The sequence below is a fragment of the Dermochelys coriacea genome, chromosome 12 (assembly GCF_009764565.3).
Source record: "Dermochelys coriacea isolate rDerCor1 chromosome 12, rDerCor1.pri.v4, whole genome shotgun sequence".
NCBI classification, from domain to species: domain Eukaryota; kingdom Metazoa; phylum Chordata; order Testudines; family Dermochelyidae; genus Dermochelys; species Dermochelys coriacea.
In genome coordinates this window covers 36,740,575-36,812,663 of record NC_050079.1, presented here as the reverse complement: position 1 = coordinate 36,812,663, position 72,089 = coordinate 36,740,575, and the positions used below count along the sequence as shown (strand labels likewise).

Genomic DNA, 72,089 nt, shown 5'->3' with positions numbered 1-72,089 from the left:
TTGATGGTGGGATGGAAATTGTTGAAATCATGGTGGAATTCCTCAAGAGCTTCTTTTCCATGGGTCAGATGATGAAGATGTCATCAATGTAGCGCAAGTAGAGTAGGGGCATTAGGGGACGAGAGCTGAGGAAGCGTTGTTCTAAGTCAGCCATAAAAATGTTGGCATACTGTGGGGCCATGCGGGTACCCATCGCAGCACTCATCAAAAGAACTCTTTTATGGCTAACTGTTATTTCTATGACTAGTGTAGCTTTTGGCTAACAAAGGGGAGCCAACTTTTCAACCACTATAAGCAGTTACTTATGCAAAATGTACACGCTAAGGGGCTGATTCAATGAAGCCCATTGAAGTTCCATTAAAAGTAATGGAAAGACTCCCATTGACTTCAATGGGCTTTGGATCAGGCCCCTAATTTATATGCGGTTATGATAACTGCAAACATACTTCAGGTAAATGTGCATGCCAATGTCTAATTATGATCATTCATGTAATTACCCAATTTAAGTCCAGTTGCTACTATTGTATGCACAAATTAGACACATAACTATGCTCCCAAAGTGTCAGTCTGGCCCAGGAAATGTTAGAACAGCTAGAGAGGAAAGCATGCATTGTACATAATTATTTGCATGATAATCCACAATGGCACCAGGCTGCCCACGGGAATAACAATAAAGGCACTTTTGTCATGTAATCCACATACCTCATTAGGGTTTCCCGTAATGACAGGCCAATAGGTGAGCCAGAGTCTTTAACCTGCTCTACTAATTTAATTACTGTATTAAACATTAAGTAGCATACTCATGTTTCTTTAGATGTAAGAGATTCCAACAGAGTGGAAAGATGGGCTAGGATTATAAGCACAGTAGAAACTGCAGCATTCCTGTTATGGGAGCTAGAGATTGCTGCCCACTAAAAGGCAAATGGAAGATAAGATTCCCAACAACTGAAGTCATAAATACTTACTTTCACCTTCAATAGTTTTAACAAAGATACTCCCTTCTCTTAAATGCAATAATTTAAACTAATGTGTTGACCCCCATCACATTTTTTTTTTACCTGACATCTGTTTAAACATCTGTGCAGCAGGACAAGAGTGAATCATATTACCCGGATTATATTTGTTTAATTCTACCATATAGTCTTTGATCCACATCAGTTTCACATGCCTAGCCAGATGCCACTAAAACAAAACTCTACTCTCTGTGTGCTATTGTGCTGAACAATCACAATAAAGGCACAAAATCTTGATTTTTGGCTATCTTGACAAAGGAAAAAGACAAGCCATTTAGTTTGCATGCTGCTATTTACAAACAGATTATGTCTGTGGGGAGAAAGTTGCTTTCCTCCATTAATTGCTCTGAATAATGAATGCAAGATTATCCCCACATCTTCACTTAATGGTGTCTCCACTTCTGGGAGCACCTTAAATCAAGACATTAGATAATGGTACATAACAATGAACCTTAGTGATCTTCTCTACTCTACGGGTGAAGTTCATTCCTGTTCACAAGATCCACACAAGGACTTTTGTAGGCTCTATTCACATAGATAAGTTGCACCCTGCAGGAATACCCATGTGCCATAGGGCACTCATTAAACTCCCAAAATTCTGCCCCTGTATATTCACTGCAAAATTAGGGCTGGACTCTTTCTGGGCAGTTTCTTTATCGGTTGTTCCAAAATCCTAGTTAGGAACTTGAACCGGAAATCCCCAGGGCGTGATATATTTGCTCTTTCTTCCAGAGACATTAAACTAGCAAAGAGGATCACAAACAATTTGGCTTTCTTGTGTTTAGCATGGTTTTTGCGAGCTCAAAATTTATGAACTCTGTAAGCATGCATGACAATTATATGCCATCACAATCAATTTTTTAGTTCTGGTGTATGCTCTTTGCTCAAAATGGTTCTTTGGAATCTCCAAGATGTGTGATTTAAAAAGATTTCTTTTAATTTAAACAAAAACCCACCTAAATTGAATGATTCCAGTCCATGTTTTTAATTAGATGGTTGGGAATTTACCAAAATCAAGTTACCACATATTTGGCAGCATCTCGGGCAGCCTTACAAATTACTTAGTTAAAACTAAAAGCTTCAGAAATCCCTTGGATTATGCAGAGGCCCAGCTAAACCTTGTTAGGACGAGTCTGGAGAGAAAAGCTGTTTTTATTTACATTTGTTTAAGTGCTCATCATGGTAAAATATGACAGTGCTACAGGATTGCAGGCTTTTCCAAGATAGCATCAAGTACTTTCAAGGTCAGATACAGTGCAAGACCAAAAAAAAAAAAATCACGTCAGTATCATTAGAGCTGGACAAGATTGGTGGGGAATCAAAATCATCCCTATGTATTCATAACACTGTACTTTTTTTTCCAAGTTTCCAGTGATACTGTGTTTTATAACAGTGATGTGATCTTTTCCGACTGGTATTTTTTTTTTTATGGGAATGTTTCCCCACTCCTAAATGAAAGGTCATCTTGACCAATGTGTTGAGCAAGATGGGTCTAAGTCAGGGACTTTAATAGGAGGTACACAGCTAAAACCTTACAATAGACTTTCCCATTGGGTCAGAGGGTGTAGAAAGGGACTAATTCTGAGCCTGGATCTGCATGGCTTCTATAGCTGTCATTGGGAGCCATGTACATGGCTCCAAGGGTAGAGAATGGCTCAAAGATAGGAAGGAAAGTGAAGATATGGGATAAACACTCAAAAGCTGCTTTTTTTTGCCATATGCCACGCACATTAGCTTTGTGGCATAACTTTGACCGACTATTGCTTCTTACTGATCTGAGCTTTAACATTTCCTGGCTTGCTGCTAGTGGGCTGTATTAAATTGTACTTCTGTACTTTAGTTATACTGGGGCTAGAACTGGTTGCATTTTTTTTCTCTGCAGAAAATTTTACACTTTAATGATGATAAAATTGCAGCTGAAAACTGCCAAATATTTGGGGAAGAGGGGAGAAATCAACTGAAATCTGAAATAAAAATTGGATTGGAGCTGAATTTTTTTTTTCTTTCTGGCTTTCCAATAAAAGAATTGTTAAAATTTTTGAGGGAAGCAGTTACTTTCCACAAAAATTTTCATTTAATCAAAAACCCAATTTTCCACAAGGGAAAGAAAAGTTTTGATGGAAAATTTACCACCAGCAACTTTGGGGTACAACTTATTGATGTAGTTTTCAACGCAGATAAGCAGGTGGCCCTCGTTAGTGCTTGTATGAATCCAAATGAATAAATACTGTTCCTTTTGCCTGTAGTTACAATAGACTAGCAGATTCAAAGGGATTTTTTTTGGCGGCACGTGGGGATGGGACTGGGAGTGGGTAATATTTAAGTCATTGTAAAGTCTCTTCATCCAGTCTTGATGTGTTTGGGTATTTTACCAAGTGACGTTTCCTTCCTTTTGTTCTCTCCTCTCCTCTCCTCCTCTCCTGCCACTGCTTACAGAGAAGCTGTTTAGTCTCTATTTTGTCTAAAATGCTTAGTAAACAAGAAAGTGGTCTGCAAGATTTTTCTGGGTTTAACTAGCACAATTGTCTCTTTTTATTTCTTTATGGCTTGTGGACTCCTCTGTGCTAAGCCCAGATGCTTTTGTTTTGCTTGTAACCTTTAAGTGGAACTTCAGGAGAGCTATTTTGGGTGCTTAATCTTTCTAGTTACTCTTTTAAAATCTAGCAAATGCCTGAGTTTCTAAATGTATTTTCTTTCTCTTTTTTAAACATAAAATTTACCTTTTTTAAGAACAGGATTGGATTTCTGTGTCTTAAGAGGTTGTGCACATGGTTTTTAGTTAGCTGATAACAACAGCTAATTTCCTTTCTTTTTCTTTCTCAGCTCTTCCCCAGAGTGGGGGTGAAAGGGCTTGAGGGTACCCCACAGGAAGAAATTCCCAAATGCGCCTTCCTGGGCTCTCAAAGGTGTTCTGCACTTGGGTGGTGGCAGCATTTACCAATCCAAGGTCAGAGAAAAGTTGTAACCTTGGGAGTTTAATACAAGCCTGGAGTGGCCAGTATTCATTTTTAAAATCCTTGCGGGCCCCCCCTTCTGCACTCAAAGTGCCAGAGTGGGGAATTAGCCTGAACAGCAATGTTGATAGCCTGCCAGTCTCAGTTCTCAGCATGAGGGTTTCCTTTGAAATACCATTTAAGTTCCTTTAAAAATGTGCAGTTTGCCTAAGAGACCACACACAAAAAATAAAGAAAATGTTGGTGAGGTTTTTGTTACAAAACCAACAATAATTATGGGAACTCCAGCCTCACTTCCAAAACATGCTTGGTCCCCTGCTTTATTTCAGTCATCATCTGGGAGCGAAGCTCAGTTGCCTTCTAACTCCTCCTACCTGGTTTCTCAGAGGAAGCCAGTCAGTCAGCCTCTCTCATCCACATTCACTGCTTGGGGGCTAGTTCATAAGTCATTTTGTGCAATACACGCACATACCATTGCCCTTGGGTTGAAAAAAATTGCACTGCAGATTTCCAGTTACCTGATTTGAAGATTCAAATAGGTCACTGGATACCTAGATACTAGTATTTGCCTCCCAAATTCACTGTCATCACAAAAATGTGGGTGCAATTATTGTGGGCACAAAACTGCATTGTTAAAACCAGTTTGAAAATTAGGCCTCATGGCTCTGTCATCTTAGTGATGTTCAGTGTCTTACGTGAAATGCTTTGGTGATATCAGTCCAGGTCCTAACGGACAGGAATCCACATCAGAAAAACTATTGCTAAAATTGGCACTAACTAGCTTCTTTCTGGCAATCTGAACAGCAAGATAAAGCATTGAATAGTCAATAGAAGCCAAACTCTTCTCTCATTTCTAGAAGTGGTCCCTGCACGGTCCGGGGCTGAGGGATGTCGGTGGTGGACAGAAGCTTCCCCAGTGTTGTACCTGTTGTGTAGATGAATGGAGTTCAACAGTCTCCAGAGTTGGCTCTCCTAAGGCCTTCCCCGGGTGCTCAGCTAGGTAGTTAATGAGCTAGTGAAAACCATATTAAAAACAAAGTAGGTTTGCAGCCAAAATTATTTTAGTTCTTTCTACTTGTGAAAATCCCCGGCTCCCATTTTTGTTTGTTTACTTTCTCCTCGAGATTTCAATTACGTACCTCAGTCCCTGTGGGAGGTGGGAAATGTTCATGTCGCTCCACACAGAAATGCAGCTTGTGAGGAAGAAAATGTATTTATTTTTCATAGCTGGGATGGGGTCATGGTGCTTGTTCTGTGCTATGTTCCTCGCCATCAATATACTATGGGGGGAAGCACAGGGTCTGGTTGGGCTTCCAAAGAATTTACTTTGAAATCATTTGCAACGCCTCTGAAAGCAAGAAAAATGTTCGCATTCATTAATGCTGCAGTGTAAAAGTGAATGAGGGGAGAAGGGAAGTGCATGGTTGAAGAAGATTTGCAGCATTTCCAGGTTTAAATGGAAAGAGAAGGGAAAAAAATCATATTTAATGAGAAAAAGACATAAAATCAATTAACAGCATGGGCTTGATTCTCTGTTGAGCTAGAACTCTGATTTGGATTCTGTAAGATTTTCTAATGCAAGGTAGAGGTGATTCCAGGTGACTTTAACTTGTGCCACTAATTCAGGATCCTTAAGGGACCCTATCCCAATAGAAGTTGTCATGGGAGCAGTTCTTCTCTGACACTCCTCCCTCCCCTCTCCCCAGACTGCCCTCTATGCTGGGATGAAGGGTGCAGGTCCTGGCTATCATGAAGATACGCTAGGCAGTAGCCCCTCTTGGCCGGGGGAATTCTCTGATGGGGTTTGCAGATGGATTACAGACCCTTTATGCCACCTAGTGAAGCAAAGGGGCCGTAACACAGGTTCAAAATCTGGCCCAGTATGTTTGGTGCACACCACTAAGATCTTCAGGGCCTTGACCATATCTGCTTAGCACCGAGCACAACAGAGGCCTGATCCTCATGAGTGCTCCCATAATATAAATAGTAAATAATAATAATAATATAGTTAATGTTGGTAGATACTCCGTTGAAAAATGCATCAATTGGGGAGTATTTATGTAACACCGACAGACCCTGGTTGGCAGTGGGCAGGATGGAACCTGGGACCCCTGCAGCTAAATGCAAGTGCCTCCACAGCATGAGCTAAAAACCATATGGCCCTTAACTAAGGCTGTAGCAGACACATTAATCTCTAAGTGGTCTTGGTGTCACTAGAGGGGACAGAACACCACATCTAGGAGGTATGTGGGTTGCATTTACATCTAGTGAAAACAAAACTTTGGTGCCAGCTCATGCACTTTGCAAGCACTGGAGTTTGGATTTTCATTGCTCTAAAACTTTTCTTCAGGAATAGAAAGGCCCAGGGATACTGGGCCCAGACAGCACAGATCTGGAGAAAAAGGAGCAGTGTCACGTGGAATTGTGGGAAGACCCTATTATTTGAGGGAAGTGACCTATTTTGGAATTGAGCCCATTCTCCAAAATGAGAGGGGGAACAGCCAGAATTGGGGTGTGTAGAAAAGCAAGACAAGCCAGTGGAAGGAGGGGTGCTTCTTTAGACAAGAGAGAGAGGAGAGTGTTGCTAAGACAAACGCTGCCATCCCAGAAATCAGAGAATAAAAGGCTGCAGAAGCCAGTGGTGGCTTCAGTAATATTAATTTGTTTCCTACCATACTGACAGCATGCAGTGCCTCAGCTGATTACTAGAAAATGAGCCAATGAGGAGGTGGAGTGGGGACTCTCACTTCAGCCAGACCTCTGGGGATGGAGGGAGGAGATGCTGAAGATACCAGCTTGCCAAGGTAATGGATATCCATCATTTGAACTAGTAACACACAGGAAGTCACCACTGGTACTGACTTAATCTTCTGTACAACGCATTGCCTGGTTTTACTGTACTGCTTATCTGTGCATGCAGTACGTTGTTGCATGGTCAGCACTAGATCAGACATATTTTAGGTCAGCTGGTTTTGCATGGAATGATACTATGTAACTTCCATTGTTATCAATGGGATTTCCACCGACTTACAGCAGGGAGAGAAGAAACAAAGGACCAGATTCATCCCAGAGCTGTAAACCCAAGTGGAAGCTTCTTACAGCAGAAAATCCATCAGTGAGGGAGGGTGGAGAGTGGTGGAAAGGAGCCATCGCCTTCTCTGGGTTAGAGAGGGGAAAAGAGGGGTCACTGTTACCCAAAAAAGTGTGTGGCACTAACATGGGGGGGGTTTGGCTAGGGAAGCCAGGGATATACTGATACATTAAATCCCCTCAGTAGCCTCCTTTGGCAGGGTTGCGCCGCTTGATAGAAAACTGAGATGGGTGACAGTGGCCTGCTTATCTCTCCCTCAGGACCGTTCCCTACAGGGATGCAAGGGACTCGTAGACTTTAAGGCCAGAAGGGACCATTGTGATCATCTACTCTGACCTCCTGCACATCACCCGCCCCCTCCTGTAATAGACCTATAAACTCTAGCTGAGTTACTGAAGTCTCCAAATCATGATTTAAAGACTTCAAGTTACAGAGAAGCCACCATTTTCTCTAGTTTAAACCAGCAAGTGACCTGTGCCCCATGCTTCCACGTCTGTAAGCGCTTAAACTCCAATACGAAGCCCTCTCCTTACTCCTTTGCACCAAGCTGGGCTATGAAATGTCAGACAATGTACTTTAATACCATCAGGAAGAAATTGCAAGTTCGAAGGGGTATAATAATGGGAGCTGGCAATAACTCACCCACCGAGCAACCTCTTGGCCTGCATCGTTTTTTAAAAAGGCTTACTAAGTTTGCGGTCCTTGAAGGGATTGGAGTAGAAATTTCCAAGAAAAATAATTAAGCTCTTACAATAAAAGTGCTAATATGCTGAGCTATAGGTGAAGAGTCAAAGAGTTAAATTCAACACTGAAAGAAAATAAAGTTATAAAGTTTAGAGCCACATGGGTCCAGCAGATCATCCACTCTGAAATCCTATATGTCAGAGGCCACCTGGCACCACCCACTGAGCCCAACAACTCAAGTATGGCAGCCCAGTGGAGACCTAATGATTGCATGCCACATGCAGAGAAACGTAGGGACTGAGGTGCACCAGTGCTCACTGATCCTACTGTCGTTCAAATCAATGGGAGTTTTTCCACTGAGTTGGATGAGGCCCTACATTGCTAGCTGTCTTGACATGAATGGGAATACTTCTTCAAATAAGGATGACCCTTTTAATTGAAGGTTTGGAGGACTGGGCCCAAGCACAACAACTTTAAAGACCAACCTATTCCCCCCCCCCCCCCAGAATCTCTCCATCCAGCTGTCTCCAGGCTAATTAATGGAGCACAAGAGCAAGCTAGAACAGCAGCTGCAGGTCCCTGAAGTTCATATGTGTTTTGGTGTGTGTTGAATAAAGCTCCCATTTGGTGGCTTTTGCACTGAGTTCATATTGTGTTTTTCTTTTGGGAGCAAAAGGGCATCAGCAGATGCTCAGCACCATGCAAGGCTGGGCCCTTGCTGGGCCCAGCTAAACTGCAGAATCCCTCCAAGGATTAAGGCCAAAGGAGATGGGACACCACGAATGATGGAAAATCAGTGAGACCTGATGTTATTTTTAAAAAGGGTGATGAAGAAGAGTCACAACAGGACTTGCCCAGCAACCACTGTCGGGGCACAGTATATGAAGCTGAACGGAATAGAGTAGCTTGCTCATTGTGCTGGAAAAGCTGTCAGATTATTCTTGGTGAAATGGAGCTCCACTGAACTCCCACAATGTGTTTAACTACCTAATATGTTTGGGCCAGATTCTGCTCTCAAACACACTGACATAATCCTATTGTCTTCAATGGAAATATAGATCTCAGGCCTTAATTCTTTAGGGTGGGATTTTCAAAAGCACACAGCATTGACCTAAGTTGGCTCCCAGTCAAGCCAGTTTGTACCACTGTCTTCAATGGGAGTTGAGTGAGACCAGTTCTGAGTGCTTCTGAAGATCCAGCACCAAGGCTCTGATCCTGCAAACCTGCACTCACCTGTTTAACTTTACGACCATGAATAGTTCCACTGAGTGTGTATTTGCAGGGTTGAGATTTCAGACTACTTTTTTTTGTCAAAAATTTGTGCACTTATTTTTGTAAGTTCAAATTGGGACACCATGAAAACATAAAAGCTCAGAATTCAAAGGTTTCCTGTTATAAATTATCTTATATCCCTCAGGCACAGGAGGGAAAAATATAGCCAAGATTAGATTTAAAAGTTTTTTTTATATACAGAAATCTAAAAATAATCTGTCTGTGGGATGTACAGTTATAAGGTGTTAATTGCAGATCATGTTGTTTCAGAATGTATTTATTATTATAGAATCTTTTTTTTTCTTTTAAAATATATATTCTTCAACCTGTGGAGATCCTGAGTTTACTAGGGATGCTATGTCTGGAATGAAAAATCAAGGATGATCAAGACTCACTGAAAAATTGAGATATAAACATTACTTTTTAAAAAATCACCTACCAAACAATTCTTAGTAGTTTAAAGAACTACATGCATGGTATGGATCAATAAGGGATAAAAGGTCTTTCCGTGTGTGTGTGTGTGTGTGTATGTGAGTGAGTGAATGCATTTAATTGAACATTGCATTTTTATATCCTGAATGGTATTTTACCTGAGAAGTTTTATTTTATTGCAGTGCATTCCTCTTTGAGAGATGTAGGGGGAGAACACTAATATGTATTACCACTTTAGCTTGTGCACATGCAAATTTCATAGTAGGTTACTAGTTTATCCCAGGAGGTTGTCTTCAAGTCTTTCACCTTCTCGGTCCAATCAGTGTTCAGTATTTATGGGGTGGTTCTTCCTTTTCATCCTCTTCCCTCCTAATTTTTTTGCTCTGTGGTGGGTTTGTGGCGTGGATAACTGAGTGAAAGGAACTCTCTGCTAGTAGCTTAAACTCAGAATTCAGAGTGGTTTTAGCCCTGGCTCTGCCAAAGATGTGCTGGCTTTGGGCAAGTGGCTTCACCTCCATTTCCCCATCTGTAAAATGAAGGTAATAATGCCTGCAACATCCTTGTAAAAGAAGGAAGTAAAGATGAATCAGTATTATTTGTAAAGCACTTTGAACATGTAAAGTACTCAACAGTGTTATATTCTAAAAAAATACACGTGGCGGGTGGGAGGCATATTGATAGATGCTAATAATTTTTGAAGATTTAGTGAGAGAATGGAGAGAGGCTTTTTCCTACCAATGTTCTTCAGTAGCTCTCTTCAGAAATATTCCATACAAAAATTACCTTAGAACACCTTAATACCTAAGGAATTGACCTAACTACTTCTCCAGCTTCAAGTGGCATGAGAGAACCACAGAAAACATCTCTGTGACATTGGTCCTATTGAATGTCATGTGCTACTCATGCAGGAGGACAGGAATTGCAGGTAATTACGATCGCTTCCTAGGTCTTAGGAAAAAATGCAAACAAGAAAGTTGGCAGTTAGCTAGAGTGGACAGTCTTCCCTTCTTGGGCCTTGGAATTCAATGACTGGATCGTTCTTCATCACCTATACAGAATATTGAAAGAGAAGTTAGAGGCTCATATAGCTCCATCTGGAAAGGGTTGTTGGAGATATCACATGTTCTGAACATATGGGAGTGTCTTGAACTCTTAGATGACGCATGGGACCCCTGCACAGGTATTCCACTAATGGCGGAAAGTAATAGTCTTCTTTCTGAGGCTGGAAGTGCAGTCCGGTAATTTTAGATGATGGCCAAATCTTACTGGTTGGACCTTAATTTAGCCTTTCCATAATGAACCTTGTAGTGGATATTTATTAAGGGAAGAAAATGAAGGCACTATCTTGACAATGACCATTACCAAATATCTTCAAAACACATTATACCTGCATAAGCCATTACTGGACCTTTTGGGTGAGCTTCCTGTTAATACCAAGAGAGAATGTAAAATACTCATTATCTATCTGAGAATACACCTTGCTGTGGAAATATATAATCAATGCATGAAGAAAGGAGAAGTGTTTCCATTTATTAAAGCCATTTCACAGAGCAGCAGTAAAATCCACACAATGCCAGATCCCCAATGCTTTATTATCTAGGAAGGGATGTGTATCACTCCATGGCAAAGAGGATACGGTGCTTGATGGCATTCTACAGGTGGTTCATGTCAAAAACATTCTTGAACTTGTAGGGTTAGTGATTTCCTGCCATTTTGGGATGAAACATCTTCCAGGCAGCTTGACTGTACTGCCATACCTTATAAGACATGTTGAGATAGCAAGAGTTAAAAAAGATTAATTGTGCAAACAAGGAGGATATAATTGGAGAGATATTTGTGCACTATAAAGTTTGTATAACATAAATTGTCTAAAACAGTTGACCTCCCACGAAGAGTAGATGTTGAGAACAACTGCTGAACCTTTTGATCTACATGAGAGGCACTGTGGATCGTAGCTAGGGGCCCAGACTAGGCCACAAGAGGACTCCTGGGTTGTATATCTGTCTTGGTCATTGATCTGCTGTGTGACCATGGGCAAGTTGCTTTGCCTCTGTTTCCACTCTTACTCTAGTCTAGAGTGTAAGTACTTAGAGGAGGAGACTGTTTCTCACAATGTGTCTTTAGCTTAAAGGCCCTCTAGGTGCTACTGTAAAACTAGTACTATTGATAACTTTTAAAGAGTCAGCTTGGCTCACAGGATGGTGGCTAGATCTAGTCACTCATTGCAGTAGAGATTGAAATCCTACTCCAGCGTTGATTGTAATAAGGAATTGTCTCACAAGGTGTTGCAAGAAATAGTATCTGAGAGCCTTCCATTGCCCATATTTATCATTTAGCACAGGTTGCTGATTAACAACCTCCTACCCCTTAATCATCATGATAGACCTCAGGTCTGATGTTCTTCTTCACCTAACATGCAAGGGTTCTGTGCATCGAAGAGAGCAGAAAATGGGTGTAGAGATGCACAATATGGAAGTAAGATGATCTGGACGCCTTTGGCTGACATTTTCAAAGCCACCTATGGTATTAGAAGATAATTCTCATTAAAAACCCGTAGGAGGTTTTGAATATGCTTAGCCTTAGTGTCTATATGGACTTGAGAAGTGATATAGAGGTCATATAGGGATGACATTGGAGTCGTTGCTTAGGGACATTATCATAGTCCGAGTTTTATCTGCAGTGTGATTGTTGCCAATTGATTTTTTTAAATTATTTTTTAATGGAGCTGAGCCCCATCATGTTGGGTCTCCATGAAGAATTGCACGCTTAGACTTTTTTGGACAACTCTCAAAACATTTTCTCTACAATTATGTTTCTGTTTTGCAAATTTTATATAACTGTGTATATAAACTAATCTTTTTCTTCAGGCTGGAGCCATTCATGCCTACCAATTACATAAAGATCAAGAAAAACACACAGGTGAGATCAAATTCTGTGCTCCTTTACACCAAAGCAAACCTGAAGCTAATTGAATTTCAGTGGAATACCTGTCAGCAGAATTTGGCCCACCTGTTGTAGAGTAAAAGTAACATCGGTGCAGAGAGTTATCTGTAAATTTATTGGGCCAAATCTCTGCAAGTGTAAATGGATGCATCTACCCCAGAAGAATGTTTGTTTCTTCAGTTTTTTTCTCAAGTTCATATATGTTTAAGGAATAATAGCTTGAAATAATTTTATGAAGTTCTTTTACTGTGAACGTATAGGACATATTAAGTTGTTCTATACCAGTTTTGGTTGGAATTAATTATATTTTTGATACTAACTGTAAAAAAAATTCTACTTGGCAGAATTAATCACTGTAACTTTATTTTACTGTAATGCATGCAGTGGTAATGCTGTTAAAAGGTACTCCCACTGAGTTATTATGTGATCACATATGTTACTGACAGTGGCCAGAGCAAACCATTCAGTATAACTATTAACAATCGTGAATAATGGCAATATCAGACTGATGCTCTGAGACATAAATATCAGAATATGCAACGTGTAAACTCAGTCTTATCACCGTAAAAAATTCAGGCTTCACACACATGCATATGGTTTCATAATGTACCCTGGATTGCAAAGAACAAATGGAATTTAGGAATGATTTGGTTTACAGTTCCCTTAAGTAACATTATCTTGTTAAAGACATTAACCTCAGGCCTTTACTGTTATATATTTGCTTTTATTGTTTTCATCCTGGGGAGCAACCTGTAGGAGAGACACTCAACAGGAAAAGAGGGTTCAAAGGTCATCAAAACATTGATTTTCAAGATGGCTGAACCGCTGTCTTGGGAGCGCTGTGCAATTATGAAAAACAGACATCTCTGTTTAACCTTCCTTTTTTATTCAAAATCTTTGTGTGCCCTTTAAGAGCTAAGAACTGGTTTTGGATTTAGCTCAGAATGGTAGATTGTGATAAATATGTTCCAATGTGTTCTGCTACATAAAATTTAACTAGTTGAAATATGTTCTCCTGTGCTCCATATAAAACTGCTAGGTAGCAGATGGAGTGAAAAGGATTCAAAGATATCCTTCCTCTACCCCTAGATTTAAATGTGCTACTTGTCATTCTAAAATGAATTTGTGCTTTGCTAAAAAAAAAATTCTGTTTACCCTTGGGGCTTTTACACAAGGTTCATTTGCTGTGGGTTCATGGGTGAGATATGTCCAAATTTACAAATCTTGAAATAAATATTAGGAATATCATTTCTATTTAAATTACTTGACAAGTCTTTTTTAAACCACATGGAAAGTTTCTGCACATGCTCACCAGAATCAATTATATTCTTTCTTTCTTTCTTTCTTTCTTTCTTTCTTTCTTTCTTTCTTTCTTTCTTTCTTAAAAGCACTATGGATAGAAGTCTTCCTTTTATATGATAAAGTCTTTGGGGCTCTTTGTTATGTGTTGATATAGGGCCTAGCAAAACTGGGCCTTGATCCCTGATTGGTGCCCTTACCTGCTACTGCAATATATGTAAATAATAATAAGACTATTAATTGACTTAGGTCCTTGGTGCTGGTTTCCTCTCAGTGGAGCTCAGATGATCTTCTGGACTCTGCTAGGTTTCTTGCATTTAGCACCTGCTTGACCTGAGTAAGAAATAAGTAGTCGTACTCTCTCTCAAGTGCTAACTACTCATGGTAGCAAAGGTTTCATCGAAACTGCAATAAAAGACCCACAGCTGGCCTGAGTCAGCTAGGTTAAGCTGCAGGGCTAAACATTGCTCTGTGGACATTCAGGTTTGGGCTGGATCTGAGACCCTCCCCCTTACTGGGTTTCAGAGTCCAGGCTCCAGCCCAAACCCAAGCATCTACACTACAATTTATAGCACTGGGGGCCTGAGTCAATATAAGACTATAAGACTTGGTGCTGTGGGTTTTTTTTTATTGCAGTGTAGCTGGACCCAAAGTGATCTGTCGCTTATAACAGGTTGTGATGATCTTCAGAATACAATTGTCCCTTGCCTATCTTACATGCTTTGACCATCAATGAAATAGTTAACAATGTGGAATTTAAATGATCATTTGAATTAACACCTTGAACTTCCCCACTCTGTAGAGCAAACTTCTCTGAGTCATTGCTTCAGTCTCTCTGCAGACTTCACTGCACTACTTACAGTTGGCTCACATTCTGAAGGTTTTTTCCCCCGTACAAGCATAAGGGCTATAGACTTATGTCTTTTTTTTATTTTTTAAAGTAAGTTTGGATTCTGGAGCAAATGATAGCATCTCAGAAGATGTGGTGGTATATCATACCACTCTGTGTTTGAGCCTCAAGATGATAATTAGGAGGAAACTCAGTAAGGTTCTCCTCATAGTTTCCTGGGCACTCTATCACCCTCCAAAGCATTTGATATGGCCCAAGCCTATTTATTATTTTGCCTTTGCATGGAGGGCACAGGGTGAGTATTTAAACCTCCTTTACCAATGGAGTCTGGACACTGGAGTTCTTTATATGTTTATAACACATCTTGTAGTAATTGATTAGGAAAGGATTCATTTGTGTCAATTACATATTAATTATGAATAGTGGGGGTGGTTCCCAAAGGCACAAGGGGGAATTAGGCATTAAGGCAGTGTGACCTACTGGATGGAGCTCAGGATGGGGACTCAGGAGATCTGGATTCTATACCTGGCCTAGCCACTGGGTGACCTAGGACAAGTCACTTCCCTCCCTGTGCCTCAGTTTCTCCCTCTGTAAAATGGAGATAATGATGTTGACTTCCTATGTAGGGTGCTGAGAGACTATTGATGAAAAGGCACTATATAAGAGCTAGGTGCTATTCTATTTATGCCTCACTCAAAGTACTTAAAAGATGCTACCTTCAAAAATGTTGAGTTGAAATTAGTCAGTGAATGATAGAGGGTAATAATTCATATTAAAAGACAGGAAACTTACTGTGTTAACTATGCATATGAATGCCTAGGAAACCTTGCATTTGAGTGCTGGAGAGCAAAGTTGTCAGAAAACCTTTCTTCTCATAGTTGTCCGGCACATTTCTGTAACTTTCTCCAGTGTATTTTATGAAGCTGTGGGACTAAGTTCTTGATTCTGATTGGTAGAAAACTGATCATTTAAATTCCAGGAAATGCCTGATTTTTCCGTTACAGTTGGTTTCTAATTAGAGAGGAATCCAGCTGCTCAGACAAGCTGTGGAATTATGAATTGTTAAAAATTAGTGGAAAAAAGCAATTAACAGTTATAAGAACATTATCGTCAGACACTCAAAACTTCTAGGACCCGAGCCTGCAAACACTTACCGCTGGGAATAGTCCTCACTTCCACAAACACTCTCATTGAAGTTACAAATGACAAGAAAACAGCTTGTTCCTTAACTGTTTTGAGGTCAGCCTAAAGTCATTATTCGCATTGACTTCAATGACCAAGAACTGTTTGGCTGGATCTTCAGCTGGTATACATCAATGGAGCTCTATTAACTTCAGTGGAGCTACGACAGCGTACAGAGCCTGAGGATCTGACTAGCTGACTTCAATAGGACCAGGAAGATTTATATGATATGATTCTGTATACCGTTCAACAGGATCGCTTGTGTAATGATTACAGAATTGGGCCATCGACCCTTAATGCTTGAGCTGACCATTTTGGGGACACAGTTGTGGAAACACTCCAGGGGTGTAGAGTTTACTACAGTGAGTAGCCCAAATGGAGTCAAGGAAACACAGCTAACTGTATCAAGCTCAGCCCCAGAGCAGTGAACACACAGTCCGCTGCTCACTTGCAGCCGGCAGCATGGAAGAATGTTACCTTATTCGTTTGACTGAAAATTCATGATCCTGCATGGTTATAAACAATTAAAAGTTAGTACTTCGCTCTGGGGTTCATACAAATCCGGGACTGATTTGCATCAGCCTGAAAAAGTTGATTTAAACACATACAGTAGGCTCTAATTAGTAGCAAATTAGCATGTTTAGCCAACTTTGTATTCTTTTCAAATGGAATATTGCACATAACTGCTTACATAGTCAAGGGCCAGGCCTGTGAGGTCCTGGGCACGCTTAGTTCCTACTGACTTGATAAAGGGGTATTTAAGGATATTTGCAATAATACAATGCAAGTATTAAAACACAAGGCTCCAACATAGTGAAAAAGCTCCCATGTTATCTGGAGAGTCTAGAAACCTGAGGATGTGTTAGAACTGGAAACAGCTGGTGGAGATTAGACTTCTGTGCCAACATGTAGACAAGAAGCAGCCAAAGAACTCAGGAGACAATCTTTATTGTGTGCGTGTGTGTGTGTGCAGAACTGAGGGGTGTCAGGTGTGGAATGCTTCTGAGCCAAACCAGGGATGCTTGGATGGGTCTTGAAAGAGAAGGAAACGCATGGATATCACAGCCAAATGTTAACACAAAAAGTGTTAGATCTTACTTTCAGGGAGGGCCAATCCAACAACTTGGATCTGACCTCCCTTATCCAGGTCCAAATTCATGGGCTTGATTGTGTTCTCACTTGTACCAGTGTCAATCAGGAATAACTCCCTTAATGTCCAAGGAATTTACACTTTTATAAAACCAGAGTGAGTGGTCATATATCTCCGTAATGGATTGATCCAAACATCACTAAACTTGGTGTTTTGACATCCAGATCCAAACTATATTCCTGGCCATGACCCCAAGGATCTAGTCCAGCAGGCAGGGATTCCTGGGGAGCAGCAAGGCCTTGTTGTGCCACATTTCTCTTGAGAACTTCCTGTAGCATGGGGCCAAGCGGTGGGTAGCAAAGGACTGCTCTGCTGACACCCTGCCACTGAAATAGGAGAATCCTTGAGGAAGGTGGTAAACTGACTTTCCAGCTGCTTTTGCTGTGCAAGAATAGCACAAAGCTGGCTGAGTAGTGCCAAGAATCAGGCACCTGGTATTTAGATTTAGCCCATTCTAGAGAGGTATGAGCTGAAAACTGGCATCCAAACCTGGATGTGAATCTGGGCTCAGATCTGGTGATTTTTGGTTTAGGCCTCTCTATAGTTCTGGTATGAAACAAATGATTGGTACAAAGCTGTGGGGGTGTATTTGTAGTGGATATGTATGGCTCTGGATAGGAAGATGAGTCACTATGGCGGGGTGGCGCCTAACAATTACTGGAACTCTATGAAGTAGTTGAAAATGTTTCCGGACGATGAGTGGCCAAAGGCTTGTTCAAGGATTTAAAGGCGAAAAGTTAGATTTCAAGAAAACGAGAAGAGTCTAGCAGCTCCACCCCCTTCAGAAGGACGGCCACAATGACCTGGACAGATAAAGGTACAGAAATGGAGTGGCTATGGACTTAAATGAACTACACAAGAAGGATATTGGACGCCAACTGGGAGAACAACATGCAAATAACTGTTGTTAATTGGAGAGCAGACAAATTCAGATAGATGCTGTACCTCCAACCTCAGGGATTTTAAAGGCCTATGAATCCATAGCTGAAATTGATAGTTTCCTACCCACAATGTTCCAAACTGCAGTTGGGAATGCCCCCATGTGTTCACCACTTTTAAGGATTTCAGACAGGTATCGCCATGAAAAAGCAAACATTCTGGACGAGGCTTGGCAAGAGTACACTGTGCTTTGCAAATCCTATATCACAAGGAGTTTGCACATCATATTCCATTGTAAGAGGGAACCTCAACAGCCAGTCAGAATCCCTGTCAGAGTCTGTCTCTGTTTGCAGAGAGGGGGCATTCTTCCATTGGCAGGAGTTGGATCTAATAGCTCTTTTCCATCTCTCATTTCTATGATTTACATAGGTTGAGCATATTACCAATGTTATCCTTGTAAATGATTATATTTACAGCGCGAAACCCCAGGTATCTTTCATATGACTGTGTCTACAACCTATTGTAGGTAGATAATGTGTACAGCAGCCATTGTGGCATAATGTGGAATTTGTTATAGGCATTTGGTAGCCTGAGGTACAATATCTGATCACAGTACTTAATGTTGACACTGATTTAATGTATGTGTTTCTATATGTCGAGATTCTGCTGCATGAGGGCTTTAGAGGACTGATTTTCAGAGTTTTTTCAGCAACACTTGCTCCCACTAGGACCAAAGGACTATGAAAATCGCCCATAAGTCGCCTAGGGGCCAGTTGCAAAGAGGCAATTCAGTTACACAAAGAAAGAACATCTTCTCCAGAGCAGATTTCCCTCCCCCACTTGAATTTCCAAACTTGGAACGTGGATTAAAATATGGAACATGACATTACGCACAACCTGTCAGAGCAGCCTTACAGAACCCAGGACAGTTAGCCAAAGCAAACTAGCCTCTCTAATTACAGGTGAAAAAATATTTGTAACAAACCTTTAAAAAGAATTAAAATTACACATGCATCAGAAGACAAGGTTTTCCTTTGTGCGCTATCAGCAGGGCTTCCAGTTTGCACAGGCCCTGTGATGTCAATGTGTCAGCTGGGATAATGTATTTTTCTTCTCAGGCATCATATAAATAAGTATTTGTATCTTACCAGAGTCTCTCTCATTCTCAGTAAAGGAGGCCCACAATAAACAGAAACATGAGCTATACAAATATAGGGCCAGATCCTCAGCTGGGGTGAATTGGCATATGTTCATTGATTTCAATGGAGCTATCCTGATTGACCTGAGCTGTGAATCTGGTCCATACTTTGCTGGAACAGATATTCTTTTTTTCAAGGATAAGAAGTTGAAAGAATCATAATATTCAAAAATATTTAAAGTCGGTGCAAGCTCTGAAAATTACATCAGAGCTTCTGGAAAAAATAAGCTTCTGGAGAACTAGGAGGAAATGCAGGCTCCTTGCCAGTTTCATTCTGAAAAGTCTGCACTTGCTTTTTTATACCATCAAAGCTAACATGCCCGTTAGTGTGGTATCTAGACACTACAGGGTATGTCTACACTGCAATTAAACACTCGCAGCTGGCTGTGTCAGTGGGCTTGGGCTATGGGGTTGTTTAATTGTGGTGCAGATGTTCAGGCTTGGGCTGGAGACCAAGCTCTGGGAGCCTGCGAGGGACAGATACTGGACCCTAAATGTCCCTATTGAGGATTTCCCTTGTATAGGGGAATCCTCTTGTAGGATAATACTAGCATAGCTGGCCTCCCACAGCTTAGGCATTCATCAGCTGCCAGAACTGCCTCTTGTCACCTATTGTAGTCAGGCAATATTTAGAGTAGCCCTTAGGCTGCACCAACCTTCTGTTGGGCCCAGGATCAAGAGAGTAGTGAATGTAGCTCATGTATCTAGTGATGCTCAGTTGAATCAAGGGACTGGGTCCCAAGATTTATCAGTCTCAGAGCATGGGTCTAGGATCACAACCCTGGGACCTTCCACACAAGGACCTGTAAGAACGGTATCCAGGGAACATTTATTGTTACTGGGGGAATGAATTGATTTGTTTACTGCTTTTTGACCAGAACTTGCAATTTGATATGTCAGTGGAAAGGCAGCATCTTTGACAGTTAATAATTATTCCTGGAAAACCCAGACACAGCAATCTTTCATCCCCTGGAGAATGCATTGTCCACCCAGATAGCCCAACTGTTGAGTGATTTTGGCACTACCAAGTTAAAAACTAATAGCACTGGCAAGAATCAGGCTTCTGCAGGACTATATGTAATGCACTTCAGTTCGGCTCTGTGGCACCTCTGCTGTTATATGGCTGGGCTACACCCAGCAGATTCCCAAGATCCAAGAAGATGTGGAGGATCTGCCAAAAGCCCCCTGTGTGGAAAACTTTTGTCTCTGCACTGACTCTGGGAGCTCCCTAAAAACTCCTTCTGGCTCCCTGGTCTGTGAATGTCCCTGGACTTCCCACTCTCATGAATGGGGCTCTGCAGGAAAGGTAATAGAATTGCAAGCGTTCCTGCAAGCAGGAGGGGTAATACTCATTCCACTGCCAACACATGGATCTTGTATCCCACAGGGTCTCAGAAAAAGGGGATGATGATGAAGAGATGGCTGAATTCCCCCTTCCACGCAGTCTACAGGAACATGTTTGTCCCAAAGGTCCCTGTGGACATGGGTTGATAAAAGTGATTGGGTCCAGCTTGTAAGAAATTTGGGAGGGGGGCAATCTTTTCGTTTTGTACAGCATCTAGCACAATGGAGTCATGGTACGTGACTGAGGCTCCTGGGCACTATGGAAATACAAATAAATAATGAGGATCCTCATTAGAGCTGGGTGGGAAATTATTTGACAGCATTTTTCTGATGGAAAATGTCAGTAAAAATTTTCCATTTTCCAGCCAGACCTAGTACCCATGCTGTAAACAGGAGCTGATCCGAAAATGGGGAAAGGGAGGTGGGGGTGTTTTCCTGTGGACGTTTTTGACCATTTTTTAAAAATAACTTCCATCAAAATATTCTGCTGAAAGCTTTAATTTCTGTATTTAAAAAAGTTAAACTCTTTGGCCTCAAAAGTTTTGGGTTTTCAGATTTGGGGGTTTTCCATGACATTTTGAAGTTTTTGCAGAAAGCAAACAAGAAGATTAATTTCAACCAAGAATTTTCAACCAGAACTACTGCAAACCTTAACTTAAACCTCCTCCGGTCTTTTGTATCCCACACTTGGATTTGCATATTGGATCCTCTTTCTGTTGCTGTTTACACCAGAAAGCATCTTTAATTTTTTTTTAAGCTCTGATTCTCAAAAATGCTAAGTGTGCAAAAGGATCCTATTGAAATGTAAAGGGATCTGTGGGTTCCCCGCACTTCTAAAAGCCAAGACATTAATAATTAATCAAATGTATCTTCTTAATGTTATTAAGCAAGTGCATAACTAGTGTGTGGAACAAGCTATCAGGGAGGCCAAACAGCTTATGGGATTCAAAAATGGATTGTATATTTCTATGGGTAATGAGAACATGAAATTATATTACAAAAACAAATCCAAATCACAAAAGTTTGGTAGGAATATAAACCCTCATGTTTCAGGGCATAATCCAAACTCCAGCTGAGGAGTCAGGAAGAAATACTTCTTTGAAAGGTTATTACATTATTGCCCAGTTTATGTTTCTGGCACCTTCCTCTGAGGCATCTGGCATTGGCCACTCTTGGAGCCAGAATACTGGAGTAGGAGGACAACTGGTCGGCTTCAGTATGGCAAATTAGTATAGAATTGAATTCCTGTGCTATTAGTGAGGACAGGCAGTTCATTGGCCTGATCATCAGTGCATCAGGCAAAAATAGGTGTTTTGCTAATGCTTTACCTATCAGCATCTCCCCTGATCAAGCTGTGCCATCTACTTCAACTTGAACTTGACCATGAATCAACAAAAGGTCTTGATTTTTTTTTCTTTAAAAGCCAGTTTCCTTCAACAGGTGTTTGCTGTGTCTGAGGTTACTTTGTTTATATAACCCTTGTTCCATTTGGAAGGATGAAAAATATCACTCCATTTTATTGTAAACAGACTTAGGCTCTATTAAACACTAAAAGGAAAGGTTACAGGATTAGTCATACTCTCTCCCATTCCCTCTTTTTTTAAAAAAAATGTATAGGGGCCAACAAATATTCTTTCCTCTCATGTAATTTGGGGGGTGGGGAGAGAAAGATGATCTTTAGGCCACTAAAAGAGGGAGTAAAACCTCCATTCGAACTATAGTGGTGAGCTGGGGGATGTCTACAAAGAGCTGTTTGCAATGTGTGGGGTCCTTGCGTGCTGGCTATCAGTTTTCAAATATGAGTTTGGAATCCTGTCCAGGTTTTATCTACTGTTCATTGCCAACAATTTCCATTTTGATTTTTTTTTAACTTTCTTGACAAACAGCCATGAGTGGAAGCTTGATCATGGAAAGACAATCTTTTATAATGACAGATGCAGAGCCAGGAATCCATGTCAAAGGGCCAAGATGCTGTATTGCTTTAAAAAAAAGTCCGAGTAAGGACAGGGCTGAGATGCGTGTGGGGGATGGGGAGGGAGGGATTGTAGCAGGGCCTGGCCTAGGTACACCGAGGGTGGGCAACAGGTGAGCTGTTATTAATAGGCTAGCAAGACATATGTTAAATGATGCTACACTCAGTGCAAGATACTAAACTTCTTTTCCATTAGTCTCCCTCTCACAGAGCTTGCACGTGTCCTGCCTTCCCACTCCTGCCCTCCACCCCTTAACTCAACCTTGCCTAAGCCCCACTCCCAGCATTTCAAGCTGGCATGTTGTAAACTAAGTGAAGTGTATAAATGGGCTCCCTTCAAAGTGTATGCCTCAGTCCTAGCAATGGGGCATAGCAACTGACAAGGCCCCTAACATAATGCATGTGTGCAAAAGCCGCGTTATGAATCATCTGCTGGTTTAAACTGAGCTATTAAGAATCCAGAGTCAGAGCAAATTCCATCATTGCTCTGGAAGTAGGGAAAGCAGGTGTTTTTTTCCATAAACTGTCCTTAGCACTAAAGTTAACTGCAATAAATTGAACAGGGGAGGGAAACAGCAGATGTTAGTGCAGGAATCCATGTGCTGTGTCTGAAAAATTAAGCTAAATATAGATTTTTTTTATTTAAAAAACAAACAAACAAAAAACCAATGACCTCTTTCCTTTCTGGATAACAATTTTATCCCTTGTTTTCAGTTCCAAGATATGCACTTTTCATCCTTCATTAAAGAATTATTAATTGCTCTCTTCTGTCCAAGCAAATTAAAGCTGACAGCTCATGGGTCTCAGCATCTTGTCAGCTTAGGTCTTATCTGCTGTGTACACTCCACTCACAGCCAGGCCTGCGTGTAAGGTTTTGCCGCTTAGCCTTATTTGCCAAGGACGGTGTGAGGGAAGTATTCTGCATGTATGTTACCAGAGATTATTCACAGGCTTCTCTAATAAATAATTCCTCCCAGCATAACCCACAATCAGGACACACAGGAAACTGATTTTTTCTAATTGTTTGTGTGCTTCCCTAAAAACCCGTTAGATCTTTACGGGTTTTTTAACTACCGGCTCCTAAATGCAGGATGGATAAATGTTAAACTTGGACTTTGCCAAATGCAGCTTAAAATTCTTGAGTGTAAATTGTTTAAAATTAGAGGAGAATGGAGTCTAATGCTCCAATTTCTTGAACAGTATCAACCGTTCCCTTATAGTTGCTTATTAAGGCTGCAGAGGGAGATTCGGCTGCAAGAGTTCAAGGCTCAAGATAGCTGAAACAATACCTATGGGTATTGTGGGAGGTGCACAACTGCCTGAGTGTACTAAGGGACAGACAACCTGCATCCATTGAAGACAACTGAAGGATCGGCCTTTGATATCTTGTCGTTGATGTTAGATATTTTCACCCCAGCAAAGAGCACATCTGATTGTGTGCTCGTACGCCTACCAGCTCACTGAAAGGTCACCTTTCCCAATGCACAACAACATCCTCATTTCCCACAACCGCCATGGACCGCCCCCTGATTTCTCCTAATCTCAGACCTGGAAAGCCTTTCCAACTGATTATTCTGCCAGTAATAGATACCACCCAGGAGCGAGTGTGCTCACACATACACGCTCACCTCTCTGTTGTAGCTGTTACCAGGCTGGTGCAAGAAGAGTCGGTGGGAGGGTTATGACAGGCTGCTTGTGAATTTGGGGAGGATGATGGGGGGGCTTCCTTCCACTCCCCACCCCTCCCCCAAATCAATACAAGGAAAAAATGAATGAGAAACTGACTAGATTGTATTGATAGCTAATTATTTAGGAGGAAAAAAACTAGATGTCTTTATCTCTCTAATTCCCTCAGCCTCTGGTATTTTCATTTTTCCCTACACATATAAAAAGCCACAATAGAAAAGTTCACCCATGGATTCTGTGCTTTAGGGTGTTAGAGTCAGCAGAATATGAACTAAAATTGCCCATATGTGGAGAAGAAGGGGGAGAAGTGGGAGGAGATATTTCTAAGACAGACACAAACACACACACTGCAATAGTCTAACACAATTTAATCTAGACGGAGAGGTAATGAACAATGTTTCTTTCTTCCCTCTCTCCTTTTCCTGACCTGGATAAAACTTGTAGACTTGAAAAGCTGAATCTGCCAGACCTAGTCATCCATTTCCATCCCTTCTCCCTCCCCCAGTTTACCTAACAGACTGTATAAACACAGGAATGTGGTTATTTGCCAGAAATTGATGTTCCAACTGTTTTGGTAAGCTATGTTCTCTCGAAAAAGACAAGGGTTAAGGGGAGAAGGAAACAAATTCCATGACTTCAAAGGCTCCGGATTAGGCCTTGTACCAGCGTGGTGCCATTCTGAAAGTCTAGAAATGGGATATGAAAAATCTGTTATTTTTGCTTCTGATTAAAAAAACACTGAATCTCTGTGCGGGTGGGAGGAGGTTGTCACTGATAATCTCATATTCTATCTTTCAATATCTTTTCAGATACTGAAAACTTTTCCAAGTCAGGTGTTTCCATGGGGCCCTTTTTGTTGTTTTCCTCAACACATGTCAGAGAAGAAAACCAGTTGGGAGATAAGAATATTGCATGTTCAGAGCCAGCGCTGCCTGATTGGTTGTATGTTTGCTAATGTAGGAGAAATATTTTATTGGCCTTCCTAGCTGAGTCAACACCATTTTAAAAAGATGGTAGTGTTAAGGTTTTGTTTGGAGATCAGAGCTGTGCCAGTCTTTATGTTGCAAAGCTGAATTGTTCTTAACTGTAAACAGGGCTTCTGGGAGGTTGTTTTTTTTTGTGGGGGTGGATGGGATTCATATCACTTTGGAACGTGTATTTTAGCAATTTTTAAGCTTATGTAGATGTCCAAAAACTGGGGTTTGGGGAGGAGGGGCTCTCTCTTTTTATATACTATAACGAGTAGCTCTTTGTAACATTCCCCTCGTGCACTTTCATACAATACTGTTTCAAACAGCACTGTGTTAAAGCACACTAGGGAACCTTTACTGCACACCAGAAAGGTTTACAGGGACCAAATAAGGTGCAACACTTTAATGCACTTTAGAAATCACATCATGGAGTCTGCAATAGTGTTCCATGTAGACAAGCCTTGAGTACAAGTAACCACTCCCGGTGTTTACTGGATAAATACTAATTTCACTTTTATGGGGGTTAAAACCAAATATCAGAAGCCCCAACTATCTATCAGAGGTTCTCAACATTTTCCATGCCCTCACCCCATGATATATCGGGAGAAAAGTTCTGGGAACTCCTCCTCCTATAATTTCAGAATCCCCCTCCTATCTAGCTATAAAGAAAACCAAGATGGTCACTACTCCAGGCTGAGAAACCATGTCCTCTGAGTCCTGAAAAGTCCAAAATTGTGGAGTTGATCCTGAAGGTGGCTCTATGTATGGGCCTGGTCCAACTTCCGTTGAAGTCCATGGGAGTGTTTCCATTGCTTTCAATAGGAGTTGGATGAGCCCCTACATAAACTCACAAAAACTAACAAATTTATCTGAGCATAAGCTTTCGTGAGCTACAGCTCACTTCATCGGATGGCTTATGCTCAAATAAATGTGTTAGTCTCTAAGGTGCCACAAGTCCTCCTTTTCTTTTTGCCAATACAGACTAACGCGGCTGCTACTCTGAAACCGTACATAAAGTTGGTAATTGGCCAGATCCCTACTCAGGCAAAACTCCCATTGAAGTCTAATGAGGACTGTAATTTAGGGCCCCACAAGCCTGTTTCCTTGTTACTATATAAAAATAAAATAAGAACTTTGAGTCATGAGCGTCTCCCAGTCTGTTTAAATCAGCCTGCTTCTGAGACCCTCTACCTATTCCTCACTATACAAAGGTGGCATTGCTGCCTTCATTAGAGGGTTTGGGTTTTTCTTTGAAAGCATATAGTTTTGCTAGTGTGCCCACTGATGCAAGTAATGCGAATAAGCCTTTCCAATTCTAGAGTCTCAGAGTATCTCAAATGTGCTTAACGAATGTGAATGAATTTAGCTCAAAATAGCTCTCTTAACTCGTCATTTTATAGGTGGGGAAACTGAGGCACAGAAAGATCAGTTCACAAAGCAAGTCTGTGGCAGGGGAAAATAACTCTGATTTCCCTCATCCCAGCCCTGTGCTTTAACCACAGGATCGTGATTCCCGGCATTTGATGGTTTGCATCGCAAAATCCTTCACGAGTAACTTTCTTCACTGAACATTATTTGCAGTTGACTGAAAAGGTGAATAGGCAGAGATGCGTTTTAATGGATCTATCGTTATGCAAATGGCACATAGTCAAACAAACCAAATCCTGCCCAGAGCCACATCTAGGCAGAGTATTATCTCTGTTGCGTGTTAACTTGCTTTCTGTCCTGCTCCTAGATCAGTTTCTGCGAGCAAGCTGCGGATGAAATCCACTCTTTTCCCCGATCTGATTAATTTCAACTCAAACGAGAGCCAATCACCTTATTAATAAACACAAATAAAACTCATGCAATGCTGCATGGCCGTTTCTAGAAGACTGAAGTCACTGGCGATCGTAGCCATCAGTTATTTCGCACGGGGAGGGATTATCCGATGTACGTTTCTGTGGATGCGCCTCTGAACTGAACTGGTTCGACGTTAAGTCACGAAGCTTCCAAATTAAAAGCCACTACTCCGATCTCATGCATTGCTGCAAATATTTTGATTTAAATCTTGCACCAAACTTTGCTCCACAGATTCGCTCTCCATCCTACTAGTTCAGCTGCTAGCTTCATTTCCAGCTTTTGTACGATGCCCAAAAGCAGTCTCTCAATGGAGAATGGTTTCAGAGTAGCAGCCGTGTTAGTCTGTATCCGCAAAAAGAAAAGGAGGACTAGTAGCGCCTTAGAGACTAACAAATTTATTTGAGCATAAGCTCTCCTGAGCTACAGCTCACTTCATCGGATGCATTTGGTGGAAAATACCGTGGGGAAATTTATATACACACACAGAGAACATGAAACAATGGGTTTTATCATACACACTAAAAAGAAATGGAGGACTTGTGGCGCCTTAGAGACTAACAAATTTATTTGCGCATAAGGAAAAGGAGTACTTGTGGCACCTTAGAGACTAACAAATTTATTAGAGCATAAGCTTTCGTGACCTACAGCTCACTTCATCGGATGCATCCGATGAAGTGAGCTGTAGCTCACGAAAGCTTATGCTCTAATAAATTTGTTAGTCTCTAAGGTGCCACAAATACTCCTTTTCTTTTTGTGAATACAGACTAACACGGCAGCTACTCTGAAACCTGTCTTTGCGCATAAGCTTTCCTGAGCTACAGCTCACTTCATCGGATGCTGACGTTCACGAAAGCTTATGCTCAAATAAATTTGTTAGTCTCTAAGGTGCCACAAGCACTCCTTTTCTCAGTGGAGAATGTTTCCGGTTCCGAACTGGGAAGGAGGAGGGTAGACATCATGGGAAGATACATTTTAAACGTGTTAAGATTGCAACGGAGTTTAATTCTTGGTCAGACTCTGCTGGAATTAGCAAAGGGCGTATTAATGTTGGCTCCCTAAAACACGTGCATTCTTATTGCTTTCAGGAGACATTAAATCATAGGAAACCGACTTCTCCACTGAATCGTCCAACTCACTGTGCTCAGGGAAAAACCTGGGGGTAAACTGAAGCTATTAGTAGCTTCAAAGTGATGACAGGGCAATAAATTACTAATTAACCTTTCAGAACAGGTCAACACCTTGGGGGATGAGTGTGAAAACATGAAGTAGTCACCTGACAAAACCCTTAGAAAACCAGCCCCTTCGCTCTAGTAAGGGGTCTCCTATAACCCTTGGAGAGGTCCCAGAAACAATGCGCCCCTTCCCCAAGTAGCTTTATTAAAAGGTGCTGGGTGACCAATCCGGAAAGTTATAAAAACCAAATCCCTGTACAAGTTTTTCCTGAGTGTTGTACCCGAGTGGTCGGCTCCTAATCTCTAAACTGTACCGTTAAATCTGTGTTAGTGCTGATTAGCTTCTCTGTGTATCCTATGACTTTTAAACACTAACTTTATATTTGTGGCTAATCTAAGCACTGTACTCCGATGCACAGACACTCTGTTCCCAACCTTGGTATTCTATACTTTCGTTTTAACATCAGCTTTAATCACATTTTGAATTCTCTCCCGGCTTCCTAATAGGGCAGGCTAAACGCATCGCCAAAACCACGCTTTGTTTGCTTTGCGCGTCGTAGGTACTTCGGTAAATTTATAAGGCGACTTCATTTGTGCTGTCAGGATGGCAATAAAGGCCAGTCTTGTTAGAGCTGGGCTTCTCGCAGCCCTCGGTAGTAGCCAGCTAAGAACACTGCTGGAGCTCTGCTTTGCTAGGTTTTCTCTGGGTCTGACCGGAGAGAGACCGCGGCGAGCTCCGGGGTTGGGTTCCCCTGGCAGTCCCCAGGGAGCAGGGAGCGCTGCTGGGTTTCTCTAGCCCACGACGCACCCCAGCTCTCCTCGCCTCTCCAGCGAAGCCTCGGAAATCTGTCCTGGGAGTTAGGAGGCGGATCAGGTCTCCCTTATTCCTGGGCAGCCGAGCGAGAGAGGCTTAGGTCTCCCGGCTGGTTGCATCGATCTCATTGTGCTTGCCAAGCTGCCTGATTTGGGAATAATGTCAATTCCTGGTAGCAGGATGCGCTCTAGTCCCCTCCTCCACATCCAGGGTTGCTTTTTAACTCTGGCTTTTGAGGTGGCTTCCAAAACTTTTTCGGTGGCCCGGGGCAAACCTCAGCTGAGTGGTAGCCTTGATTTGCCCTGGGCTCCAGTCACCCACAAACAAAATCTTGGTGACATGCACTAGATTCGTTCCCCCTCTCTCATTGGGGCGTGTGGTGAGCAGCTTTCTCAGCCTGCAGTGACTCCTAAACTTAATGCAAAGGACTGCGAAGCCCACAAGGGCACTCAGTTTAGTTTGCGGCTTCCTACATTGCAACAGCTAATAATTAAAGCACCGAGGGCCCTGACTCACTTGATGCTGATGGAGTAATTTGCCCGTGAAGTGGTTTCATCGCACAAACGTTTATAGTAATTAACGCTCCGCTATTCCGACCTGATTAGGGCAATCAGCCTCATTAGGAGACAATCAGATATTTTTAACCCCCCCCCCCCAGCTTTTTAAAAGTAATCTCTGTAACATAACGTGAGCCCAGTCCCCATGCTTTGTAGCCCGTAGAAGAAGAAAACAAATGCAATTGCGACCACCCATGAAGTTCAGGGCGCGTTTAGAAACGTGACACGTCTCATTTTCAGGGAACAGCTTTCAGTGGTGTCTATGTTATTGATCATTTCCACAGCACACGCCTTGCATTTACTGCAGATCGCTCCGGCGGACGTTGTATCTTTCTTGCTTTGATTCCATGGGGCCAGAGGTATGGTCAAAAGCAATCCATTTGAGAAGGAAAAGTCCAGGGAGTAGGCTTTTCTCAGGCAGACATGTCCGGAATTAACGTTGATCAGACGCATGCAGAAAACCCTGGAAACTAAAAACAGGCCATTTGCCGTCGTGTATATATATTTGCTGACTCCGTTAAGGCAAAAGCTGCCATATGCTCAGTACTGAGAAGAAGATTGCAACCGATATTACAAGAAGCCGTGCTTCCTGTTAAATTTGCACATCCGAGAACCGGACAACAACATAAAAATGTACAATCAAGAGCTGGGGGGGGGGGGATATGTTCCTGGTGCTTGGGGATGTATTTGCAATTGGCGTTCCTCAGTATATTGTTGCTGATCAAGCAGGAGGCTTTGCCAATAGTATTGGCATGAAAGGCTTTTCAATTTTAATGGTGTCTGACATTTCTGAGACCAGATATGGCTCAGCAAATCATATTTTAATAGGCCTACCTTTAAAAATGGCCTGGCTTGGCGTGTACCCCGTAATATTTTAATTTCTCAGCTCTGATGAGCTTAATTCCAAGCAGGTATTCAGTTTCTACATTTATAAATCTTGCTCCCAGATGTTATATGCCACAGGACTAGCGAGAACAACTATACAAATATAATATTTAATACCAAATGTCAGCTAGTGTGTTCCACTCAATTTCCTGGAAAGATCTTTAAATTCTTCTTATTTAGGTTGAATGCCCAATCAGTTCCATACACAAGCCCTAGCCCAGTTGCTATGTAATTCCGCATAACTAAGTTCTCTAATTTCTGAAATGCAAATGTAGAGCAGATGTAGGTGGTGGTGGTGAGGGAGGGAGGGTTTCTTCATTTTTAGCAGCACTAGTTATTAGTGCATTCTCAATGGCTGGGGGGGAGGGGGCTAGAGAGCAAACCCATTGACTAGCAGTGCAAGATTAAAAAAAGAGAGAGCTTGTACATTTGGGACTTGATCCAAAGTCCATTGAAGTTAGTGGGAGTCTGTCCACTGATTTCAATGGACTTTGGCCCTTGCCCTTATAGGATGGATGCATATGCTGGCTTTTCAATAGAAAATCATATATATGTAACCTTGTGCCTCTAACTATCAGGGCAGGTAAAGGCATAAACAACCCAGAAGCTGGTTAACTTCCAGAAAATCTTACAGTAACTTAAGAGGCTGATGAATTGGATGAATGAGAGGAAACAGTTTTTCACCTGTAGCCCATCAGTTGGAATAACTCAGCTCAGGTTAGGACTGACCAAACATGGTGGCCAGTTAATAACTGTTTGGTGTCTATATGAGATGAGTAGATGGCCTCACTCCAGTTTGCAGTGGACCAGAGTTCATAGCATTAATCAAAACACACCATCACTCTAATTAGACCACTGACTATCATGTTTCATTGCTTGTATTCCCCATACGTCTGTTTGTATCCATCTGTTGTCTCTTGTCTTATACTTGGGTTATACACTCTTTGGGGTAGGGACCATCTAATTCAAATCAATGGGCAAATATATAGTTGACTTTGTATAGAAACATTGTAGCAAAGTTCCAAAGAAGTCAAGAACTTGACATCAGTTTGAAAATCCACCTAATCCTAAGTCTACAAGTGTTATAATTATTATCCTCTGTTACATCTATTTCTGTTCCAGCTTCATTGAGCCTTGCACAGCCTCAATATATTTCCATATTCCACTAGCGAAGGAACAGATTTACCCCTGGGAAGTCTTATTATTCCATGAAAACACTACTCAATCATTCAGGGTATGCCTTACTCCTGGGGGAATTCTGAGCCAAAAAATTAAAAATTCTGCGCACAATATTTTAAAATTCTGCATATTTTATTTGTCAAAATAACACTATATAATCACAACCATTTCAATTATTTGGGTAATTTATTCAAAGTACTGTCAGCAAGTATGTCTAATAATACAGACACACACAAAAAGTTTTCCCCAGGAGTAGAGAGTTAAAGAAACCCCTATGACAGCCCAGTTCCTTTTTCTCTGCCCCCTGCATTTCCGCAGAGCCCAGCTGGGAAGCCAGAAACTCACACCCCCTCCCCTCCATAGCCCTGCCATGCCCCCCCCAGCCCAGATACTCACATCCCTTCTCCCCAGAGCCCAGCTGCAGGCTTCCTCCTGGCCCAGACACTTACACCCCCTACCCTCCTAGAGCCCAGGGATGCAGGGGGAGAAACCAGCCTGATGCTGGGTCCTGGGCTTGCATGGAATTTCCTGCATGGATCTCCTTCCTTCAGAGGGTGCTGGGACCTGTACCTGCTGTAAACTGTAACTGCTGGGAACCCTCCAGTTCCCTGCCCCTCCCCGGCCTTGTTTTCTGTTTGTGAGCTGGGCTCTGCCTGGTCCAGTGGACCCTAGTGGTGGCCAAAAGCACTGCAGCCCATTTCTGGGGGGGGAAGGGGGAAGGAAATTCTGTGCACACATTGTTCATTTCTGCAAAATTCTGCATTGCACAGTGACACAAAATTCCCCCAGGAGTAATGCCTACATTTCAAGAGAAAGTGTGATTGTAGTGTGGGTAGCTACATCTAGCTAACATGGAAGTGTAGATGTGCCAGCATGGACTTCAGCATGCATTAGCAGCCTGGTTATACACCCAGGCTCCCCCGAAAGCTTGTACTCAGGCTGCTAGCCCATAATTAATGCTAGCATGGGTATGTCTATCTGTGATACAATCACACCTTCATTTGCAGCACAGACATACCTTTAGTGGGCCATCAAGACCTCATCTGGTTTTCAAATATTAATGATGGAGGAAAAAACTCCCCTGAAATGTCTTTCTTTCTACAAAACTTGTTCTAAATTTCAGATCAAAGAAAATGTTTTAAACGTTTTGAAAAGTAAGGATTCACATTTACAAAAATAAGCTGTGATTTGTGGAACATGTACTTGCTTCGGTTAATTTCTTTATAACTTTGGGGATCTGATCCCTTCGCTCTGATCACCTTTCTCATAGGGCTGGATTAAGGCAATTTGGAGCTCTAGGTACACTGTACACTAACACACAGCACAACACCCCAGCACTCTGTGCCCGTTCCTTGGCCCCTTCTCCCGTTTGGAATGGTGGTATCAAGCAGCTCCTCTCCCTTCCCAGAGATGCATGGGGCTAGCCCCCTTCTCTCAACACTCCCCCCTCCCCAGAGATGACAGCAAGGCCTATCTCCTGTGGGGAGCTTAAGTGGCAGTATCAAGGGTCAATGTTCTTTTTCCCCATGGAGAGGCAGAAGAGACAGTGTGACATCACCCTCAGGATTTCCCCCAGCAGCTGGGGCACATCAATTCAGATGGGTCCACCAGTTTTCTCCTCTTGCCATACCCAGAGCCCTCTTATGAGTGTGATCCTGACAGGGGCCCTCAGAGCTGTGGGTCTGAAAGATAATACCCCTGTGGATAGGCATAGTAGAAATCAATTTTTATTTGTTATGATTTTGATGGGTAATAGCAATGTTTATTTTTAAGCATTATTTTATATGTTTATCCATTTCAGTGTTCACAGTTGCAGGAAATTATGGGGGGAAAGGGTCAGACAATTATTTAATGACAGTACACATGGTGATTCAAAAAAGTTAAAGCTTCATAAACCATTCAGACACACACTCTCAGCATCACATGTCCAGATATAAAAAGTCAATATCCTTAAATCAACCAACCGTAGCTGTTTTTACTGTTCCTTCCTAGTCCATTTGTAACAAGCCCAATTTAAAAGTCTAAATCAATGGATTTTGACTAAAATGAATAAGTTCCAAAGCAGCGTTTTTCTTACTTTGCCTATCTGTAAATTTTTATTATCATGAATGGAAATATTTTTTGTCAGTTTGTGGGAGTTCGGTGACATCGATGTTTACCAATTAAAAATCTAATTCTTCCAAGCCTACCTATGGAGATTCCCAGAACAGTTTATAGCTCTCAAACTATTGTTCCAGCAGGCTCAGGAAGAAAGCTTTGCATAAGTTACTCCTGGTTCATATTTTCAAGATTTTCTTTGCAACCCAGGGGGCTAGAAAATTATGTACAAGCTGAATTTCTGTTGTACTCTCCAGGAACTGGGCCTTAGACACTGTCCCATTGTGCATATGCCTTAATCCAGCTTCATATATGTTTTGTATATCATGTTCTTGTCTTCCACTCTTTCTGTGTTGGCTATTTAAATTGCAAGCTGTTCAGGGCAGGGACTGTCTCTTACTAAGTGTTTGAACAGCACCTAGCATAATGAGGCTCTGATTCAAATGGAAGCCTGTGAATGCTATTGTTATGCAAACAATATTAAATAATAGCTGACCAGGAGGTGGACTGGATAATCTAATAGACTTTTTTCATCCCTAACGTCCGTTATTTTAGAGCTGCTTTTTTTGCTTGTTTGCAGTCAAATATTGCACTAGGTACTTCTTGAAGGTGCATTCAGTCCTAATGGGATATGTATATTATCTTCTAATGCAAGTATTCATAAACCTACCCTCCCCCATCTTCATGCATTATAAAGGACTACATTTAACTTACTTATTAGCTCACATGGGGGGAATACATGCCTTTATATGGAGTCCCAGTATTGTTACTCACAAACTTTTTTTAAAAAACCTCTTTTTTTCAATGGAAAACCTGCTTTTGTATTCTGCCACATGAAAGTAGTTTTGCATTCATTAGTGGCTGCGCTGATTACAAAGACTAGACAATCTTTAAATTGGTTGGGTTTTGTGTATTTCTTTAAAATAAAACCATCAAAATAGCATTTGTGACTCATTACAATTATAACAGTGATGTTGTCATACTTGTCTTATTACTTTGCTCATTTTGATCAAAACTCTGTATGCCAGGCATACCTTTGACTTCTAGTGTCTCTGTGCAATCCTCTTTTGAGACATACAGAGAATACTGTATGGTCTAAAGATTGCAGATACTCAGAAGTAATTGAGCTTAGACACTTAAAGAATACAGGACACATTCCCAGCTAGTGTACATCCATCCGATGAAGTGAGCTGTAGCTCACGAAAGCTTATGCTCTAATAAATTTGTTAGTCTCTAAGGTGCCACAAGTACTCCTTTTCTTTTTAGTAAAGTCAATGGAAGTGTGCCCCTTTATACCAGCCATAGATCTGGCCCAATAAGCCAAACTCCAGTTGAGTCACTGGAGGATGGATGTGGCCAAAGGGCATTATCAATTACTTATTGTCAGATTCTACTCTCAATGACTGCCAAAGTGTCACTGGGAGAAGTGTCTGACTCTTAGCAACTCTGGAATCCTTGTCCAGCACATAGTATGACATCCGTGACATAAGATACTTAGGAGTTCTTTTCAGAAGGGTTCAGTTTGAGGGTTTTTTCTCCTACTATGGAAAACTTAGCAACCATTTTTCTTCTTATTTTTGCTTTAAAGGAAGTTTATGGTGACTTTTCCCCACTATTTTCCTATAAATAGTCTAGTCTAGATAGTGTCCAGGACTACAAAACTTCCAGCTCCCACGGAGCTAAGTATCATTTATATCAGCATTCTTGTAACTGAAAAAGTCATAACTCACATTTGTTTCATATTCACAATATGTGTGTGTGACTTCACTGGGACTAAGATTTTACCCTAGAAGTTTAGAGTTTTGTAAGTGTCTACAAAGTGGATATGTTTCCTGGAGGGCCATTGTATGCAATTAATACACTTGTAACTTACAGTCATCTCTTGCTAAAAATTGTTCTCCACAAGACACTAAAGGCCTGATATTCTTCAGAGGTGCTGACTTTAACAGCAGCATCAAGTGGGCAGGATTTCTGCAAATCCAGCCCTAACTGTAGTTTCAGGTAGAGTAATTGGATGAAATGACCGCATATGCCTTCCCTTCACTTGGGATAATTATACCTGGTTGCATGCATTACCATGTCTAAATATTCCAGATTTGTGTTCTTCCACAATGATCCATTATGTCATCATGCTCAGGCTCTTTAAAAAAGGGTTGGGAATCTCTCCACAGCAGGACATAAAGTAACTAGTAATAAATAATGCCACAATAGCCCTGGGCAAAGGATGACCTAAGCATTAAAAAGCTTTTTTGGACAGATGAATTCCACTGAAAATTGCTGGTTTAGAGATTTGATTTGGTGCCACTGTAGGGAGAAATCCATCCCACACAGCTGTGGTGGAGACCTAGTCCCAAAGGAATGAGATCAACCCTTCATTTCAGATGAGCATCCTTTGTTCTTCACAGAAGGCTTGATCCTGAGCAGCACTGAATCTCTCCAGCAGTCATTGAAATCAAATGGAGTTGCAGGTTGCCAGTGCCTCTTCTGTTCAGGGACAGAGGCCCAAATGTCAGAGCTATTTAAGCACCTAATTCCCATTGACATCAATGGAAGTCAGGCACCAACATACCTTTGAGGATCTGAGCCAGACCTTATCACAGGCTCTGTGCTGGTCTATGTGATTGACTCAACACATTAGAGTCTTTAAAAGTTCTTTAAACTTTCCATCCAGCCCTTTCTGAACCATCCAGCCCTTTCTGAAAGAATGGGAAGGAAGGATAGTTCTGTGGTTACATCCCGGGGGCCCAAGGAGCGGGAGATCTTCTTTTTAGTCTCAGCTGTAACACATCGCTATGTGCCTCAGTTTCTCTCTCTTTAAAATGGGGATGATGTTTACCTAAAATACAACTATTGTATTCACCTACGGGTCCTAGCTGAGATCATGGTACGATTGAGTTAAGTGTTGTACAAACACATCGTGAAAAATAGTCCATTCCCTCAAAAGCTTCTAAACTAGATAAGAGAGAGATGAGAAGTGACCTCCATTGGTCATTGGCAGGGATTAGAGGCAGGTCTCCTAAGTCCCAGTCCAGCATGCTACCCTCTGGACCAGCTTCTCTCCCAACTACAAATCAAAGTCTTCATAGTCTTTTGTAAATGTTTGAGGATATACTAAGCTATTTTGTACTGGTCCTTATTCAGATTCTCCACTGTGATTTCTATTCAGCTGCTGCCTTGAAACTTACTCTCTTTCTGCCCTGTGTTTGTGTGGGTGGGGTGGAGGAATGTCTTCCAACCAACACTTCCCTTCTCTACCACTGGTTTCACTTATTAAAACTTTTTTTAAAAAAGTCTTGTTGCTGATTCTGTCCTTTTGATGATTATATTGATTTTAATTGTCATGTGTTTCCTTGTATTAAGTTTCTGATATTCAAAGAAATCCAGGCTGGATAACAAGTGACATGTGGGCACAATCAGTCTCAGACAATTTAGTTTTACCACCGTGTATAAACACTGTGCTGAAATTGTCACTCTGATTTAGGAGGTGTCAAATTTTTCTGCGGGTCTTTCCCCCTCCCCGCTTCCCCCCCCCTTCTTTCAGCCTTCAGCTCCCTCTTTGAAATGGCAGTTGTGAGCTGCTTTCACAAAGGACTTCACCAGCTAAGCAACACGCACATTCGGTTTGCCCAAAGCCTGTGCGCTAACCTCCAGATGCATTCTTGGAAGCTGTTAAAAGTACAGGCAGTTGCAAAACTGAGATCTCTTTTTCTTCTCCCTCTTGCCTGGAATTCAGAACCATTTTGTGCACCGAAAATAGAAGTATCAGTAAGCAGCTCAGAGGTACTTAATCCCCTAGATGCAGATGAAATCAATTAAAAAATCTGAAACTGGCAGCCTCTTATATTTTAATTGCACAGTGCGGTGATATTCTGCCGAAAGCAATTACATTGTAGCTCTTCCCACACACAGACAGCCCCAGTTGTGCTCCAGGAAGACTAGTGGTTAAATGCATCAGGAATCACGTATGCTTTTCAAAAATCCGTTTTCATTTGGTCTTTGAAATAAGACAAAGTTTAAGTATTTTTGGATAGAAGGTGGGTTGTGGGATTTATTTATTTTTTTGGACTAGCACAATGAAAATGCCCATGTGCCTGGAGGAGGAGATTTGTTTCATTCCTATTAATTAATCCATTGCTTTTACTGCAAGGACACTCTTCTGCCTCTTTGACTATTTTTGAACAGGCGACTGTCAAAAAAGATAGAAAAAAGCTGTTCAGCATCAAATGAACGATTCCACTCAAAAGGAAAATATTTCCACAGGTTGAACAGGTCTTGAAGCCCGGCCTTCCAAATTGTGGTTGAAGTGCTTAGATCCAGTTCATGCTAGTGATATCCCTTGCCCTCCCTTCAAAATTAGCCCACATGAATGGACCCTTTTGTAGCAGAGAAAGAAACAGACAGGGATCACAATGATCTCTTTCTAGCCAGGCCTTCGGTAGCTACTAGTGGGTCAACAAGCCTGCCTGCTCCTGTAGGAGAAGGAAAACAGCAATTTCTTAGTGGTTTCCTTGGCATGTAGGAAATTGCAGCAACTCTCCTGTTATTTAAGTTTTGAAGCTCAGGCCTGCTTTTTACCATTAGCCACCTTCCATCTAATACTGGAGTTAAAGTTCATGAATAATAGCATTTCATAGCAAAGAGCTAGGACTCATGTATTTAAGCAGAGTTAATACCAATAGGATTCATTGCAGGCCTTCAAGTAGGGGAGAGTACACTTGCCCTCCTGCTCCAAAACCTTCCAAGGCAGCAAACTGAGAGAAGAGGGGTGATTACTTAGTACCACCGTTAGTATAACCCCAGTCATTCATGTTTCTCATGCGTGCTTCATGAGCAATATCTTAACACTCAGTGTAAAGTTATTCTTCTTTCCTGTTATTCTAAAACTAAGTACTTTGCACATTTGGGAAGTATTATTAAATAATAGTCTGACTGATGGTCTGTGGTTGAAGTTAATTTCTTCCAGTTTTCAGAGCATCTAGTTACACTTTCCTCAATCGTAACTGTCATAATTGCTTAGCACGTGTCAATGTCACTTGTAACAAAACATTCAGGTCATCCTTCAAGAGTGAAGATCTGGTACAAGAGGCTGAACCCAGCATGTCTTTGAAACAAATGCTGTTTACAAGTCTGTATTTCTCTTTGGGTACTCCCTAGGAATAAGAAACAAAGGGCTGGCGATGTGAAGGTGCATACCCCCATTTAAGCTCTCCCAGTTCACATCACCTGAAGAGCTGGCCATACATCCTAAGGGCTAGTCGACATGAGAGCCTTGTCAATATAATGAAAATGGTGCAAAGTCCTGTGTGGACACTCCTATTTCAGTTTAGGAGCACTTAGGAGACCTGGATACTATTCCTGTCTCTGCCACTGGCTTGCTGGGTGACCTTGGGCAAGTCGCTTTGCTGCTCTGTGGAATGAGACACCTACTCAACTCATTTCACACAGGCCACCAACAATATTCATATATTCAGTGGATTTTGGTCACTGCTGACTTGGGCCAGGTTCAGAACAGGGAGCTAGTACTGATAAGGTCTGTGCCCCACTGTCAGAACACACAGGGCACCCATTTTTTATTGGGGAAGGTCCAGAAGAATTGCCTAGCTGGCCTTCTAGAAGTCCCTTCTGGATCGAGGGAATGTGTTTTGCTTTGTTTTGGCTTGGTGCGTTTGTCTGCTAGTATCTGATATTTTAGGCTGATGCTCTTGTTTGTGGGATGATGGGAACATGTTCATTTGAATGGTGGACTGCAGAAGTAGACACAGTATCATCCAAGACTTTGTGAGCTAAGATTGTGATTTATTTTTCTTTCCTGGGATTTGTGACTGCATCAGATGGAGAGAGGAAATGAAGGTTTGTTCTTTCTAAAGATTTATTTCAATACATCTGCAACAAGTCAAGGAGAGACCAAAGTAGAAAGACTTTTGGGTTTGGGCCTGAAACAAAGCACAGTTCCTTGAGATAAACAAATGGGGGGAAAAGGAATTATCAAAGAAAAAGCTAGCCACAGACCCTATTATGAACTGTACTTTAATGGGGTGGGTAACTTTGGTAACTTAAACCAAACTGAAGTCAGATCAACCTCTGCTGAGTAAAAGTCCTGAGGACCTGCAGAATATCAGTGCACCTAGGGCCAAAAATCTTCCAAAAGTCATCATCCACCTGTCCTGTGTAGGGCCCATTTTCCAAATCTCTAATATGAGGCACTACTTTTCAGCCTTGACAAGGAAGATATACCAAAGGTGATGATCGTCAAATTAGAACCCCAGTCTTATTCCTTGGTTCTATGCCTAACTCTGCCACTGACTTTTTTTTAGCCACGGGAAAGTTATTTAATACATCTGCCCCTTAGTTTATCCATCTCTATAAAGGGCTAATGATACTTACATACCTGTAACTGATGTTCATACAAGGCCTTGAGATGCTTGAATGAAGAAACTATGTACATGAAAAGCATAATTATATACATGCATGAGACCATCTCTCGTTCTTTCTCTCCCCATTCCCTATGAGTCCAACATTTCAGGTATATAACTTGAGGTCATTTTTTGTTTTAAATATGGCCTTTAATGTCTCCACTTCAATTTTCTCATTTATACACTGATTATGCTAATTCTCACCTTCCCCATTAATGGTCATGGCAACAAATTTGAAAAATCGCCGAGACGTGGAATTTGATTAAAACATGGAATTTATTTCTGAAAGGAAAAAGAAGCATTCATTACAACAAGATTAAACTGACAAAGAAAGTGTAATAAAGAGCAAATGCCAGAGTACATACAAGAGCCCAGCAGAAATAAATATTGAATTGTTTCTTTATCAGTCCTGCATATTGTTTTGCAAAAACTCAATCTAGCAGCTTCTCCAGACAACTGAGAACAGGGAGGATGTCAGTGCATACATGTGATCCCAGGCAGTCCATTCTCACAGATCTCTGAGAAGAAAAATGGTTGCAACTTAGCATTACAATTAGCCAGGCTCATCTCATTATCAGCCTGATACAATATAAACTAGGAGTTAGGAAGAGAAAGGTACAACATTTTGCTGTACAGATATTCCAACAGAAGTGCAGTGGAATAAGGGGCAACCATCCCACTCCCACTAGTGAGGGCATGACCCGTTATTTGTGAACTGTCCTCATTGATGAGAATACATTAGAGAGGCTGGGTTGGTCTGCCCAGCAATCAAAGGAGGCCTTGTTAGTACTCCAGAATCCCCACAGGTCCACCCTAAATGTGCACCACTGAGGGGATGATATTGCTATCCCTATCAGTAGCTCAGGCCCAGTATAAGATACTGAATCCAGCCAGCCACACTGAGGTAAAACTGTAATCATTCAATGGTAAATAAAACTGACACTTGTGCCCAACAGTTACACAAAGAAAATAGGGAAACCTATATATGTAGTTCAACTACCGTTTGACAACCACCATTGGCTGAAGCTAAAAGTTGTGTATTTTGGATATTCTTTGGGCAGCATATCATACAATCATTCTCTCTCTCTCTCTCTTACTATACTGTAGACGATCTTCAGAGAAAGATTATATACACAGCACGCTTGCAAAGTCAAAGCTCCTATGCATGAAAATTCCTCAGAGTAGGTCAGGATGGCTAGCCAAAAACCTGTAAAGAAGAGAAAGAAAAAAAAACTGTTTGTGGCAGAATTACAAAAGTACAAGAAAAGAAAAGAGAAAAGGGCAGCTTGTTTCAATATCTTTTTGTCTGGGATTGTGTTAACTTTTCCTTCCCTAATGCACAGCAGAGCTGAAACTGAGTTTAATGGAGGATGATCATTAATGCTTCACATTCAGCGAGTGGGGACAATTACAGATGTTTTTTGCTAAAATGTGACATGAAACCATTGCTGGCTTTCTGTTTTTATGGAGACAATTTGTTTTATCCTTTTTTTATATTATGCATCACTGAAATGATTAAACCCTGTGTAACTATATTACCTCATGCAATAATCAAGTAGCTAACAAGAACCATAGCTAAATGAACTTAAAGTAATGACATAAGCATGGCTCCATGCAACAGATATTAGTGCGTTGGATATTTCTTGAGCTATGTAAGGCAAGAAATTGACTTAAGCTAAAGTTTTCAAACTTGGATGCCTAAATTAAGACACCAAAAGTAAAATTTTCAAATGACTTATAAGCCTGCCCCATTTTTCAAAAGTTACAGTGGGCCAGAATTTTAAAGGTATTTAGGCAGCTAAAGACGTAAATAGGCAACTGGTGGGATTTTCAGAAATGCAATGTGAATGCCTTTAAAAGTCTGACCCCGTTGGCACTTTTGAGCCTAAGTCCCATTGATTTCCACTTCTAAAAATGGAACAGGTTCCTAAGTCACTTAAAGTGCTTTTGAAAATTTTACACCTAAATCCATATTTAGGCATTGTCTCCCATTCATTTCATTAGCCATGGTGGATGCCCAGCACCTGTAAATGATGGCCTGATTTTCCGATGCCTAAATCTGGAGGTAGGTGCCTTATTTTAGAACTCACAAGCTAGGGTGGAAAGGGGTGGGAATTGACCTTAGGGCCTAATCTAATGTTAATTGAAATCAAAGGAAAGATTCCTAGTGACTTCAGTTGAGCATTAGATCAGGGTCTTGATGCATTTAGTGGAGAAGAACACCTGTAGAAGGGCAACACGTCATCTTCAGCAGGAAAGGCTCATTCTTGCAAATAGAATTCCACTGGTACAATTGTGAAGTGAAGAAATGGGAAGTGAATAAATAATACCTAGCTTTTATATAGTGCTTTTCATCAGTAGACCTCAAAGGAGGGTCTGCATCATTTATCCCCATTTTACAGATGGGAAACTGAGGCCCGGGGCAGCATAGTGACTTGCCCCAGGCCATCCAGCAGACCAGTGGCAGAGACATGAATAGAATTCAAGTCTGAATCCTAGTCTAGTGCTCTGTCTAGTAGGCAACACTACTTATCACAAAGGTCACTGGAATTAACTTATGGGTTTCATTCAAAATTTTGTAAATTTTTTTTGCAGTATTCCCCCTTATCCACAATATGGACTAAACCTGCACTCACTGAAGACAAGAGCCATTTTGCATTGTCTTTTTCAAGTGCAAGATCTGGTCTTTAAGCTCTGTGAAAATAAAGAAAAACTAGATGGGGGTAAAAAAAGACTTGCCAAATATTCTGATGTGGCAATAATAATTTAGGGTGCCTATAGGAGGTGCTTCAGTAGGTCTTCATCTCTGCTCTTTTTTCTTAAATTTTATAGTAACTTCAACAACTTCTTAAGAACTAAGATTTCAATCAGTATATTTAACATGAGCCTAAGTTTAGACCTCGTCATCCTTATTAGTACGTATTGTTTATATTGTGCCTGAGTTTTTGAGACCTAATGGTGCAGAGAACGTAAAAACCTAGTAAATGACAGCCCCTGCTCCAACCAGTTTACAATACTCTATGGTGAGATACCAAAAATGTCAACATGCTTTTCAAACAGTCATTCATTAAGCCTTTCAACACACTTGCAAGGTAGATATTAATACTTCACTTTACAGATGAGGAAATTTCATGGACTCAGAGGGACCGTGAAGTGTTTTGTGCGAAAGAGAAGAATGGAAATGAGAATGCCTGACTCCCTGTCCTATATTCTTGTTATTAAAGTACACTTATTTGTAAAATGCACATTGACAATGCACTGCAGATAATTAGTGCCACGGGGTAATCAAAAATGGACTATAGTGTGGGACTCTTTGTAGCTTGACCATATGGAATATATTCATAATACAGTGAAGAAATTGTTCAAGAGCAATTAAGTGTTGCCCCAGAAAATATTGCCCTAGTGCCAGGGGTGCTGGAACACTTTGTATAGTGGGAGTGCTGAGAGCCATTGAACTAAACTGTAAACTCTGTAGATAATGGAAACCACTTCAAGTCAGGGGGTGCGGCAGCACCCCTCGTTCCAGCATCTATGCCCAGTGCTGCCACCACGGTCAATGAGAACAAAATTGATCAGCCACATAAATGCTGGGAGACTGCCCCAGAGGCTTTTACAACTTGTTTAACACATGCTGCAAATATCCCTTCCTTCTATCTATGGTCTCCATCACTGAGTGGCTCACAATTTTTAATGTATTTGTGTGAGGTAGGAAAATGCTATGACCCCATTTTACACATGGGAACTGAGGCACAGAGAGGTCAACTGACTTGCGCACGGTCACACAGGGAATCTGTGGTAAAGCCAAGAATTGAGCCCAGGTCTCCCAAGATTTACAGTAGTGCTTTAATTACCAGATCATCCTTGCTGCTGCTGTACTCATTAATTGTGAAGAGTTCCTGCTTTTGCCAGTTATTCCTCATTGCCTTCTCATTCACCCTTGTTTGACTGAGATTAAACCCATCACCCCATCTACTATGTAGAATAGAAGTGGTGAAAAAATTCTATTTAAACTTTTTTTTTTACACAGAAAATGGGGTTTTTGATTAAAGGAATACTTTCACAGGAAGTGTCAGCTTTCCGCAAAAAAAAAAAAATAAAATAAATAAAAAAATAAAAAAAATCACAAATCTATATATATTCAGTTTTGCAATGAAAAGTCAATTTTTTGCACTGAGAATTTGGATTAAAATACTTTTCTATTATTCAAATTTTCCTCATGGAATAATAATAATTAATAATAAAAACATTTTCCAAACAGCTGTAATGTAGGTGTAGATATAGGGTTTGTCACTGCAACCCAATATATGCAGGCATTGAGACCATGTTCATTGACCTCTGACGTCGATATTTCTAGAACAAGGTATGTTATTTGGCCCTTTCATGCCAGTTAAAACAAACATTTCTCAGAGAAACTTCACATCAAATTATTTTTGACTGACTCTGTGTGTGCCCAGTTTCCATACTATAATGAAACTGGTTTGTATGGTTCATGCATTGGACTGTAACTGTTCATTCCATGGAGAATAGTTTTCAGCAATCCACATTCTAACAGAACTCGAGCCAGCTCAGTAAGACAAGTGACACCAAGAAATACACCATTATCTTATATTAGAAGAAAGTGTATTATACAGCTTTATATCTATGCCCACTCTATACTCAATTTCCTTTCCTCCCATATTAAAAGTCTTCAATACTGGCAATTGTAATATCCAAATTGCTTCCCTGAAATCCCTGTGGAGAAGCAGCCATAGCTATCTCCACGGGACTTTTCCCCCACTCCCGTCACCCCCAGGCCTTATGAAAGTTTCTCTGCAGGTTCAGGGTTCAGTTCTGGGGCAACAAAGGGGGGTGGGTGGGCTGGGAACAGGACAGGGACACTCAGATCATCTCCTTCACAGCATCACCGGATAAGATAATACAGCCCCAGGCCTGGATTTATGCCAGGGAAACCAAGTGCAGAATGTGGCCATAAAATTCTGCATGTTCCCTGGAAGATCAGCCAGTAAAATTCTGTGGAATAAAAACCTTTCCATCTGTCAATAATGGTTCCCTTTAAAAAATAAATATATATAACCACTACTCTGCTCTGGACCACAAACTATCACTTGCAGTCTCCAACCCAAACTCAGTGAATTTAAAAGCCCTAGCTAGTTTGTTTCTACTTTAGTTAACCTTGGGCCAAATCCTACTGATTTTGCAATAGTCTCATTAACCTCGGTAGGACTGTTTGGCTAAGTAAGGCAGAGATCTTGTTTGCCTATACGCACTGATACAGTACTTCTAACTTTGTATCCCATTAGCGTCATGGCTTGCAGTAAGCATAGCTTGTGTTCCCACCCCAGGTGGCTGTGGTGCAGAAAAGGTAATATAGCTGGAAGCCTGTACTGTCTCTCCATGGAGAATTCAGCTGGGCTGTTGGGTGAGAGGATGATGTGTCTTGCCCACTCCTCACTCAGCCTAGTCCTTCCACGTGACCCACAGAGTCTTACTGTGATTGACAGCCCTAGGCTGCACTTACTGTGCTGTCCATATCGTGGTACCCCAGCCTACTCGTCTGATCACCCATCCAGGGAAGGAAGAGGTGATCCATGCAAGAAGGCTCTCCAGCCCTCTCCCCACCTGCCACATCCCCTCTGATGTACAGATCTCTGGAACATAATAGAGGCCTAAGATTAAGAAATGTTGTAGATATGTGGCCACATCTACACTACAAAATTATGTCGACCTAATTGACACCGGCATACAGCTACTGTTATCAACCCACTCGTGTGTGTGCAGGTGGCTGCTTGTGCCGGTGGTGCACGTCCTCACCAAAAGCACTTGTATCGATTGTATTGTCAGTGTGTTGCATTGTGCAATGGCTCCTGAAAGTCAGTAACAGTCAACATAAGCAATGCAGTGTCTGCACCAGCACTGCAGTGACCTCATTACATGGACCGTGACTCTGTGCTGCTCAGGAAGATGACATTACTAACTCAGCGTAGAGAGGCACTCAGGTCAGTGGGAGCCAGATTTAAGTATGTTTCCACAACTAAGTCGATGTTTCCACAACTAGGTCGATGCAAGGCAGCTTACCTTGACCTAGCCATGTCGTGTAGACCAATATTAGATGCACAAATTTGGTTGATACATGGTTGTGTTGTGAAGAAAGCTGAGGAGCGGGCACAACTCAACCATGTTTGTCATAATGAAGACAGATGTTTACAGAATCACAGCCACACTTGCCATATAGACAGAGCCACACTTAACCTTTGTGATTCACCATAGAAGACCCTGCACTTGCTCCCACTGAAATCCAGAGCAACGTGTCCACTGACTTCAATCTTCTTAGCAGATGTGCAACATGCTTCAGGTGGCACGTAACCAGGACTCATCACCGAATTTGGTCCTGTGTTGGACCATTAGCTTCCCCACTCCAGGGCCAGGTACTAAGAGGGAGTGCAACGTGAATGCGGATCCATGCCCCCCACTGACTTCAATGAGGGCTTGGATCTAGGGGTCGTCTTATGTGTCCATTTACACAAGCAGGTCAGACTGTTACTCTGTGGCACTATCACAGCTTATATCTTGGAGTCAGTCTATGGCCCAACAGCATAATCTGGGAACCTCTTTAAGAACATTGTTTGGGTGAGTGCTAATTAATAGTTTGAGGGGAAAAAAATCCAGATTAGTTTGAATTATTATAGAGGCATGACTCCATATCTGAGGTTGCATTGAGACTTTCATTTAAACCAGGATTTAATTTCTTGAGTATACATTAAAACTTCACTGAGCACAAAAACTGAATTGACAGAGTTCTGAATACCTTCTCCTATGTTTTACTCTTCAATCCCTGCTCTGGAGAAAAAATACCCAGTTCCCATAATAAATAAATAATTCAGCCATTTCCCTTCATTTCTTAAACACAATGAGGGTAAGCCTCAAACCCCTTTAAAACCTATCTTAGAAAAATCATTTAAATCAATCAGATAACAAAATATAAAACATACTGTTTAATCAACAGTGTGCAATTATGGGATCTCCCTCAGACACAACAATGGAGCCATTGTATCCACCCATCTGAGCAGTCAGCAAACTGTGGTAGTACGAAGCTGTAATGAATTAAAGGCTTTTCTACAGCAGATAGGATTGCTGTTTGTTACTAAAAAAAGCACGTCCTCTGAAATCCTCTCTAGTCTGCTGCATGCTAAATTCGTGTTAGTGTTTCTAGCACAGAATAAAACCTTAAAAACCAGAACCCAGGGGATGAGGCAGGGGAAATTGCCAGACTGGAGTGACTTAATTTTATGTTGATTTTTCTCATTTTGCATGCTAGTGATTTTCTGTAAGTGGCTGATAGGAGTGCTTATTGGTAGATTTCTTTCACCTCCCTCTGAAGCACTGGAACTGGCTGCTGTCAGAGAGGATACTGGAGTAGATGGGCTGGGCTGATCCAGTATGACAATTCCTATGTGATTGTGATAATCATAATGATTCTCTCAGTAAGCACACATACATTTATGCTGACAAAATAATTGCTGTCCAGGCAGCGTGGCTTAGAGGAGCAGGTACTGAACTGGGAGTCAGGAGACCTAATTTCTATTCCCATCTCTGTCAATGACCTGCTGCATGACATTGGTCAAATCACCTGGGCCTGGATCCTCAAAGGTATTTAGGCAACTAGCATCCACTGATTTCAGTGGCAAGTTATGAGGTCTACAGACCTTTGCGGATCTGGGCCTTAGTCTCTCTTTGCCTTGATTTTTCCCTACACTCTATTAGGGAATGAGACTGGTCTATTTAGAATCCTAACATATAATTTGGAAAGTAAACATATATTATTTAGAGAGAATTATATTACAATATTGCAGTTAGTGTTGCGATGCATATTTTGATAGGCCTAAGTAATCCAGAGCAATTGTTTTGCTGCACTTTGTAGAAAGGCAGGGCTGGAAGGGTCCTCAAAGTCATCTAGTCCAGCCCCTGCACTGAGGCAGGACCAAGTAAACCTAGACCATCCCTGCTGGGTGTCTGTCCAACCTGTTCTTAGAACCCTCTAATGATGGGGATTCCACACCCTCCCTTGGAAGCCTTATTCCAGAGCTTACCTATCCTGATAGGTTGGAAGTTTTTCCTAATATCTATCCTAAATCTTCCTTGCTGCAGATTAATCCAGTTACTTCTTGTCCTACCTTCAGAGGACATGGAGCACAACGGATCACTGGCCTCTTTACAACAGTCCTTAATATATCTGAAGACTGTTATCGGGTCCCCTCCCTCCCAGTCTTCTGTTCTCAAGACTAAAAGCACGCCCAGCTTTTTAATCTTTTCTGAGATTATGACAAAACAGATGCATTTCTTGGGTTTAAAAAGGCCAGTAATTGTTTTAATTATGAGCAGGGACCCTGAATCATTGAAATTGACTTTGGCCCTCATCCAATAGCCATTGGAGTAAACAGGAGGTTGGCCATTGACTTCACTGGGAGCACGCTCGGGACTACAGGGCATCAGGATGCCTAGAATTGCGTAGTAACTTCTCTCCCCTTTCCCACCACACACCCACAGCATTGAAACTAGATGCACCTGCTCGGGAATTTGTGTAGGGGCAGAGATTATACATGGTTATAAATCCCGAGCCTATCGACAGCCTTTGGTAAACATTTGGACAATCCTTCCTACCTGTCTTTCGTCCAAATATTTGCACCGTGCAGGGCTGCGAGTCGTTTCCTGACATGTCCTCAGACTGCAGGTCGAATCCAGAACAGGTGGATTAATCACCTTAGTTTATTAAAATAGTTGCTTGAAACTAGACGGTCCGTCTACCCACAGGAAATTCAGGTGAAGACGTGAACTTGAGGATAGGAATTGTATTTTATTGTATGTGTGTGTTTTAGGGTCTGATACAAAACCTTAGAAAACGTTCCTGGAAACATTCCCCAGTGACTTCCCTGGCTCTTAGCGATCCTATAGAGAGATCACTTTAAAAGATGCTGTTGCCTTGTAGCTGAGCAAAGGATCCGGAAAATGCAGCGCCAACCTCATCTTTTAAAACCGAGCAGCTGCCCTGGATGCTAAAGCCAACCGTGTCAAATTAATCCTCACAAACTGAGGCATTTTCCAGAGAAATCGCAACGGGAGGCTGCTACGAGGTAAAGTGTTTAAAAAGTACGTGTGAGCCGTTTAACGTAAGCAAAAGTTGCCAAGGTGAAATAAAACAATCGTTTTGGGGGAAGAGTGACGCTCTCTGGATTCCGCTTTCGTCGTTAATAGGGCTGCCTAGATGTAAAAACCAATGGTTAAGATTACTGTGCTAAAGCCCAGTGGGGGCAAGATTGCACCCTACAACACAATAATTCTGATCTTCGATTCAATACAACCCGCATTTTATGGCTAACTACACACTGTAATAAGACGGTGGAGTTTCTGATAGCGTAGTGAAGAAAATATTTGCCCTTAAGTTTAATTGTAGGATAAAATTGCTTCGGGGAAAATGTGTTCTCTCTAGCTCAAACTTTGGTCAGGATCTTTTACTTGATCTCTTCTATAAAATCCACGGAGGGCCACGCAGGACAACTTTAGGCTGTATGATCTTCGGGGCAGAAGCTACCTAAACGCACTGTCAGCACCAAGTAAGCGCTGTAAGGTCAGAACAAACAAAAGCAGCCTGTGGAATCAGACACTGGTGGCTGGAATTTGGCCATCGGCAAACTGGATATCGATTTAAGATGGGACCCAGACCCAGACCGGGAAATTGACTAGGTAGGAGTCATCCCTTAGTGCGCCTAAACATTGTCCATTTTATGATAAAGCCTTGTTTCCAATGGGCTCCAGCTCAGCTAGGCAATATATAGGCATCGATCCCTTATACAAAAAGAGAGAGATCCTTGCGGAAGAGGAGGCGGTGGTGTAGTTGTGGATTGCCAAGCAGCATGTACATTGCAGCCAGGTAATCCCCCTTCGTTTCTCAAACGTTTCCTCCCCGAACCATGACTTCCTTTCGGGAGAACCATAGCATCCCCTGCGCAGACTAAACAATAGCTTGAAAGTTTTCTTGAAAAAAAACCTCACAGTTCAAGAGGAGAAAGTCACTGTCCCCATTTAAGCGAGCTGACTGGGGAGGGGAGAAGCAAGGATGTGGCAGAAGCATAAAGCACCTGTCGAAGGCTATTTACGGATTAGCCAAGTGCTGACAGACAAATTGGCAAGATTAATAAGAGCAATCAAGGCTGTGTGGGCTGGAGTTGTTGGCTGACATTAATGTGACATCACTTTCATCTGCTTTGCCTCGCGTTGCTTAGCGGGTACACGGCATCAGTAGTGGTGCTGGAAGCTCCGACTAGAGTGCAGTGCGGTCAGATACTGGCGCTAGGAAAGGTGTAGCGGGGGAGGTTCATTATGAGATCCCTGCATGTCGGCTTCGTGCTTTTATTATTAACAGGAAACCTCCCCGCCTAATTGTGCTGCGCACACGGTTAAACACACTTGGAAGTAAACCCGTCCGGGGGAAAACAGAAGAGGATCGACACACGACACGTTCCAAGGAGAATTCGTTCTCCGCTCCTTTAACGCTTTCTAGATGCCGACAGACGGGCGGTTTGGGGTTTAACTCGATACATTGGAGATGTGCCTGGAGGAATTGTTACTCCGATGCGACTGGAGAAGTTCCAGGCTTCGTGAGAAAACACGTCCCCGTTTTTAAATAGCAGGAAGCCAGGTAGCCCACCTTTGCAAAAGTGACTTTAAGTCAGCGGAGGTGATTCAGAGTTGGGGGAAATTAGGCCCATGTGTCTACAATGTATTTTTGGCTGATTTCTGCATCTGTCAAAACGAGCGATCTTCTACTAGCTTTTCTGTCCTTAAAAAAGCAAAATCTTAACACATTGGCCACTGTCTGTTTTTACAACGTATTGTTCAGGCACTAAACCTTAGCTCGATATGCCTGAAAAACGGGCGGGACCAGGTATAGATCACACAAATGAAGCATCCAGCGAGGAGCACAGCTGGCACCAAGTGAAGTTAGAAACCCCTTTTAGGGTCAAATCTTGAGGAATACAAGATAACAGCTAAAAACGCAATTGCAATGATTGGGTCTAACACCTGGAGCTTCTAACAAGTTCAATGCCTCAAGAAGGCATCGCTTTCCTCTCTGCCACCAAAACCAATGCAGAAGTTCTCCATGGAACTTTAATCGGGCAAAGCAATAGTGTTTCTTTCGTGCCGAGGGTATTGGTTAGATGGTTTTGGTTTTTTTGTTCTGTTACATTCTGGCCTGCTAAAGTTTCACGCTCATTCCTGAACTTTTGCTAATATCCTCGTCAAACGGGTCTTGTTTACACTTCGTTTTTTCATTGTAGTTTGGTCCACGAGGAAACACAACAGTAATAAAACCTATGAATATAAAACTGTCCCGACCCAGCCCTGCTTTAACACTGTCCTCTTGTCGAGAACTTTTTACGCGCAAAAAGGAAAGTAGGAAACCAGCGAAGGAGACCCACACCTATATTGAAAAGGCTGACGTAATTTGTGGGCACTGAAATAATTTTTTACCTAAAGAGGAGGACAGGGGAAGATGGTAAAAATCCGATTTATTAAAGGTAATCTCTACGCAAGAGATCCCATCAAATGCATTGATACGGGCGCATGTACCAATATCCCAAAGAAACATTCGAATTCGGTGCAGTCCCTAAATATTTAGCGATGGTGATTGACTGATTGATTGATAGAAAAGTCCACTAGACCCAACAGCCTGATCCTGCAGTTAGGGTAGAAACCCCTGCTGAGGTCAGTGGGAGCTGTGTCTGGCTAAGGACCTTAAAATCGGGCCCTGGGCTGCCGTTCTGATTTAAAGGGAGTGGACAAACGATTTGGCCATCGATGTTGGGGAAATCATGGGAGGCCACTGATTTTTGAGCAGATGATAATCTTTGGAAGGATCTGCTTGAAATAGTCCTGGAAAGATCAGGTATTTATCAACCCCAGGGCTTCTACAGTTATTACTATTTCAGGTGGGATCATCAAAGGCCACGTGCCAATATGTGTTAGCCCTGATCATCGAAAACGGGGAACTCTGAACTCTGCAGGGGGAGCCTCTGGAGGAGTGTTTAAATGCCCGATCCTGCCCTGCCTACTCCAGGACGAAGAGAATCGGGCCGTTTGAAACTGTACCAAAAACGCTGCAAATCTGAGTGCTTTTCATACGTCTTTCGTGTGCACTTTCAGTTATTTTCCAAATCCAATCCCAGCACCAAAGCTAGTCTGTCCTTGTCTCGACTGTATCTTTCTTAGGAGCTGATGTAAAGCATATTACACAGCTTGGAGCAAGACAAAAGCAGCAATAACCGCACACAGAAAATCTCCCCAAATAATGAAAATGTGTTTCTGCGAAAACGACAACAATCATTTGCTCACAGAAACTGATTACTTATACAGTTTACCAATCCAGCAGCAAAATTCAGGGCATTCAGTGGTCTGTTTGTAATCTCATCCTTTTTTTATTAACATAAACACCACTCAACCAAAATATACATGGCCACCTACTAAGCCAGTAAAGTGAATGTAGAGACCATCTGATTGCTTTCACAAAGCATATTAGCTTGCCTTTAGTGTGTGAATGAATATGTGTGTACATGGCTCTCTCTTTCTCAACATGTCTTACTTATATAGATTTATAAGTAAGTATTTTAAAATATATATAGACATTCATTGAATATATACTAAAATACTATATATATATATATATATATATATATACACACACACACACACACACACTCATGTATACCCCACAACTGATCTCCCACCTCCAAAAGTCTATTTTGGTGTTTTTTACTTTTTTCAAGGAAAAAAATATATCCATTGACATTCACACATTGCTAAACTATCCTATACAACAAAACTTTGGTAGGTTATTTTTTTTTTAATCCTTGTTCTCAGTCTCTCTTCATTCTTGTCCCACAACTTCAGACAATATCTAAGGTTCTAGGTTCAACACTGTTTGCAGAATTCAGTCTCCTGGTGACAGTTCCTTTGGGTAAGGTAGGTTGCTTTGCTTTTTCTACTGGCTCTGGGTAGAGAAGCAGGGAAGAAACAGAGAAACAGCTCCTTCTGAAGCGAGGGGATCAGTGTTTATTTCGTTATTTTACATGTGGGGACTTTTTTTGCTCGCTGTCTGTCTCCTTTCTCCTTCCCCCTTTACAGTTTTGGAGGGAAATGTACCTGTCCCTGCACGTGTCTAATCTATCTATCTGCCCACGCTATTGTTCACCAGAACTTGGAAGTCCTGTTCTTTTCTTCAAACAGATGAACCAAACACTTTACAGTTGCAGGGTGACCTTGGAGAACATTCCAGAGAAATGGCTTCTTTTAATTAAGTGAAATCTGTGCAAATCAGACACAGCTTACAGCTTTGCGGTCTGAAACGTTTGCCCTGTGTTATAACTCTCCTTTCTGACATCCCGGCGCTAATTTCACAACACACGTATATTTGTTTTAATCAAAGCACTTTCTACCGCTTTAACATCCATCAGAGGAGTTCATATTCTTGTGAATATGACACCATCTCTTCTCAGATGCCATGGCTATATAGACAACGGTTTGTATACGGTTTCATTGCTTAGCATTTTGCCCTCCTGTTGGGTTTTGCAATAAATACCTACAGAAGTGTCGGCTGCGATTCGCCTTCTTGTCGTTTCTGGTCTCGCTATGGGGCAGTTCTAAGCAACTATTTCTCGCTCGGGGCTGCTCACAATCAGTTTCGTGGCACAGAGCAGGGCTCGTCTCTGAGCAGGTCTGCTCTGACATCGCCCCTTTCAATCGAGTGCGCTGGTTCTTACAATATAACCTTGTAACCTTAAGTAAGATTCCAAAGCGAAGAGGCAAATAGCAAAACCAGGCGCAGCCCGGAGCCGGGTGCGGATTCTGATTCCCATCCATGATCTAGCCATCTCTGATGGCTGCGGGGAGCTCTGTTCTGTAGAAACCAGGAACTCAGGCCGCGTTGCAATCACTGTCTGCCTTATCTCTCAGCCTGGTGTTGGAAGTTTCACAATGATGGAGGCGGTTGGGAGTAGATAGATAAAGCGAAGGGATCTCGCCCTCGAAATACAAGCTGAAGACTATGGGCTAGAAAAGAAGGCGGCAACCGCTCGAGAATCGGCGGAGAAAAGCTCTTTATTAGTCCAATGCTCGGGTGATTTTAAATCCGGTGAATCGACAAGATATAATCTCCCTGCACACAGATAATATAGGGTTTAGAGTGGCCGCCGTGTTAGTCTGTATCCGCAAAAAGAACAGGAGGACTTGGGGCACCTTAGAGACTAACCAATTTATTAGAGCATAAGCTTTCCTGAGCTACAGCTCACTTGGTCGGATGCATGCAGTAGCTATAACAACTGTGTCTGGAAACGAATGCGACAATTCAGAGCTGCATTCATAAACCTTCCGCTCGAGCTCTGTGCGGAGATTCCTAAAATAATTTTAAAACAACTCCCAGCAGATATTTTAGGACCACAGTTTCATCCAGGACCTCCCCGCTCAGAGGATACATTTCCTGATCGTCTACGGTGCTTTAAATTAGTGTTTTTGCAACATTCAAATAATATCAATCTCCAGGGGGGGAAGTGTTCAGGATTTTTGTATTTTAACCGTAGAATACCCAGAATGTCAGAGCAATAAACTCAGTGTAAAACACGGTTAATGTATCATTATTCGGTGTTCTTATTCCTTTAAGATATACATCCAAATTCCGTTGTTTCAGGCAGTTTGTTTCCAGTGCTTTCTGAGACAGACAAAACAATAAGACTAAATTTCTGCCTCGATCTCTCTTTGATTTACCGATTTTAATTGGCTTAGCCGCAAACTGATATTTTTGAGGCATATTTTAAAGACTGGAGATGGGGAGATTAGCTGTCAGGAGCTGAGTGTTTTGCCCTCCAACCACTGAACTGTTTTAAAAGTCAGCCTGTGACTAAGGAGAAAGCAATCGAATTTAAGGGTTGGTATTTTGCATTTTCAATACATTTCTCCAAAGTTTGCCAGGCGCGGACGGAGAGACACACACGAAATATAAAGGTAGAATAGGAAAACTTAATCTATCAGACCCTAGAATCAGATGGACTCATGGAGAAAACAACTGCTTTATTGCAGAGCACTGGTCACTCCAGAAACAAATACCCTGTGTTTTGCAGAGACTCGTGTATCTGCTTTTCTATATTTCATGTTTCCATTTTAAATTAACCCCAATCAAATTCTTTGAGGATTTTTTTCCCGGAGTGTAATTTCTTAGAGTGTTCTTTTGTGTTAATTAAAAACAATGCATGTCTACTTAGCCTAAAACAGATTTTTAAACGGAGATTAACCGCTTCAATGACTATTTTTATAGGAAATGAACGATATGATTGTCCAAATTGTTCTATTTCTAACAAGCGCAGCCTCTCTAGTTAGATACAGACTGGGAGTATGTGCTTATAACACACTGTGTCTGTTTCACCCCAGTTTTAGCGTTTAATTATAATTATAATTAATGCTATGGAGTCCCCACTATGCTAACAGACACAGTATATTCTAAGCACATACTAGTGGGGACTCCATAAGATTAATTATAATTAAACGCTAAAACTGTGATGAAAAACGCCCACCGGACCAATCGTGTAAAAGCATCAGGCTTTCGCCTATGCAGATGACCGACAAATAGCAATCAATTCTTGACCTATAAGAAAAAGTTAAAGGGAAAAAAAAAGAGCCAGTTTGAAGATAATTTCTGCGTTAAGGCGCTGGGATAGATTCCAACAAAAGCAATTGCTTAGCCTTAAAGGAGAGTGAGAAGAGTAAATTGTATTTTCCTGCGTAGGGAGGATATGTCAAAAGTCGTTTTGCATTGTTTACACAGCAGAAAGGCGTCCGGAGCTTTCCTCCTTTGCCTTAATTTTCGTATATAGTTTACATTTGAGATTTATGATGGACACAAGAAGGTACAAATCACGTCTCCTCAAACGTTAATTGGCGGTATAATCTATAATCGGTGAAACTAACTATCGGTGGGTGCGGAGTAATATTATCCAACTCTGTGTATGGACATACGCCCAATCTACATACACTGGGTGACATCCTGGCTCATCTGAAATCAATGGGAGTTTTGCCATAGATTTGAATGGGGCCCTGGTTTCACTCACTGTCAGCGAGAGACTAGGTTGAGGCAGGGGGCCCAATCCTGTAGCCCAGGGGGAAACAGACCTCTCACTAAACTCAACTGAACTTCTGCTTAGCTGAGCGTTGCAGGACCAGCATCAGGTGGAAGCTAATTCGAATTGTGAAAAGTATTTCTTTCAGCATTTCTGATTAAAAAGGGAGGGGTTAAATGGAGTCTTGCCAAAGTGACCATTTAATGATCTTTCCAAACATATCCAACTTTACTGTAGCAAAAGAAAAGCGAATAATCTCTAGTGCTTTAAATTATCCCAGCTCTGCACAGATAACTATCTAGCTTATCCTAGGGGGAGGGTTTGCTATTCCCATTTTGCAGACGGAGAAAGTGTGGGCATTGTAGTGGCGTTCAGGATGCGGTCCAGGGAGCGGTTTATTGTGTGCTTTGCCCCTAGCCCTCTGGTCTATTTAAAGGAATTTTGAAAAACAAGGTGTTATTCTGGTGTCCTTTCGCCAATGGACACAATGGGGGGGGGGGGGATTCGAAGGAGAAACGAAGCGTGAGGGGATCAAGCCCACTCCACTGACGTCAATGACTCTCTGACTCAGGGGGCTAATCTTTACCCCGCTTCATAATCCGGTTGGCACCAAAGGGAGCAGAAAGTGGCATTTGGATTGCCACTGGTATGTATGTGGATACACGGTCTCCGCACCCAGCCCTGCCACTCCTCACTGGCAGGAATAGCAGAGTGAGGACAGGCTATTCCCCTTGTGTGGGGATTTCCAAGATAGGACCCTGCCATCCTTGTCTGCAATCTTCATTTTCTATTCTTCTATTTCTTTCTTCATAGTCTCATCACTGGCAACGACACCACTTCGAAGAGGCATTGTTTGAGCACGGCACTTGATGATACATGCTCCTTATATGATGGATATTTACATACGCTTTCCCCGCATGTAGTGTGACGTTACCAAGGCTGGATCAGTTGGAAAACTGAGTCTTAAGCCTTCACGAATCAGACTGGGAATGAATGGCAAAACCTCCTTATTGCCACCAGACAATAAAGATGCATGCATGTCGCTATCTAACCGGTTATTCTGCCTAGAGAGCTGGAGAACTATGGGCAGTTTGCTAGAAAGCTGCCCGGGGCTGTATTTAGCACCTACAAGGGGGATGTGGCGGCTGCGGGGGGTGGGGTGGGAGGGAAGGGGGGGATCCGTTAGTTCTCTGGAAGCTAAATCATCGATTAATGTATAGGAGCCTTTCCCTTAGCAGGTGGCTAGCTCACGCGAAGGCCTTGCTTGCTGATAATTGTACATAGTGGGAATTTCAGATGGAAATCTTTCCTTAAAGCAGTTATAAACAATGTACATCTGCATTAGCTTGACTTACAGAAAGGGACATTGAGGGTAAAGTTTGCACGGAAATGTATTTTGATTGATCATTTTGTCGAAAATCTCCTCCTGCTTTTACTCCATAGATATGTGAGCACAAAAGCTCACCAGACATAGCCGATCTATAGCATGCATTGATTTACATGTGCGTTTGGGGACTGGCTTTTTTAAATGCTATAATAAGCTCATGATGACGTCTACCTATAGGTCATACAAAGGCATCCGAGCTGAAGGTATTATTTGGTTTCGTAGTGGATAAAGTATGTCAGAAATCTTCGGTTATCTCTTGGGATTAGTCTAAAAATGTTGGCATTTGTGCGTGATTTCCGTATTACAGTTCAATACACGCTGCTATCCTTAGCTAGTCAAGGGACACAACTGACACTTTGGTATTAACAAACCTCATGGCTAGAAATAGTTTCTGCTAGCCTGTGAGTCTGGAGGGAAAGGGGCTTTCTGCTGTGCTCCAGGTAACTGAAGAGCTTTGATTGGACACAATGCGTGCAAAGGTTTTTTGGCTGTTGTTGGAGGGACCAGACTGGACTTCCCCATCCATGTTAACAGCTGACCGTCCTTTTTACCATACCTGCCCAGGGAATTATGTCAGTAAACAATGCGCAGTGTGTGTGTGTGAGAGAGAGAGAGATACAGAGAGACAGAGAGAGAGTTCAAAGTTTGCTGTAATGTATTCCCCAAAAGAATCCTCACAGCTTCCTTCTAAAAGCCCAGGGACCCCAATTCGTTCGCCAGGAACATCTCTTCCCTAGGATGCCAGGCTTCGGGGATGACTCATGGACATTCATGGGACATTTGGACCCAACCTCCTGCTTCTAAAGTAGTTCTCTTCCACTGACCTCATTGACTCTACAAAAGAGGAGGGCGCTTGGCTCAAAAGCCTGTTAGAGGGCTCTAACGAAATGACTGCAGGCGGGATAAGGTTTCACAATAATGCACGGATTGTGCCTGCCAAATAGTCGATACGCACCCCACCTCTGCAGGAGAAACAATTCATGAAGTCCCTATTGTCTTGCATGTAATGGTGCCGCCTTGTTCTAAGCGTATGTTCTCTAGGTATGGACAAGCGGCACACAGTTGATCTCATAAGCTGATTTAGTGATTTATATTTCTACTTTGGGACCAACGCCTCAACTATCAGAAATTCGGATCTATTTTTCGGCTCATATAACTCCTTATCTTCTTTAACTTTTCAAAGTCATGTTGATATTTCCCTATGATTGTACCAACACATTGTGCTTCTGGACAACAATACGTAACTTCTTGTGAGAACTAATTTGGATATTAACCAGCTAGGTATTAAAAAAAATTAGGAAGACTTTTATTGTCAAAGAGAGCAATTAAAGTACATGTAAATTAACTCCTGGGAACTTCTGTAACCTATTTAGTTATTTTCTATTTTTTGCATCTCTCATTTTGCTATTTATTTAGCAGAAAAATCAATACGCTCACTTGTCCCCTATATAGAATGAAAATATACCGTATTAATTCTTTTCAGTCTGCGTATTAGAAAAGCTTTTCCTCCCTTCGCTTAACTGTGAATAAATACAAACCAGTATTTTATTTTTGGTCCCAAACTCTAACTACCGAGCAGGACATTTTTAAACCCACAAAATGGTGTAAGCTTTGCAAAGGACGTGGGGGAGTTTCTTGCAACACCACAACAATTACAATTATTTTCCTTGTCCACAAACAACAAATTCAGCTATTTTCTCCAAATCACATAAAATCAAAATCCCCTATCTTTGATGCATTTTGTCATTTACTTTTGCCCCACTTCAACTACCTAAGATTTGGATTAGGGCATTTCAAATGCGTTTTGATTATAAAGGCAAACACCGAAAATAAATTCAAGCATAATTCGGGAGCGGGAAGATACAGTTTATAAAACCTTGCTCTCAGAGGATTAAGGTTGTTCATGCTACAAGAATAATTGTCCTTCTAATGACTCTGTTGAGGTTTTATCTTCATTCAGCAAACCAATTTAGTTCCTTCAGAATTATTTTCTTTCAGCGCACATAGGAAAGTAAAAGAGATGACTTATCTGAAATATTCGTGGGACCTAAACATTTCTTCCGGACAACAAGTTACTCAGAGCAAGATTATTGTATGGTTAATAACGCTCGTTGGGGTTAGAAACGCGTCTTGCCTTAGAAATAAGCTTATTGGTGTGCTACGTTGATCTATATCAATATTTATTTTTTTCCAAAGGATAGTTTAATCCTATTTTTGTCAGCATACTCCCCTCTCTTTAAATACTACTGCACTTTTCTTGAAGCAGCTTATTCTGAAAATAGCGTCAAAAATCATGGGAGATAATGATTGTCTTGAAGGGATTCTGGGTTTGGTTCAATAGCGGATTTGCTGAGGAACACAACACATGGCCCGGAGGAGCGTCACCTTGCAAGAGGTGAAACAGGCAAGATCCTGCTTTCTGATTTCACTGAAGGAAAGCCCAGCCTGAACAGAAAATGATCGCGTGGGGGGTGGAGGGAGGGTTATAAAACAAAACAAGCTGGGCACTGGTGAGATAACACACAAGACAGACCCGATTCTGCAGGCTCACTGGGAACTTTGCCTGAGAAAGGATTGCAAGATCAGACCTAAAATAGCTTTCCTCCAAATAGCTGACAACAAGAATACCCTGTAGCAGGAATCAGACGTGTAGGTTCAGTCTAATTTCTCAATATAAGAATATTTACAGCTCTTCTTTGGTTTCTCTTGCATCCAAAAACTACCTGATACATCCGCAGATGCATCGATGCGATAAAGCTCCTTTCACTCCAGAATCAGAGGCTCCTGCCCCAGCCTGGAAGTGCTGGACAAAGCTTCTTTTGAATCTAACGATGGTTAGGCCAGATCTACCGAAAGTTCAGTATTTGGAGGCTAGGGGAGACTAATTCCTTTTATCAGAAGGCACCAGCTTCTGTCTCAAGGCAGGGCCCGATCCCGATCGCACTGAATTTCAGTGGGGGCAGAAGTGCCTGAGAGAATGTCACCTAAAGGTGAAATTCTGCTCGCCATAGCTTCAGTGGGGCCAAGATTTCCCGTTGGGTGCGGGGATTGGCTCTGGGCTTTGCAACAAGTTGAGCTTTTTTGGCCCATAAATAGCCAGGCGACCTTAGCCACTTCGTGGTTTAGCAATTCAGTAACATCTTGTCCGGCTGCAGAGTTGGCTTTCAGACTCTTCCCCCCCACACACACACATCCCCCAGCCCATTTATGCCGTGGTAAGATGCGCAGATCTGAGTTCCAGCCAGCGGGAAAATGCTCAAAGCATTCTAGCTACCCACCCGTACGCGAAGATATAAATACATGGGGATATTTTAAAGATCTCCTCTGTGGGAAGCGATTGTGTCTTGGATCTAAATAGTAACGTTTGAAGGTTAATATCTCTGGAGCTAGTTTCTGTTTCAGGGACTACTCCTTTGCCAGCAACCTCCCCAAAAATCTTGCGCTAAAGAGGGCTGTAAATTCGTGCGCTGTGATGTTGTCAAATATTTCATTGAAGAACGTCACGGAAACTGTGTGTTTTGGGGCAACCTCGGGACCGGGCAGCTAAAAAGTGCAATCCTTTTTTCAGACCAAAGCTTGAACTTCTTCCTAATATACAGCTGCCAGGAGGCCTTAAGTGCTGCATTTATGCTCCAATAGACCCAACAGCAGCTGGATTCGACAACTTAGCAGCGGTAATTTGTGCAAAGCCGCCCCAAAACTCGGGGGTCAATCTTCACGCTCCCCGCAAACCCCTATGGATTTCACTCACTCCCGACTCGGAACCTACGATTGTAAGATCCCAGTGATGTGTGTGTTCCGCTATAGGATGATAGTCTATTCAGGCAGTCTAATGTTGTTCATGGAAACCATATTTATACATTCATAACATAGCTCAGGGCGCAGATCGTGTACACACGGGTGTGTAGACCTATACATACATAGCTATATGTTGTGTGATGGGAAACACACATTCTAGATAAATGAATAAAAGGATCAATGAGACAATGGAGTCAGATTCCGATCCGGGGTGATTTGAAATCAATAAGCGTTATGGGAGGGATGAAAGTAGGCCCTGATTTCTGGGTGACTTTCCACAAGCATAAGTGGATCAGTGAATGGCGTATGTATGCTGCATCGTGTGGCTAGTTATATCCCCGCTGCACTCTCATGGCATGGACCTGCATCTGATTCCTGTTTCGTCCAATAGCCGGCTACCCTCTGCCTTTAACCCCTTGTTGCCAAGACTGGGTTGCTAAAGCTGGCTCTCTTGCCTTGCTGGTCTCCAGGGAAATCAGCGGCGCTCCGGGAAAGCTTGCCTTTTCCGCCACATATTTCCTGCATGAACTCACTTACGGTGCTTTGAGCGATGGAGGTTGGTTTGTTGTTTGTTTTTTGTTTTTTCCCCTACCCGGAGAAGCTAAAACGCTGATGGTGCGTGAGACCGAAACCTGCGCCGGGTCCGAACTTTAATAATAGCAACAGATCGCGGATCTAGAAGGGCCCTGAGGGCTTTGCATTCCCCCCTAGCCTTGCCCAGACCTTCACTGGTTAATCCCCTGCGCACACGTGCAGCTGGGCTCTTCAAGGTGGGATGGGGAGCAAGCATCTCCCGGGCTTTTCCCCCTGGAGGAGCCTCTTCTGGACAGGTTCTTATAGAGAGGAGATGCCAATGAGCTGCCCGAAGCTTGCCCCCCCCCAATAGTGCCCCCTCCTGTCAACGCCTTTTAGGTTGGACTATTTACACGTTAACAAAATGCCCCCCTCCTTCCTCCCTCCGTCTGTAACCCACTGGCTGAATCCGCCCCGTCACTCCCTCCCCTCCTACCTTATGTAAACGTTTAGGCATCAGTTTGCACTGGGCTAAAGCGAGGAGTTTGGGCGATCGCCTCCAGAAAGCGAAGTAGGGGGGCGGGCTTCTCCAACTGAAGCCCCTGGTGTTAATGAAAAGCAGGGGCAGTGGAGAGGAGGACGCACGCCTGTCTCTGCCCTCTCCATGGGTGGTCTGCGCTCGGATAAACACATGGGCCTCTTAGCAAAGCAGCACCCAACTGCACATTCTTCTTACAACAATACTACCTATATACATTTCCATACTCGGATTACAGGCTGGCTTGTTGCAGAGTCTAGTTCACTTAAGCAATTAGCTAGTAAAAATACCTTCAGTGCAGGAAAAGGAAGAAAGCTCAGATTTGTCTATTTTTGCACAAAGCACTGCAGATTTTTTAAAAAAAGGAGAAAAAATGTCTTTTGGAAATTAATTTTAAAACAAAGGGTTATTTAAAGAAAGAAAGAAAGAAAGAAAGAAAGAAAGAAAGAAAGAAAGAAAGAAAGAAACGTTACAGGCCCACTGGACTGATTTTTAGCCCAACCCTCTGATGTGAAATCTCCATCAAAGTGTCAACATATTTTAAAAAGACAATAATTGCTCCAAATTATATTTTTTCCCATCTAGTTTATTTTGCTGAAGGGGCCACAGATAAGGATGGGAGATCTTATATATATTTTTAATGTGTTTGGTTTATACAGGAAAATATCTATCCACATGAATCACCAGCCTGACATTTTTCTAGGGAATGAATTTAAGACATATCCTATTTGCCCTTTAAGAATCCGGTCTTGACCATATTTTGAATATTTTTGACGTTTTATAACCAACAACCCACTGAAGCTAACAAGTTACCTAACAACATGGTCCTCTCTGTCTATAATAATAGTGACACTGAGGGTTAATTTATTGTAAAATAAAATCCTTGTGCTATATACAATAAATCATGTCTTGGCCTTTACTCCCAAAATCTGTTATTTACTAAAAACACAGGTTAGTTTATTACATAAAACGATGTAACATTTCTTCCTTTCCCACAGCTAGGCCTATGAAATACGAAGTAGATTATGATTGGGGGTTCCTTTTGTTTTTTTTTTGTTTTGTTTTTTTGTTTTGTTTTAAAGTTTACCAGATAAATACGTCGGGAAAAAATCTTCACACTCCCAAAAGTCAGTGGGGAAAACAAAGAAAACAATTAAGTAAAAGATTGTTTTATTTCCTTAAGACCACTGAAACAAGCCTCATCTTTGCTCCAGCTGATTGTTTTTTTCTGATACAATAGTCGAGATACTTCCTCATGTAAATTACCACCATTTTAACTTGAACTGAAATGCAAGCAGTAAAGCCAGAATTTCATTTTTAATGTGTCCTTATCAACACCCCAGAAACAATTGCAAAAGATCTTAATATGTTGCATCCCTTGTTTAGAATTCTGGAATTGACATATATAATCTGCGTTCTGAATTATTTAATTTCCGAGTTCATTCCTATATTTCTTTCAAGCAAAGCGGGGGGAGGGAGGGAGAGGAAGGAAGGTACCTACAATGCGATTTCATATTTTAAAGAAATCAAGAAAAATAATCATTTGAGCTATAACACAATAGCTGCAGTGGAGAAGAATAGGTTAGACATGCTCACAAGAAAATTAAACGCTGATTTAAGAAAGTTATTCTGCATTATAAATCTGGGATCTGTAAACAGAGAAAACATATGCTCACTTACTGAAGAAGAAATGGGGAAATGTCTGATATTTTTTTTAAAACTGAGCAACAACACATGATACACTCACGATTGGTTATCCCCGTTTGCTCTATGCTTTTTCTGGCATAGAATGGTATTTTAACCCATGTGTTTTCCTGCTCTGAGATGGAGATGTGGAACGGAATTTTCTGCACTGGGGGATGGTCCCTCCTCTGTATAATATCAGTTTATGGGAACATTTCACCATATTTCTATAGCCGGGGGCGTGGGGAGAAGGCCATATAGAAACAGAGAGCCCCCTGTCACATTGCAGTTATATGTGGATTATCCTGCAACCCAGGCCCTGAATCAAAGCTAATTAGAGAGCTTTCTTTCTCGCTCGCAGCTCAGGTCATTTTACCGGCTGTGAAATACCAATCAGAAAAGCATTTTCTGCGATGCATACGTTTCATCGATGCTTCATTTTTTGTATTGTTAGCATGTTTGTAAGGGCCAGTGACACACAACTATATACCGAGGCACACTGACAGATCTGAACCGAGCAGCAGAAGTCCCGAAATGCGCTCGTTTCCCGTGGAAACATACGTTCTGCTACCCCTTGCAAACGCTGAAGATTGCTTCTGAGTTTTGCAAGAGAAAAAAACAAAAACAGAAAAAACCAAACCCCTGATGTGAAATCCCTGTTGGTGGTATCACAGATGTGTCAGGCGCCCTAGAGGCTAGTAACGACTGGCTGCAAATAACGTTAACAGGGATTTTGGAAACCCGATCAGTATCTATCTTTCTTTTAAAAGGTATTAAATTATCATAAAACCCTTAAAAGCGAACCTGGGCAGAAGGGGAAATTAAAGGAGGAAGGAGAGAAGGCGGAGGGGTTTTCAGCCTTTCACTCGGCTAAGATACTTTGCAGAGCCGAGAACAAGCAGCCGCAGAACAAACTCTGTTGGATTTTTTTTTCGTACTATCTGGCCTTTGCTTCCCACCCCCCTCCATCTTGACAAGAAAGAAAACGGCAACAGCCAGCACATCTGCTCAGTTTCTAGAGATGAACTGTGAAAACCAAACTCCCCCTACCATACACCCGCACAAGCCCCCCTCCTTACAGCTTAATTGTGCAAAAGTTACCACGCGCGCCTGGTAAGAAGGTGACAAAAGTTTAAAGTGACTTACCTTGATTAGTGAGTGACAGCTTTACTGATGATACGATGGTCAGACTTTTTTGTGGGTGGGGGGGTCTGATGAAGGCTTTGCCCTCCTTTTCCTCCCCCCCCCGTGTGTGTGTGTGTGTATGTGTGTGTGTGTGTGTGATCCATTACTTCTGAGGATCAAAGTCTGGCCATAGCTGAAAAAATCAACACATGTTTATATCACAACAACAACAAACAACAACAAAAGCCTAACCCGGCAGCAAAACCGGCGACGGGCGCTATTTTATATGGCTTAGCAAGGGGCCCTATGCGAACTACCAGGGACTTTTCTTTCTGATTTCTTTTTATTAAAGAACCCCTGAGAAGATGTTTACATTTCGCTGTATAAACATCCTGCCCATGTTCCTGTCTATCTTCAAAAGAAATAAGAAACTGGGTTTTTAAGTGGGAAAGCTTCACTCCGGCTACATTTCAAATTAGATTCGCACTCCAGGGCGAGCCGCATTTCCCCTTTTTCAAAGAGTTGTGTACAAACAGCCCTTGTGGCTTTCAGAGCCAGCAAACAACTGTCTGCATCGGGCTATGGCCCGGGAACTTAAAGCTTCTGCTGTTTGGATTTTTGTCTCTTTTAAATCCTGCAGGCGCGTTGTCTCTTCCTCCCCCCCAACCCCCAGCCCCGTTTTGATCTCTATTACGATTTAAGAATAGAGACGGTAAGAGCAAAGATCTTAGAAAACTCCCTCGTTCATTGCAAATTTGTCTTCACTGTCCTCAACTGGGCTTTGGGGGCTGAAAATCAGAGACGTCCAGATGAAAATGTTAGTGACTTAAAAATGTTGTTACCTGCGAGGCAAAATAAAGACAATAAAACGCCCTCTCTCCCGGTCCCCCTCCCCCTCAGTCACCCCACCCCCACAGACCACCTGGCCTGGGGGGGTGGGGGGCGTATTGAGAAGGGATTGACGCCCAGTACGAGAAGGAGCAGCCTGTGAGTGAGTTGCGAAGCAGTTGGCCGGAGTGTAAAGGTCCCTTTAAGTGCCCACCAGAGCTGAGCTTAAGCGAAGGGGCGGGGGGGGGGGAGAAAAGGGGGAGGTGGGGGAGTTGGTCGGGGCGGGGAATTCCTCTTGCTTCTTACGTCTGACTGTCAAGACCCGACAGACGCCGCTGACACGAGATAAAGTTAAAGGCGATCGGCGCGGCTGGGGGCAGAACCCAGCCCGACTGAGATGAAAAGCAACTCCCAGCAGCAGCAGCCGAGCTGAGGGCCAGGAGGCGGCGTTGGGGGAGACCAGCCTCTTGCAAAACAACGTAGGGGAAAGGAAAAAAAAAAAAACAACAACAACAAACACCCCCACCAAATCCAGGGGGCTTCTCTGCTCTGCACCCGAGCCCGGACAGCGGCCCCGTCCCTCCGCCTCTGGCTCAGCCTTGCCGCGGGGCTCGGATTTAGGGGCAGGGTGGAGGGGTCACTTGCGTTTGTTTATCCGAAGGGGGTACAGGCCCCTGGTGGAAAGACCCCCTGCAGCTAGAGAGAGAGGGAGAGAGGGGGGCAAATAACAACCCCCAGCAGCGCGGCCTGGGTGGGGGGGGAGGGCTGAGCGGGGGGGGGGCCCGAGCTGGTTTGGGGACGCCGCTGTCGATGACTGCAGAGGTGCCGCAGGCTCCTTCCTCTCAGCCCCCTCCTCCCGCGGCGCTCGGCGGCTGCATCCTCCTGTCCTCGGCGCTGGAGAAGCCGCAGCAGCAGCCGGGCTCGGCCATGGAGTCCGCCTCCAGCGCCGCCGGCAGCACCCCCGCGGGCGGCGGCGGCGGCGGCGGCGGCAAAGCCAAGAAGAGCAACGCCGGGATCCGGCGGCCGGAGAAGCCCCCTTACTCCTACATCGCCCTGATCGTCATGGCCATCCAGAGCTCGCCGTCCAAGCGCCTGACGCTGAGCGAGATCTACCAGTTCCTGCAGAGCCGCTTCCCCTTCTTCCGCGGCTCCTACCAGGGCTGGAAGAACTCGGTGCGCCACAACCTCTCGCTCAACGAGTGCTTCATCAAGCTGCCCAAGGGGCTGGGCCGCCCGGGCAAGGGCCACTACTGGACCATCGACCCGGCCAGCGAGTTCATGTTCGAGGAAGGCTCCTTCCGCAGGAGACCCCGCGGCTTCAGGAGGAAGTGCCAAGCCCTCAAGCCCATGTACAGCATGATGAACAGCCTGGGCTTCAACCACCTCTCCCCGGAGGGCTACAGCTTCCAGGGCTCGGCGGCCGGGGGCCTCTCCTGCGGCCCCAGCAGCCTGGCCCTGGACGCGGGCCTGGGCATGATGAACGGGCACTTGCCCAGCAACGTGGACAGCATGGGGCTGGCGGGACACTCCGTGCCCCACCTGCCTGCCAACGGCGGGCACTCCTACATGGGCAGCTGCACCGGCTCCTCCGGGGGCGACTACCCGCACCACGAGAGCTCCGTGCCGGCCTCCCCGCTGCTGGCCAGCGGCGGGGTGATGGAGCCCCACTCGGTCTACTCCAGCTCGGCCTCGCCGTGGGCCCCTTCGGCCTCCGCCGCCTTGAACAGCGGGGCGCCCTACATCAAGCAGCAGTCCCTGTCCCCCTGCAACCCCGCGGCCAACCCGCTCTCCTCCGGCCTCTCCGCGCACTCGCTGGACCAGTCCTACCTGCACCAGAACAGCCACAACGCTGCAGAGCTGCAAGGTAACCGGGGAGGTTGGGGGCCGGTGCCCGGTGGCCTGGGGAGAGCGCGGGGGGGGGGCCTTCCCAGGTGTGCACTGCTGAGGAGCAGGTCATAGAGCACGCGTGCAACGTAGGTGCAACATCCATGCAAGTGATCTCACGCGGGCCATGCAATAGATCCTGTCCGCATCCATGCAAGTGACCTTTACGAACACTTCCTGCAAGGACTTGCATGTTCAGGCAAACACACACACGCACACACACACACGCACACGCACGGGCATGCACGCGCGCACACTTCAACATATACCCACGCATGTAGAGGCGTGGGGGCCCTGCCTATCCCTCTTTTCTGCCACGGCTGTTGTGTAGGTTTCGTGACCCCATTTTCGCGGCCTTTAGGAAAAAGATTTTAAATCTGTCATGTCTCAATGTGAAATTAGGCAGATAAATACAATGGTGTGTGAGTGCGTTTGTGTGTGCGTGTGTGATATTTTAATTATCCATCTTTCTGATTTCAAATGCCATTTAGGAATTCAGGCCCCAAATCTGATATCGCTCCTTCCACCTTTTTCAGGGCACTCTGGTTTGCATTGGATTCCTCCAATTTGGGGATATTTCTCTGCAGTCTCTTCGCAGCCTGTGTAACAAACAACAGTAAATAATTGCTGGCTTGGTACATTAACGATCGCTTCCTACCTCTGCAAAGCGGATCGGTAGAGCGGACTAGCTATACCCACACCGAAGCAGTCCCATTAGAGCCGTGAAATGCCGTCGATTTTGCAAACAGAGCGAACTCTGCAATAGCTTAGGGCAGAATTTGGCTAGGGACAGGGTGTCCCGATAGATGGCCCCGAAGTAAAGTAAGGGGAGTTCTGTAACCCGCCTTAGATTAGACTCTTCCCAGCCAGGGAATTCCCTTGCCAGGGTGAATTAAACCAACGCACCTACTCCCCTGGTGCTGGGGAGCCCAGCTATTATTTGCAGGGAGGGAAATATCCCGCGAGGTGCGTTCGGTGGATTTCACCTGGGGAAGGAGATGCGGTTTCTAGAAGCCAGGAGATGTTGTGGCCAGGGGCAGATTCACTCCCGGAGCGGGCTTGCTTCAAGGAAACACGCCAGTGGCGAGGGGTTAGGGCAGCGGTCGGCAGGAGCAGCAAGCTGCGGGAAGAGGTTATTTCGGGCCCAGCAGCCTGCGGCTCTGCTGGGGGATTCCCTTTGCCTGCGGTGGGGACAGCCCCACGGTGCGCTGTGTTTGCACCGTCCCATCCCAGGGGACCTAGGGTGAAATCCTGGCTCCATTGCAGGCCGTGGGGGTTTGTCCAGAGGCCAGGAATTCACTCCTGGCATGCCTGGCGTTGAAACCAATTCCGCCGGGCTTTCTTTTTCCGGGCATGTTTTTCTGCGCGGAGGTTGGTGCTTTCGTGTCCCGTGTGCAATTTCGTGCTAGGCCCTGTGCTAGTGAGAAGGTGACTGTGGGACCCGGAGAGGGGGGACATGTTCTGATATATTTTAACCGGATCTGAATTAATCGATTAGATCGGGCAATCATAGTGTCGAACCAAAAATGAATCCAGATCTCTGGATCAACTCTGACCACAGTGGCAATTTTGTTCGATCGGGTCCTTGTATCTATACGCTGTAGACAGACGATGAACTGGATTTTGGCCAGTGGCTCGCTCGATCATCTTTTCTTCTGGAGTATCAGGGCTCGCAGAATAGAAACGAAGCGATCGCAAAGCAAGAAAGTTTTAAAACTGCAACACAGAGCTGCTGTTTTTCAATAGGGCTAAAGGCAGGGTTTCTCCGTGGCCTGACTTCTGTGTTGAAACCTGACAATTTATTTCAGCAGCTTTTTAAAAACTGGCTACCTCTTTCCTTCCTCTTCCTCTCGCCATTTTAATCGAGTGCTATTTGGGAGAACTGAATTTTTAACACATCTCCTGGGGGGCTGTTGGGAGCCCATCTGGGCTTTGAAATGCGGGCCTGCTGGAGAACCGTACAGTCCGGCGTGTAAACAGAGTCCCATAAAATAAGGGTGAACAGGAATAGCGGCCATGAAATACTGCGGTGTCCCTCTGCGTTTGCCACCCCTTGGCAAATATCCTTTCCCACCTATCCGTCCATGGCAGGTGGACCGCTCAGCTCCTCATGTAAACATACTGTTAAAGGAACTAAACTGCAGCGCCTGAAGTAATCCAGATTAATAATTTCAGATCAGATGCGAAATATAATTGGAATAGAGCGGATGAATCATTTCAGATTCGCTGCAAAATTCCATTGGACTAGTCCGGATTGATAATTCGAAATTGACTGCAAATTGTAATTTATTCCGAATCGGAGAGACACACTAAGGGGGTTTAAATGTAATATTTTAAATACCAAGCGTGTAACAATGAAACGTTTCCTTCTAACAGATCTTTGTTAACCAAACCCAAGTCCTCCCATGTTGGTGCCAGAGTTGATTGATTTTATGCTGGAAAAAACGAATAATTCGGAAGGCTGTCGGCACCCTTGCGCTTACTAGTATTATTATCCTTGTTTACATTGCCGTGGTTTGCTTAAATATAACATTGCTTTGCTTTTGATGTCACTGGGGGAAATCTCTTGAAAGTTTCACTTTGATTTCGATGGGAGTTCCGCTTAAAAATCTCGAGCTCTCGGGGCTTCCTTGCAGTTGACCCCCACGTTCGCTGACTCTTGTTCTTTTTGTTGTCAGCGCTCAGGAGTGGTGGGAGCAGGGAGGGGTAAGAAGTCAAAGCCCAGTAGGTCCCATTGGAAACCCAGGGGCCTTTCCCTCCCCCGCTGACTCCCGCGGAAGGAGCATCAGGCCCGCAATCTGTACATCAAGGACGCAGAATGTAAACACACATCTTAGAAATGCTTCTGCTTCCTTAGCCGGCCAGGAAATATACCGCCCCATCCTGCAATTCGCATTCGGGCAAAACTCCCATTAAAGTCAATGGGAATTTCCTCTGAGTAAGGACTGCAGACATTGAAGCTATGACAGCACCTGTTTGTGCGCAACAACTCCCCCCCCCCCCGGGATGATAAAGCCACACTGGCGAGTTCCCTTCCGTGCAGTGAAAACCCTCCTCCCAAATGCCCCCCGAGCACGGGTTGATGGTAGAGAACCCCCAAGCCTCTCTATAGCATTACTGCTCTAGCCACTTGCTAAAGCTTCATTTTAATTCTGACCCCCGATTTCTTCCAGGAATCCCGCGGTATCATTCCCAGTCTCCAAGCATGTGTGACAGAAAAGAATTCGTCTTCTCTTTCAACGCAATGGCCTCTTCCTCGATGCATTCAGCAGGGAGTGGATCTTACTATCATCAGCAAGTGACATACCAAGACATCAAGCCCTGTGTTATGTGATACCAGGCAAAGAAGCCAACTTTTGGGGACACCCCCCCAATCATGACACAAAGAAAACTTTCTATGTGGAAGGGACCTCCCAAAAGACCCTCTGTGCTAAAGGGACATCCAAATAACTAGACTGATTTTACTCTGGAGGTATATAAGCCATCCGCAGAAGCCTGGCGTTTGGGAACATTTTGAAACGAATTAACACTAAGCTAAAGAAGCAGGGATGCAAGGTGCCTTTTTGGAAAGGGTAAAGTGAACACGGGGTGCTGTCTCTTTCCTTCGTTTGTAGCATCGCTCGGGGGCTGTGATCTGACTAAGTTTCCAAGAATCACGTGTCTGTTTCATTACTAAAACAAGCTCTTATTTTTTATTGATGGGGTGGGGAAAAAATCCAAAATTGCTTTTTTAAAAACAAAACAAAACCCATGAGTGTTAAAAAAACAAAACAAACAAACAAAAAAACCCCCCACAACCACCCGGAAACAATGACATGAAAGCGATTGGGAAGGGTTTGCTTGGACCAGAACTCTAGCCACAATGAGCTTTAAAAGGAGAATGGAAATCGTTTGGAAATGACGGTCTGGTTGAGATGTGTCACTGAAGGGTTAAGGAATTGCTTGGAATCTTCTTCAGAACACAGATGGGATTTCTGGCCATGGGCTCTTCCAACCCCTCACTGCCTTAAAAAAAAGAAAAAAGAAAAGAAAAAAAAAAGAAAAAAGAAAACAACTCCTCTATGTTCCTGTGTTCTTCCCTATCAGCTCTTTACTGGGCGCGGGGGGTGGGGGTTGGGGGGGGGGAGCTTTCCTGCACCATCCAAGTCAATGGGTGTGTGGTTATTGACTTCCCTGACAGCAGACTCGAACTCCACATGCCCTCTTTTCACGTGATTGTGCATTTGTAGCCTATTCTCCAAATTCTGCAGTATATTTTGTAGTCCCCCTCTCCCTGTTGGGTTAGGGATGTGTGAAT

General features: G+C 42.9%; 1 protein-coding gene and 1 long non-coding RNA gene across 3 annotated transcripts; one reads left to right on the top strand and one right to left on the bottom strand.

The window, feature by feature from the left end:
* Positions 1-40,141: 40,141 nt before the first annotated feature.
* LOC119841349 lies at positions 40,142-65,694 on the bottom strand. Of its 2 annotated transcripts, XR_006275132.1 has the most exons (4): positions 65,102-65,694; positions 45,398-45,527; positions 40,977-41,086; positions 40,142-40,397 (listed from the first exon to the last, which is right to left on the bottom strand). It is a non-coding gene; the product is annotated as an uncharacterized LOC119841349 (long non-coding RNA). The 2 variants fall into 2 exon arrangements; XR_005288507.2 differs by lacking the exon at positions 45,398-45,527 and having other exon boundaries at positions 65,102-65,683.
* A 521-nt stretch (positions 65,695-66,215) lies between these two features.
* Positions 66,216-71,847, top strand: FOXF1 (forkhead box F1). The gene is made up of 2 exons (XM_038368375.2): positions 66,216-67,772; positions 70,966-71,847. Exons 1-2 carry the CDS (start codon positions 66,719-66,721, stop codon positions 71,124-71,126), a joined length of 1,215 nt encoding a protein of 404 aa, XP_038224303.1. The 5' UTR covers positions 66,216-66,718; the 3' UTR covers positions 71,127-71,847.
* Positions 71,848-72,089: the final 242 nt, after the last annotated feature.

Bases quoted from the DNA above. Each gene is read 5' to 3' on its own strand.
- FOXF1 (XM_038368375.2), top strand. From the start codon at position 66,719: ATGACTGCAGAGGTGCCGCAGGCTCCTTCCTCTCAGCCCCCTCCTCCC. The intron at 67,773-70,965 runs GTAACCGGGGAG...GATTTCTTCCAG, and splicing joins CAACGCTGCAGAGCTGCAAG to GAATCCCGCGGTATCATTCC.